At 34.3% G+C, this 72089-nt stretch overlaps 1 pseudogene; it reads right to left on the bottom strand.

Annotated features, from left to right (window-relative positions):
- Positions 1 to 66981: 66981 nt before the first annotated feature.
- LOC129314041 (uncharacterized) lies at positions 66982 to 69910 on the bottom strand (annotated as a pseudogene).
- Positions 69911 to 72089: the final 2179 nt, after the last annotated feature.

Raw genomic sequence — 72089 nt, 5'->3', positions numbered from 1 at the left:
CTTAAAAATTAAAATAATGTAATTAATCTTAATCTTTAACTAGACTCAGAATAGAAAATTATGACTAGTCTTACTCCTTAAAAAAGAGAGTCAAGTTAAATGACCATTAAAATAGAAAACAATTTATGAGACAATCAAGGGATCATAAAGTATTTAAAATTACACCACCCTTGACTTCTTCACTTGTGTTTCATGCCTCCTTGCTTGCAAGAGACTCAATTTGTAGTATTCCTTGCATTGGGCTAGGGTTTTCATTTCTTGGGCTTGACTCTTCATGAATTTGAATCTTAAGCACATTATACACTCTTAAAGGCTCTCCTTTAGCTTAAGAGGAGTACCCCAATGTTTTCCAAGCTCTTGGAATTCTTGCACAAGATAAAACATGTAACATCTGGGAAAATTTAATCCTTGTTTATTAACCTAATGAGGGTAATTAGTAAGTTAATGAGGTGTGTGGCTAAAGGGGCTTAATTTGGTATAATTGTTGTGATGTTAGCCTTAGAAGTGGTTCTAGATCAATACCAGGTCACCAGGGCAAGGAAAGAGGAAGAAAAAGTGAAGAATTATCCTCTATGCCACATGTTGCAATGTATGGTCAATCTACCGCGGTGTACAGAGATGAATTTGAATACAATGGGCTCCTTTGTGCCATATGCCGCGGCACACGACCAAAAATCTAATATATCATATTCATATCAGCATGAGAAAAATAGAAAAGAGGAAGGAGAAACTAAAGAGCTCTTCTTTTGCTATGCTAAGGCACATTGTAAGATCACATTGAGGCTAGATTGAAGCTCTAAAACACCTAAGGTAAGTAACCTTAGCCTTATTCTTCCTTTCTCTCCCTCATTTATGATGAAATTATGGCAAGGTTTGAGTTGAAAGATGGATTTTCGATCCATAGGAGTATGAGTCCGATTTCATTAGTTAAAAGGAGTATAATAGGAGTTGTTTAATGTATTGGAACACCACATTAATGATTTTGGAAGTGGTTGATCCATGGAGCATTTAATATCCAAAAATTAACATAGATATGGTAGTTGGAAGATGTTTATGTACATTAATGATGATTTGAGGTATTATTAGTGATAATGTGCATTAATAGAACCTAATGAGCCTATTAGGTACGAATGGGTAGTGACTATGGATTGATAAAATAGAGCGTGTGGAGTTATGTGTTGATAAATTTTCAAGAGTTAGGCAATAATGATATTCTTATTGTATGGATGTAGTGAGGTTTATTTTTGGCACCATTCAAGCTTGCAAGAAGCTTGGGAAGTTGGTATAGTAAAGGATAAACCTTTGACCTTTTAAAGGTTTGAGATAACCGAGGAAAACTTAATCTTTATAGTTGAATGTTAATTGTATTTGTGAAATGTGAATTATGATTTAAATTAATGATGCATATTGGAAAATGTTTAATTTGCGAAACGGTTTTTGAAAAGAAAACCTTGATTATGCTACCCTTTGTGTTTTACGAAATTGATTGTGATTTGTTATTATGGGTGGAGAATTGTGATGTATCATGTGAATTATGTAGAGAAATTGAATATGGTTATATGAGATTAATTGCCATGAATTAATTATTGAAATGCATAATATATGATAAATATGCATAACATGATCATTGGCGGGAGTTTGCCTAGGGAGAAGAATAGATTGATTTAAATCCACATGATACTGGCAATGATCATTGGAATCAGGAACTAGCCTTGGTACCAACCGCTAGAATCGAGAGATAGCCCTTGTCCCATGGTTGATTTGAGATTATCCCACTTGTTCTATGAGGGACTCGAACTTAACTAGTCTCCACCAGTTTATGAGGAGGCTAGATTAGGGGTACGACACCCCATGGTTATTAGTATTGGGGGAAACCAGATTACATAAGTGAGTGAGTTCACCCTAGCTTGGTAACTCCTCACAAGTAGAAGGTTGGGTTAGTCCTTGAAGGACGTAGCCACGTGATAGTCACCAATTTCATGTCAAAGGTAACAGGAGGATATAAAGTTAGCATATGATCATGCATGTAAGTCTGGCCACATGGTTGTTAGTTTTTGTGGTTCGGCATGTGTTGAGGGTGCATGGTTGTTATTCTTACAACCTTATGTTATGTTTTATGAATTAACATGATAAGTGTATTGTGGCAAGCCCGATCATATGGTTGTTAGTTTTGTGATCTGTGGCCAAGTGTTATATGTGATACTTGTGTTTTTGCCTAATTGCATCTATTTATGATTGATATGCAACTGTATGGGTTAAGTGAAACTTGGTTATTAAGTAGTTGTACTCACCCCTCAATTATCAATATTTTAAGGACCTAGTTCATCGAATTCGAGTCGGGAAAAACATAGAGAGGCCTAAGATTGTGGAGTAATCCTTTATATTCCTCACTTGTGTTACTTTCATGTGTATTTGTTGATGTAATTGCCAACTAGGATCATTTGTCATGATTTATGCACTACTTGTATGATTTTGTCTATTAGTGTATTTTGTGCCCTAGGTTAGTAAGTTTTAGTGGTAAACCTGTGGATAGGGCCAAAATACTTGTGGAAGTAGAAACATATGTATTTTGAAAGATTTGGAATGAAATTGATGATTTTGTGCAACATTTCCTCCCCTTTTATATTTTATAAAAATTGGGGTTGCGTGGTGATTTTATGATATAAGTGTTTTTGATTGTGTGTAGTGCATTGCACAGGCCCATTAAAGTCTTTTAAGTATGGTCAGATGGTTAGTGTGAGCTATTGGCATAAGTAGTTGAGTTAAGACACCCATTTGTGAAATTTTGTGAAAAAGTGGTCAAAAACGGGTTTTGGTGTCCAACTTTTTATAAAAAATAAACTTGAGTATGAAACCAGTGCCATTAGCTAGAGTTAAGAGAAAGTTGTAAGTAGACACCGAAACCACCTCAATTGGACATCGGATGGAGATTTAAGATGTATCGGAAGTTTGCTCCCTGTGTTGTCAAATGACAACACTGATACTACCAAATTCGTGTAATGCACTGTGGTGCATGACACCTTATGTCGCAACGCATGGCATAGAGAAGACAAGCTCCAGCACACATGCCGTAAGCTGTGGCGCACATGACATTTTCTACACAATCTATTTTTGAGTTTTAAAACTCATTATTTTAGGTCCTAATTGATTTTCTAGCTTCCACTTTACTTTTAAAACTTTGATATGGACTTATTAAATAATGTTTGAGATTTGAATTATTGAAATTGGGATTCCTTTGAAAGAATTTGAGAAATCCCCTTTATAAAACTTTACAGTTTAGTAATCCCTTATAGTTTAAACCCTAGATTGCCATAATTTGGAGTTAAATGTGGATTAGTAAGGGAGACCTTACAGTTTAGTCTTTTGTTTCTTACAAAACAAGGCTTGCTTCATGGCTTTAGTTCGAGCTCTTATCATTGGATCTCTAATATGTTATAAAAGGTCTTTAAGCACGTTGGATTGAAAGTGTTGGGCTCCTTGCTCCTTGCCTTAGGCTCCTTTCATGCCACCATGCTCGTGATTACCATCCTCAAGTTTCGTTGTCATTAACACCATGTCATCCGTGCCATGGGTTCCATCATTCTCTCCCAATTAGAAAGGAAAATCCTCGAATTTGCAGAATCATATAAAGATAGATCAGAAACATTGAATGTGGCATTAAAATTGCCATAAGAGTTAGGCAAATCAATCTTGTGAACATTATCATTAATTCTTTCTAAAACTTGAAAAGGTCAATCTCCTCAGGCTTGAAGTTTAGATTTCCTCTTATTAGGAAATCTCTCTTTCCTTAAATGTAACCAAACCCAATCTCTAAGCTCAAAGATCACACGTCTCCTGCCTTTATTAGCTTGCTTGGCATATTGCTCATTCTTTCGCTTTATGTTTGCTTTAACCTTAGCATGTAAGTCCTGCACAAACTCAACTTTTTTCTTGTTATTAGTGTTACCATGCTCAGAAAAAGGCAAAGATAAAATATCAATAGGAGAAAATGGATTGAAACCATAAACAATTTCAAATGGAGAATAAGAAGTAGAAGAATAAACAGCCCTGTTGTAAAAAAATTCAATATGAGTTAAATAATTCACCCAATTCTTCAAATTCTTTTGAATTATCGCTCTTAGCAGTATAGTCATAGTTCTGTTGATTATCTCAGTTTGACTATCAATTTATAGATAGGCAGTATTGGAAAAAAGTAACTTAGCTCCTAATTTATGCCATAGGGTACACCAGAAGTGACCAAGAAACTTTATATCCTTGTCACTCACAATAGTCTTAGGTAAATCATGCAAACAAACAATCTCTTTAAAGAATAAGTCAGTAATGTTAATAGCATCATTAGTCTTAGTACAAGCAATAAAGTGTGCCATCTTAGAGAACTGTCAATAACAATAAATATGGAATCTTTGCTTGTAGAAGATTTAGGCAATCCAATTACAAAATCTATAGAGATATGTTCCCAAGGGTGAGAAGGGACGGGTAAAGGAGACTAAAGTCCATGAGGTTAGACCTTAGATTTTGCCTGTCTACATTTAATGCATTTATCACAAATAGATATAACATCTTTCCGCATGTGAGGCTAAAAGAAATGATTATACAAAATAGTTAAAGTTTCTCTACACCAAAGTGTCCTATCAAACCACCACCATAAGCTTCCTTATTAGGCAACTCACGCATAGAAGAAATAGGAATGCATAATTTGTTTTCCTTAAAAAGGAATCCATCAAATCTAAAAAAATCACTAGATCCATGATTTTCACAAGATTTTTAAATATTTTCAAAATCAAAATCAATTTTATAAAGATCTTTTAGAATCTGAAGGCTAAATAATTGAGCATGTAAATAGGAAAGTAATGTATACCTTCAAGATAAGGCATCAGCAACGACATTTTCTTTGCCTTGCTTATGCTTAATCACATAAGGAAAGGTCTTAATAAATTCCATCCAGCGAGCATGTCTCTTGTTCAACTTACCTTAAGACTTGAGAAACTTTAAACTTTCATGATCATAATGAATGATGAATTCCTTAGGCCACAAATAGTGTTCCACATTTCTAAGGCCCTCTTTAGAGCATAGAGCTTTTTGTCATAAGTGGAATAATTCAAAGCTGCACCATGTAGCTTTTTATTGAAGTAAGCTATGGGCTTAGAATCCTGCATTAAAACAGCATCTATACCAATACCAGAAGCATCACATTGAATTTTAAATGCTTTAAAGAAATTAGGCAAAACAAGTAAAGGGCATCAGTTGATTTATCCTTTAAGGTTTGGAAAGCCCTTTCCTGTGTCTCACCCCGTATGAAGGTTACTGTAACATCCTAAAAATTTTAAGAATCAAATTTATTTTAAAAATAAAATAAAATATCTATAATTAAATTAAAATTTAGAATAATTTAATAGAGGCTCAGAGTTTGAATTTTACTAAGCAAAAGTTTAGTTTTATTTGATTTTTAACTATGGGAAAAATTACCAAAGTTGACCCGGGCTTTTGTGCAATAATAAAAAATGTTAGGTCCTTTCTTGTAATTTTCCCCAAACTTTTTGACCAGCAATTTAAAGAGCAAAACAGACCAGAAACGCAGAGAAAATGAGCAAGGAAAGAAACACACAAACAGGAGAGAGAGAGAGAGAGAGGAAGAAGAGAAGAGAAAGGGAGGGAGTTAGGCTTGGATCTAGGAGTCTTTGCGACCGTTGCGAGCTCGGCTACATGATAGGTAAACTCCCTACTTCAATCCTCTTCTCTTTCTCTTGATTTTCTTCAATTTTTAGAAGGGAAATTTTTAGATTTTGATCCCAAAGGCTTTATTCTTGTAAGCTTTTGTTTCTTTGGATCCTAGGGAGTATGTTTTGAGTTTCTATATAGTAATCTAATGTTTTGAGTGGATAATTGGATGAAAAGAGGTGTTTTGGGCACAAAATAAACCTTGAGAAATTGGGTTTTTGCTCTTCAATGGTTTAAGCTTATTGATTTAGTTATAATTTTCTATTTGAGCCCAATAAGATTTAAATTAAGGTTTGGTTTTCATTATAAGGGCTAATGGTGAAAGTTGGTGACACTAAGTGAAAGTTTTTAATTGATAAGAAATTATATAAAATTAGAAATTAGCCTAATGATGGCTAATAAATGGTTTTGGTGGTTAAGTGATACTATGTGAATGTTTGGTTTAATACATGGACCATTAGGGTGGATTATGACTCATTGACCCAAGTTGTGTGGTATGAGTTATAGTCTTCATTAATGCTATTTGTCATGATAAGTGATGTGGATCACTTATATGTTGTAGAAAATTGTTGGTGGAACTTATTGAAAAGTAAGGAACAAGCCAAGCCCTATTTTGTACAAGGGGAACCCTTTTGGTACCAAAGGGTTGAGGTAACAGGGGAATTTATATTTTTTATTACTTTGTTTTAGCTATTTTTGAATAAATATTACTAGTTATCATGCATTACATGTTTTAAAAGATTAAATGTGCTTTATAAGGGGTTATGGGGTACTACTTTGATTATAGTGCAAATATGTTTTCTAATTGTTTAATAACAATGTTTTTATGGAAATGAGATTTATAAATATTATACTACTTTAGAGTGTTGAATGGTCAATACTCAAGAAAGGTAGACAAGAGTAAAAGGCATGATCTCGGTGGGAGTTCACCAATGATAAGGTGTGGATTTTTGATATTCTATGGCATACTGTCAGTACTCAGTGTTGTCTTACGTATTGTGGGCTCAGTGCACTAAAGTGGTTAGTGTATTGAGTGTTCGACACCTCTCAGTGGGGGAGGGAATCCGACATATGAAGTATGAGGTTGAGTGCCTAGGCCAAGGTAGCCCTCACATGGAGAGTAAGTCGGGCTGGCTCTGGGAGGGAGTTAGCTTTAACTGCTCAGGATTCACGTCGAAGGGGCATAGGCGGTTCGGTGGATTAGATCATGCCTTAGATTATGTTTTGTGCCTGTGGAGGTACAAGTAGGTATAAGGTTTACCTGTGAGTTAAAGAGTGCCATGGGGCATTCTGTTGGTCATAAAAGGCCATATCGGCCTAGGTCATGCATTCATACATTTTAAATGGCTAAATTATATACTATGTTGAATTTATTATTCATTTATTTGATTATGGCTTACTTTGTAATAATCAATGTAGATTTCTCTGTTATTGAGACTGTGGTTGTCTCACCCCTTTCTTTTCAATATTTCCAGGTCCAGGTGAAGGATCCAGTGGTGGACGGGGAAAAGAGCAAAGCTAGGGGTTTGCTTGTGATTTGTAAAGAACTACAACCCCTTTCTTTTGAGCAAATATATTGTAATGTATTTAGGATTAGGGTGCCAGTAGGATATGATTATGTATGTGTGTGTGAATATGTGTGGATTGTGTGCTTGTGTATGAATTTTTGTCTGTTTGTAGACTTGTGGCTAGGAAACTTGGTTATGGTGTGTGGTTTTGATGGATTTACTTAGTAGACCAAGTTTCTATTACAAGCAGATCTTTATTTTTGATATATATGTGATTTTATAAGCAAATACAAAGTGGTTGCATTGCAAATGGTGTGCTATGGGCAAACATACACCTTGGATAGAGAGAGTGGGTGCGTGGGCCCCACAAGGAGCTCTGAGCCAAGTAAAAATGTTTAGCATATGTATTTATATAAATATATGGTATTTGGATTGATTTGTGACCACTCTTGTATGATTTGTGCATTTTGGGGGTCTAGGGTCCATTTTGGGAAATGGCACCCGGGTGGTCAAATTTTGATGTATAGAGGTTTTCCATCATTTGAATGTTCTATCAGGTGTTTTTAATCTTATTTGATGTGTCCAAAGTGTTTCCACAGGTTTGTGACCTTTAGGATGAGATTTGGACAATTTTGAAAATGGTTTTTACCAAAAAGCTGTACTTTTGCATCCGGGTGTCCAAATCTTAATCCGACCGTTGGATTTCTCTAAAATTTGGGTCACAGGTAGAACCTTTTATAAGCTTCGTGTGGGCTTTAGAATCATGTCGATCGGATATTGGACGGAGAAACGACGCACTTCTGAATTTGGTCTGGAGGTGCTGTCATGACAGCATTAAATTGCTGTCATGACAGCTACAGTGTTGATGTTATAACCTGCACAAAATTCAATCCGTCTGTTGGATCTTTTTAAAATTTAGTATGCTAATAGTATTCTTTAAAAGCGACATGTGGGCTTTGGAATCACTCCGATCGGAGGTCAGATGATGAAATGATGCACTCCGGAACAGCAAAAGTAATCAAATTTATAACATGTCCAATTTTTAATCCGACCGTTGGATCTTTTTGAAATTTGGTATACTTATAATACCCTTTGAATGTGACGTGTGAGCTTTAAAATCACTTCGATCAAAGGTCGGATGGTGGAACGGTGCCTCCCAGAAGTTGACCCGGGAGGGCTGTCATGACAGCAATTTAAATGCTGTCATGACAGTATCTTTTTATTTCTCTTTCGTCTAGCTTGCTTCCGTGCACTATAGTTAGAACCTGTAATTTTTTTTAGGTTTTAAATGTTTACTTTGCAATCGTGTATTTGCTTAGTGATTTAAATGGTTTGTTTCCTAAGTTAGTTTTAGGATTAACTCCTTAACCACACTTAGTTTATTTGACTTGTGTGATTTTTGGATAACACTCAGGGCAAGTGTTATAGTTACATTCTTCTTAATAAGTTCATTAAGAGGGGCAGCAATGCTAGAGAAATTCCTAAGAAATCTCCTATAGAAGCTTGCTAAGCTGTGGAAGCTTCTCACTTCACTTACATTCTTAAGGGTTGGCCATTCATGAATAGCCTTAACTTTCTCCTCATCCACACAAATTTTTTGTGATCTAACAATAAATCCTAAAAAGATAATCGAGTCCATGCAAAAGAAACACTTTTGGAAATTAGCATATAGCTTATATTCCCTCAATGTGTCAAACACAGTTTTAAGATGATTCACATGATTAGTCAAAGATTTACTATAAATTAGAATATCATCAAAGTAAAGCATAACAAACTTGCTTATAAACTTTCTAAAAACATGATTCATTAATGCCAATAAAAGTACTAGGAGCATTAGTCAAACCAAAAGGCATAATTAACCATTCATATAATCCAAATTTAGTTTTAAAGGTAGTTTCCCATTCATCACCCTCTTTCATGTGAATTTGATGATAACCATTTCTAAGATCAATTTTAGAAAAGATAAAAGCACCATGCAACTTATTAAGCATATCATTAAGTCTAGGGATAGGGTAACGATACTTTACAGTGATTTTATTGATTGCTCTATAATCAACACATATCCTGCAAGATCTGTCTTTTTTTGGCACTAAGATAACAGGGACAGTATAAGGGCTAAGGCTCTCATGCACAAAGTCTTTCATCATCACTTCCTCTACTTGGCACTGGATCTCTTTAGTCTCTTCAGGGTTAGCCCTATAAGCAGGCTTGTTTGGAATAGCAACTCTTGACAAGAAATCTATCTTATGCTCAATTCCTCTTAAGGGAGGAAGTCCATTAAGAATCTCATTAAAGAATAGATCTCCATATTCCTATAACAAAGAGACAACACTAGAAGGCAAAGTAGGGTTAAGAGTATTAGTAGAAAAATAAATATTCTTAAGAACTACAATAAGAGCTTGCTCACTCATCAAAGCCTCTTGAATCTCACTTTGCCCACACAATAATATTTTTTTTTCACTATTTTCTTTCACTCCCACCATTCTATCTTTCTCTTTTCTTACCTTCTCACCACTCTTTTTCCTCACTTTTGATTGATTTTCAAGTAAAGTGATACTCTCTTTTTTTCTCTCTCACTCATGCCACAATTAAGGAGATATTTCCTTTGCTTGTAATCTTGAGCAATCTTCAATTGATCTTTATAGGCTTGGATAGGCCTAAGAGGATTTAATACAACAAGTCTTGCCTTTAAAAGGCACCTTGTAACAATTTCTGAAACCATCATGAGTAGCCTTACTATCAAACTGCCAAGGCCTACCTAATAACAAGTGTCCAGCAAGCATAGGGGCTACATCACATAATACATCACAAGTATAAACCTTAACAGAGAAAGCAATCAACCCTTGCTTAGAAACCCTAATTTTAGCACAATCATTCAACCATTGCAATTTGTAGGGTTTAGGGTGTGGAATTAAAGGTAGAGATAATTTATCTGCAAGTAAAGTGCTAGCTACATCAGTACAACTACCACAATCAATTACTATGCTACACACATTCTCTTTAATGAAGCATCTAATGTGAAAAATATGCTCAAGTTGCTCATGTTCATCATCCTCATTTGGTTGAAAATTGAGAGCTCTTCTTGTCACCAAGATAGAGTCAACTACGCCATTACATTCAAGCTCATTATTTGATTTATAGGAGGTAGAATTTTCATCAACATTATTAGCATCATCTTTATCACTTTCATACACACTATTATAACTACCATCATCTCTCAAGATCATAACTCTTTTATTGCTACAATCTCTAGCCATGTGGCCCACACTATAGGGTTTGAAATACTTAATAGGGGAAGTGTTAGATGAATAAGAAGAAAGTTTAGGGTTAGAAGTTTTACCCTCATACTTGATCTTCATTTCTTCCTTGGCCTTGAATGTATCTTTAACCTTGGAATCCTTCCGTTTGGAAGTTGCCTTGGAGTCTTTCCAAGAAGACTTGAAACGTTTGTTCTTATTTCTCTACTCTAACTTTATAGCTTTATGTATGAGCTCTTCGTTGTCCATAAAAGTATACAAGTCAAGCTTATCTCTCAACTCTAGCCTCAAGCAATCCATAATTCTTGACATTGCTTCACGTTCATTTTCTTAAATGTTTGCATGAAACTTGGTGATATTCAACTCGTGCACATACTCCTTTACAGTCATAGTTCCTTGAGAAAACATTCTCAATTTTCTATTAAGCTTCATGTAGTAGTAGCTGGGGACATAAGCCTTTCTGAATTATCTTTTAAGCTTCTCCTACATTTTAATGGGCTTTTTCCCAAGTTAGCTTTTTTTGTACTATAAATCTTGCCACTAACAAACAGAATAGTTAGTGAAATTTAAAGAAGTAGTTTTTACCTTCCTTGACTCAGACAAATCAAGAGTCATAAAGATTTGGTCCATCTTCATTTCCCAATCAAGGTAATTTTCTAGATTGTTGCTACCCTTGAATAAAGAATACTTTACTTTCTGGTTTGGTAAGTCAACATTACGCTTTGAGGATTTCTTTTCCGTAGGAGAAAGGCCTTCTTCATACTCCTCATCTTCGCTAGGGGTCTCACACTTCTTTCCTTTAAAAAAGGAAGTCTTTGGTTCATCTTTATCCTCCTTATGGAACTTATGATCAAGTTCCAAGCGAAACTACTGTAACTGTGTTTTAATAAGTTCTAAAACAGAGTTCATATCAACACTAAGGGATTCATCCTTGTTACTCATGTTCACAGAAGCACTAGAAACCATATAAGATAAAAATGGATCCTCACATACACAAACTCACGTAACACTCTCGAGAGAAATAAAGTCACTCATGTTTCATAAAAAAATAACGTCTTTTTTTAATGATGAAAAAAACACTTGCCTTTTACCACTTACTAAGCTTGTGGATAGAATCCAATGGTGAAGCCAAACACAAATCAAGAAACTAAGAAACAACCAAGTGAATATCTTCTAAATTAAGGAAACTAGAAAACAAGCACAAGATGAAAAGAGGATTTTTTTTTGTAATTTTTTTTGAAATTTTGAAACAAATAGGAAAGCAAAATTTTCAAATAAAATCAAGCTTGCAAAAAGGAAAACCACATGTGACAAACAAAAATAGGAAAGAAAGAAATGAAAGTCAAAGAATCAAATACTCAAAGACAAAAATAGGAAGCCAAATAGAATCAGAGAGTAGCACAAATAGCAAAATAGGAGAGTAGAGGATTTGAAAAGTGCTACCAATCTGATAGGGGACGCAGAAGTGATATCGTGCTAGTTTAGAGATAGAACCCTGAAACATAATAAAATCACAAGAACAAAAAAAAGGGACAACATTTATGATGAAAAAAAGAAAAAAAGAAAAAAAACAATGGGATAATGATCAAGGATAAGATCCTCTAGAGCACCTACCTCTAGGAACCTCAACCTTCAAAGACACAACAAGAGTTAATCACACTCTTGATCACGTCTGTTTCTCACTTGGGATGCCACCACAAAGCACTAAGGCTCACAAAAATTATAAACTCTAAAATGAATAATTTCATTCAACTTCTCTTCCATTTACAAGAGGGAACATGCCTAATATATATGGGCTCATAGATAAGACTATTTTCTAAAATTAAAAACCTATTTTTCTAATACTAAAAGAAGAAAGAAAATAATATAAAATAAATATTCAGCCACATAATTTAGGAGATGTAATTCTAAAATTATGGGATTATAAAACTTAAAAATTAAAATAATGTAATTAATTTTAATCTTTGACTAGACTCAAAATAGGAAATTATGACTAGTCTTGCTCCTTAAAAAAGGGAGTTAAGTTAAAGGACTATTAAAATAGGAAATAATTTAGGAGACAATTAAGAGATTATAAAGGATTTAAAATTATGCGATCCTTAACTTCTTCACTGGGGTTTCATGCCTCTTTGCTTGCAAGAGGCTTAACTTATAGTCTTTCTTGCATTGGCCTAGGGTTTGCATTTCTTGAGCTTAACTCTTCATGGATTTGATCTTAAGTACATTATACATGCTTAGAGGCTCTCCTTTAGGCTTGAGAGGATTGCCCCAATGCTTTCCAAGCTCTTAGACTTCTTTCACAAGATTAAACAAGGCTTGCTTTATGGCTTTGGTTTGAGCTCTTATCATTGAACTTCCAATATGTTGTAAAGGGTCTTTAAGCACATTGTATTGAAAGTGTTGGGCTCCTTGCTCATTACCTTGGGCTCCTTTCATACCACCATTCTCATAATTACATCCTCAAGCTTTGTTGTCATTAACGCTATGTCATCTATGCCATCGGGTCCATCAATTTGACTTAACTATAATCCTTTATGCTTGAAGTTGTCTTGTTAAAAAATGTTTCTAAGTTTTAATAACACTGGTCCTGGATGCCTTAAAACCAGTTTTACCCCTGTTATCTTCACTATTCTATTAATTCTTGGTACATATAACACCGGTCCTTGTTAACCTCTAGAATTTTATATTATTTCATTATACTTTCCTTAGATTCTAATCTATTTTGGCTCAATTATATATGTTTTTATTGCCGAAATTAGAAAAATGCACATTTTGTTTTAGGTTTGTATTCTTAGCTTTGATTTGATATTTTTGGCTTAATTTCATGTTATTTTGGTTATAGTTTCGATTAGAAGCATTTCTAGAGGTTTGTGAATGTTTTTGGAAGGCTTTTGGATGAAGGAATCAAGCACAAAATGCATGATTTTTGTTAGTTGCAAAAACAGTGCAAAACTGCTAAAGTCATCCTAAAAGTTGTGACTTTTGGTCGCAACTTTCACCATTGTCCAAAAAATGCTACTTTTCATTATTCAAAAAGTAGTTGGTTAGGACATATATATGCTGAGAGCTTGACCCAAAATAGATTCTTTAGACTTTAAGACACATTTGGAGCTTGAGTGTGCTAGGGTTTGGGCATTGGAAATGCTTGAAGCAAGGGAATGGAGTTTTGAAGACACTTGGAGCTCGTTTTCTTTGGTTTTTCTATTCTTCTTTCCTTTCCTATCTTGTATTCTGAAATGGGTCCATTTATGTTGTATATTTATAGCTTGTAGATGATTATGAGTAGCTAAACTTTTTGTTCTAGGATTATTTGGAACCTTTGTATGGATTAACATTATGTTGCCCCTCTCTTTTTATGATTAATAATATATATGTATTTATTTTACTCTTTTTTTAATGCTTCTAAGTGATTGGCCACCATTTAGATATTAGGTTCACTTAATTGATCCTTGAGAGGGCTAGATTGAGTATAGAACTTAGGCAAAATTGTGTAAGAACTTGATATTTGTATGTTGAATGGATATTTTTGCTAGTATGACAGAGATATACTTGCTAGCCTTGCATAACCACATTGGGGTTGGTATTTAAAATTGAGTTTTATTCATTGTAACAAGATATTGGGCAATTAATTTAACTAAATACTTGTTCATGACTTGAGAAAGCTTGTCCAAGTATTTTTAGAACCCTATATTAGCACTTATTTTCATTAAAAGCATTTATAAGAGGAGGTAGTTTTGGTATTTTGAAATGCAAGGGGGAAAAATAATCCTAGGCCCTAATTTATGTTTGAAGTTTGTGAATCAATCACTTTGCTTTATTTTCTAGTGTTAGTTTCATTTGCAAAATCATTTTCACCTAACTATATGTAGCTTAACTTGATCGAATTTGCTTAGTCTTTTGCTTGATCATTGTTTTTGAACAAATCCTTAAGGGAACGATACTTTACTTTTATTATATTGCTATAACCCGTGCACTTGCAGTGAGCAATAAGTTTTTGGTGCCGTTGTCGGGGATTTAGCATTGAAAATATTTTAATCAACCTTAGACTAGTAATAGTAGATTTCACTTGAGCTTTATAGATATTAGTTCTATATTTTTATTTTGTCTTTATTTAGTGTTTTTGTTTTAATTTGATACTTCTTTGGTTGTTTTCTTCTTCAGGTACCCATTTGCATATGCAAGCTATAGGCCTAGAAGGATTAGAAGTTACACTTGAAGGATTAATAATCTTTGAAGAAACCAAGTCTCCTAATTCTGAAAGAACTCTTGAAACTCAACCTAAAAACATGGCAGAAGACTAATATAACACTACCTCAGTTAATGACTTTGCTAATCGGAATTTGAGGGGTACTCAATCTTATATTCAGATGTTGGAGTTCCAAGCACATACTTTAGAGATCAAGCTCGCCATGATCACAATGCTTCAAATGAATGGGGTGTTTCATGGTCTATTCAATGAAAATGCTAACAAGCACTTGATATCTTTTGTGGAAGTATGTGACTCTTTCAGACAAAATGGGGTGCCTAAGGATGTCTTGTTCTTATGATTGTTTCCTATTTCTCTACAAAACAAGGCTAAAGAATGGTTCAACAATCTCCTTGAAGGTTCTATTGGTTCATGGGAGGATCTTGAGAACAAGTTTAGAGCTCGATTCTTCTCTGATGATAAAATTATGGAAGCAAGAGATGAATTTCTTAGCTTTAAGCAATATCCAGATGAGCATCTCTATACAGCTTGGAAGAGATACAAGATGTTGATGAAGAAATGCCCTAATCATGGGGTGGATAAATGGGTAGTGATTCTGATTTTCTATAATTGCCTGAATCTATCTTTTAAGACCATGGTTGATTCAATCACAAATGGGCGATATCAGAATATGCTTGTCAATGAAGTTTTCACCTCTTGGATCAATTGTCTGCAAACAACACTCAAAACACATATAGAAGGAATACATCAGGTGACTAGTGCTAGAGATAATTCTTCTTCCTAAATTATGGCCATCTTGAATGCAATGAACAAGCATTTTGATGTGTTGGAATCTCAAATACAAAGGGAAAATCCTCATAATGTGTATGTTGTCCAAGCCATTCCAACTGTGTGCAATCAATGTAATGATATTCACATGCTTGATCAATGTCCTCTTTATATGACCATTGAGTCTATCAACTATATGGGTAAGTTTCAAACCCCTCACAATAACCCTTGCTCTCAAACATACATCTCAGGATGGAGGAATCATCCTAATTTTTCATAGAGTTAAGGGAATTCTTCAAATCAACCTTCATCATCTAATATTATGCTAATTCACCCTTTGGGTTTTCAAGCTCCACCAAAGTTAATGTCGGTTAAGGAAGAGGAGTCTAGAATGAAAAAGATGTTATTATAGATCTTGAGTAATCAAGAGTCTGTAAGAGTTGAAACTAAGGCAATTCTTTCTCTTCATGATACCACAATTAAGAATCTCGAAGTACAAACGGGGCAATTGGCTTCATAAATGAATGCTATGTTAAGAAGAAATCTTCTTAGTGACACCATTCCAAATGCTAAAAGAGATGGTAAAGAGGAGTGTAAAGCAATCACTTTGAGAAGTGGGATGCAATTAACCAAAGTTCTTATGCCAAGTGTAAGTGAGTGAGTAGTGGTATTACTAATGTGGGTATTGATGATAAAGTGATTAATGAAGAAATTATGGTTGAAGAGTACGATAAATAAACGAAGAATCAAGAAGAGAAAAAGAGTGAAGATAAAGCCAAAAAGGTTGGTAATGAGAAAAAGCAATAAGAGGCCAAGCTAAAATATGTGCCTCCACCACCTTTTCTTCAAAGGCTTAGGAAGTAACAAGAAGATGGCCAATTCAAAAAGTTTTTTGATATGTTCAAGCAATTTCATATCAACATTCCTTTTGTGGAAGCCTTAGAGCGAATGCCAAAATATGCCAAATTCATGAAAGATGTGCTCTTTAAAAAGAGAAGGCTCTAACTAAGAGTTGTATGGATATCATTAAGTAACTACCTTAAAAGATGAAGGATCTTGGTAGCTTCTTAATTCCATGTCACATTAGAAATAAATTTTTGGGTAAGGTATTATGTGATCTTAGTGCTAGTATCAATCTTATGCCTCTTTCTATTTTTAATAAATTGGAGTTGGGTGAAGCTAGACCAATAATCGTGACTTTGCAATTAGCAGATAGAAGCTTGGCTTATCCATGTGGTGTTATTGAAGATGTTCTTGTAAAGATGGATAAATTCATTTTTTCAGTTGACTTCATTATCCTTGATTGTGAGGTGGATCGTGATATTCCTATTATCTTAGGAAGACTATTCTTAGCAATCGCTAGAACCTTAATTGATATTGAAAATGGTGAGCTTATTATGCGGGTGGATGATGAGTAAGTCATTTTTAATATGCATAAGTTGATGAAGTCTCCTAATGATCTTAGCATTACTTCTTTGTTGATATGCTTGATCAAGTTGCACAAGAAGAATTTAATGAGCTAATTCCTAATGATTTCTTATAAGCCTTGTTGATAAGAGCTAATTAAAGACTCAAGATGGAGAAGGGTGTAGGGCTATCATGAATGCATCACCGATTTATTCTAGAAACCGTGTCCAATTTGAATTAGTAGATTTATCTTCTCTTGATAGACCATCTTTGAAATCCTCTATTGAAGATCCGCTATCTCTTGAGTTGAAGACATTACCTTTTCATCTTTGGTATGTCTATTTAGGAGCTAACAATACCTTGCTAGTGATTATTGCTACGGACTTGAATGCACAACAAGAAGATCAACTTGTGAAAGTCTTGAAAGCTCACAAAAGAGCTATTGGGTGGACTATTGCCTACATAAAGGGTATTAGTCCTTTAATGTGCATGCATAAGATTTTCCTTGAAGATAATCGTAAAGCTTCTGTGGAACATTAAAGAAGATTGAATCTAATTATGAAGGAAGTAGTGAAGAAGGAGATCTTAAAATGGCTTGATGCAAGCATTGTCTATCCTATCTCTGATAATTCTTGGGTAAGCCCAGTTCAATGCATTCCAAAAAAAAAGAGGCATGACTGTAGTGTTTAACACCCATAATGAGCTAATTCCTACTTGTACTATTACTGGGTGGAGAGTATGCATGGATTACTGAAAGCTAAATGCGGCCACTAGGAAAGATCACTTTTCTCTTCCTTTTATTGACCAAATGCTTGACAAATTAGCTAGAAGGGAATTATTTTGCTTCCTTGATGGTATTCAGGCTATAACCAAATTGCCATAGCTCTAGAGGATCAAGAAAAAATGACATTCACTTATCCTTATAGAACTTTTTCTTTCAAGCAACTGCCTTTTGGGTTATGCAATGCACTGGCCACTTTTTAGAGGTGTATGATAGCAATTTTCTCTAATATGATTAGGCACACTATGGAAGTCTTTATGGATGACCTCACAGTTTTCAGGGATTCTTATAATAAGTGCTTAATCAACTTGGTCAATGTGTTGAAAAGATGTGAAGAGACCAACTTGATCTTGAATTGGGAAAAATGCCACTTCATGGTTAAGGAGGGTATAGTTCTTGGCCATAAAGTCTCCAAAAATGGCTTGGAAGTGGATAGAGCCATAATTTTTGTGATTGAGCAACTTCCTCCACCTACTAATGTTAAAGGTATGAGGAACTTCCTTGGCCATGTGGGATTCTATTGCTACTTCATCAAAGACTTCTCTAAAATAGTCAAGCCTTTTTGCACTCTTCTTGAAAAAGATGTTGAATTTAAATTTGATGATTCATGCTTAAAGGCATTTGAAAAGTTGAAGAAAAGACTGTGTCTGCACCTATCATGATGGCTCTTGATTAGAGTTTTCCTTTTATTATGATGTATGATGCTAATGACTTTGTTGTGGGTGTGATGCTCGATCAAAAGAAAGAAAAAGTGCTTTACCCAATTTATATGCTAGTAGAACACTTGATGATGCTCAAGAAAACTACACCACGATTGAGAAAGAGCTACTTGTAGTAGTATTTTCTTTTACCAAGTTTAGATCATATCTTATGGGTACCAAGGTGACAGTTTACATTGACCATTCAGCTTTGAAGTACCTATTCAATAAGAAGGAATTTAAGGAAAGGTGAATTTGATAGGTACTACATCTACAAGAATTTGACTTGGAGATTGTTGAAAGGAAGGGTACTGAGAATCAAGTAGCAAACCATCTTTCTAGGTTGAGTACTGATGCTCAACTTAAATCTAATATTGTTATTGATGAAGCTTTTCCTAATAAGCAACTTTTTAGGTTGACAACATTCAAACATCGTGGTATGCAGACATTGTCAACTATCTTGTTTGCGACATCTTGCCCTTTGATTTGAAGTTTCATCAAAAGAAGAAGTTTTCCATGATGTTAAGTTGTATTTTTAGGAAGAACCTTTTCTATTTTGCCAATGTGTCAACCAAATGATTAGAAAGTGTGTTCCTAAGTATGAGCAACTCTTTAAGGTTGACAACATTCAAACATTGTGGTATTTAGACATTGTCAACTATCTTGTTTACGACATCTTGCCCTTTGATTTGAAGTTTCATTAAAAGAAGAAGTTTCTCCATAATGCTAAGTTGTATTTTTAGGAATAACCTTTTCTATTTTGCCAATGTGTTGACCAAATGATTAGAAAGTGTGTTCCTGAGTATGAGCAATAAGAAATTCTAAGATGTTGTCATTCTTCTAACTCTAAAGCCACTTTAAGGGTGACAAGACAGCATCTAAAATCTTACAAAGTGGTTTATATTGGCCCTCTTTATTCAAGGATGTATATGACTTTATTTTAAAGTGTGATAGGTGCCAAAGCATGGGTAACATCTCTAAAAGGAATGAAATGCCACTCAATAACATGCTTAAAGTAAAATTGTTTGACGTATAGGGCATATACTTCATGGGACCATTTCCCATATCTTTCAACAATCAATATATCCTTGTTGCTATAGACTATGTCTCAAAATGGGTTGAAGTAGCATTATTTCCCACTAATGATGCTAAAGTGGTGCTCAAGTTCTTGAAGAAGCATATTTTCACCTACTTTGGAGCACTAAGAGCCATTATGAGTGATGGTAGTAATCATTTTTGCAATAACAAATTTCAATCTCTCTTAAAGAAATATGGTGTCAAGCACAAGGTTGCACTTGCCTACCATCCTTAAACTAACGAGCAAGCTGAGATTTCCAATCGAGAAATCAAGAAGATACTTAAGAAGACGGTAGGAGTGACAAGAAAGGATTAGTCTACCAAACTCGTTGATACATTGCGGGCTTATCGAATGGCTTATAAAACTCCTATCAGTGTGTTTTCATACTAATTAGTTTTTGGGAAAGCATGTCATCTACCCATAGAGCTAGAACATGGTGCTTATTAGGCTATCTAAAAGCTCAACTTTGATTTTAAGGCCATGGGTGAAAAGAGACTTCTCCAACTGAATGAACTTGATGAATTTCGATTCAATGTCTATGAGAATGCTAGGCAATACAAGGAGAAGACAAAGAGATGGCATGAAAAGAAAATTCTATGCAAAGCATTTGAGCTAGGCTAATAAGTACTCTTGTACAACTGTAGATTGAGATTATTTTCTGGCAAACTAAAGTCTAGATGGTCAGGACTGTTTAATGTGGTCCAAATATTTCCTCATGGTGCTATTGAGCTAGAGAGCATTGAAGGAAAAATATTTAAAGTCAATAGGTGACAACTAAAGCATTATTGGAGTAGTGAGGTAGTCCTTGAAGCAATCACCTTGCCCTTATCTGATGCCTCTTGAAAAAGAGAAGATTTAGGCTGAATGACTATAAAACAAGTACTACTTTGGAGGTAACCCAATCTCTAAACCTTATTTTTTGATTTTTTTTGTAGTTTAGTTGTTTTGGTAAAGTTATGTGTGACCTTGTCTCTTTTGTAGGTTAACAAGGAGATATGAGGAAGTATAAGCCTTTAGAGAAGCAAGAAATGTGGCCAAAGAACAAAAGAGCACAAAAGAAATGAAAATTTCAAGGAAGTCAAGCTATTTAAGTTGTTTTTATGCTTATAAACTTGTCTTGGCAATTATTTTGAGCTTATTGAAATAAATGCAAATTTTTATAGTTTGATTCCTATGAAAAATGGTTTTTTTGGGGGTTGATTGCATTTTAATTGAAGAAAATTGTGTATGGTTGATGAATGATGGTTAGAGATTGATTTTGGAGTGAATATAGTGCTTGGAAGAGGTTTTAAGGGGTAAACAAATTAGATTTTTGAAAACAGAGTGTTGCAGAATTTTGCTATCAAGAAAGTTTTGACAAAAGTCATGATTTTGGGCTCACGACTTTGAGATTCCAGAGAAGGTGAAAGTCATGACTTTCATTTCAAGCTTTATTCCAAAGTTGCGACTTTCATCTCCTCTGGACCTATTAAAAAGATTTAGGTTTTCTTTTTCAAAAAAAAAATATATATATATATATAATATTAATACTAATTTTTGTTTTTTCCCTTATGTGCTATGTTTTACAGTATTTAAATATATATATAGATATAATATTAATGATAATAATATTTTTCCTCCTCTAAATGTGCTACATCTTGCTACTTTTTTTTAAATTTTTTTAATCCAAATTTGAAAACCCTCAGCTCCCCTCATTAGTTTCATTGCCTCGCCCGCATTCTACCTCTCATCTCCCTCTACCGTCATTTGCCAGCATCTTTATAGCTATTCGGATCTTTATCTCCCTCCACTACCGTCCTTGAGCTGTAGGTCTTCTCCCTATCATTATTTTTTTTAAAACCCAACATCTAATCTCATCCACGGTGTCCCTTTCCTTTTCCAGCAGCTACTATTTTCATCTCATTCTATCATTTTCATTCTTGCTAACATCATGTTTTCTGATTCTCATCGTTTGTCCTTGTTTTTGCTTCACGAGCTTCAATCTTAGCTCTTCCTAGATCATCGTTGTCAATCTTTTTAGAGTATGGAGATTGAGGGGCTGTGGTTTGGGTGAAGCTGTGACTCGAACAAAAATGGCAGAAATGAGTCAATCTCTAAATCTGAACGCCATCGACCTTGAGTAGCTCCAAGCCATTGTTACACAATCTACTATTTGCCTTCTCATTTCCTTTTCGATTGCTTTCCTCTTTTGCATTCATTATTCACCATCGCATTCCTCGTCTCTGGCTCGCTCATCCACTATAACTATGATTGCTTTCACTCTGTATCTTCCTCACCTTGGCTGTCAGCTATAGCCCCTATTTCACATTCACTTCATTACCTTAACTTGAGCCGATGTAGCTGATTCTCTTCCCACATTCAACAGCATTTCCTTTCCTTGATTCAAAGAATCCTATTGTGTAAGCTTATCATTTTACTCTAGTTTGGATGTTCTATTGTGATCAATTTTTTAGTATTTTACTCTCTATGATTACTTTAGATTGTGTTTTTAGCTTTGAATGAAATTTTTAATGGTAAATTGCTGGAGCTAGTCTGGCTTGGGATTTTATTATTGTGTAAATTTTGGTATTGAATGCCAATTTAAAGTATCGTTGAAGAAAATTTTTCCCAAGTATTCATAAAACTCAAGAGTGATTCATCAATCTTTTGCTAGCTAGATTCATGTTTTGATGCTAGGGTGTTAATTTTGGAATTTTTATGGCCTTGACAAGTTGCTTAAGTATATGAGCTGCTGTTGATTAAAAGTACTCAAGGGGATACTATTATTAGTTTATGGGTCTTGTAATTTTCTTGTTAAAGGATTGAATTTTGATTGATATGGAGTGGAATTACTTAATAGGATGTTTTCAATATATTTGATTGATCTCATTGAATTTGGCTATTGGAAGATTCAAATTGCTTGAGGCATGTTTTGTAGGTTCTATAATCTAAATTGGCAAGAATTATGTAATTGTGCTACTATCTAGTTCTAAATCTGGATAGTAAGGAAGTGTTTTGTGTTAAATTTTAAGCCCTATTACTGGCATTTTTCTCTTAGAATTTTGTGGGTATGATAATTACAGATTGATAATTACATTTTTGGCATACTTTGGAGGATTGAAAGAGTGATATTATTGGCATACTTATACAAGTTGAATTTGTTGAGCATGAATGGGCTATATTTCTTTGGTTGAATACTCTCATTATTAAACTTGAGCTTATAGTTGTAATCAATATTTAGCACTCATTGTCATGCCTTCTAATTTTGGACTTAGCATTTTTCCTCATGTTTTGTACCCTTTATTAAGTTCAAATTTGTGTATATAGAAGCTAGACCTCATTTAAACATGTTGTACAAAGTGCTATTTTGTGCTAGCTTCATTGAATCTTGTTGTTCTGGCTTGAACTTTTGTTCTTGTGCTGGCTGTTGTTTATTAGTGTTGCATTATGCGCTTTCTTGTAGGCCATGGGTAAGAAAAGTGTCCTACTTTCTAAAAAAGCCAAGGTTACTGAGGTTGGTGAAAGTTCCAAAGGATCGGGATGGGATAAAACACGATTTGCCACTATTGCAATTCAAAATTATTTTAAGCAAAATTTGAAGGAGAGAAAAATAGTCCAAGAAAGACCATTCCCTTAAAGATGGTCTAAACAATTTTACAATGATATGCATGATGCCTATCATGCCACTAGCCTCATTCGTGAACGGAGCCATGCCTTTCAGCTACTTATTAAAGTTTACTATGCCTATGCTACTTATAAGGATACATTGCGATGCAAGGTAAGGGGCAAATGGGTAGAGATCATTGAGGATGCATTTCAAAAGGTGTGCAACCTTTCTACAATAGAAGAGTGCTAATATACCATTTACAAGAATGATAAAAATCAATTGCCATTTGATGATGTAGCCCAAGTACTATGCTTCCCAACAAAAATATTTGGCAACATGACACTCATGGCAATCCTAAGAGCATTCTGTGCTGTAATTTGAATAGGATAACTCATATATAGTGGCACTTCTTAGCATCTAATGTTATCCCAGTGACCTATATGAGTGATGTGACTATTAATCAAGCTTTCCTCTTATATACTTTGATGATGAGACAACCTGTTGACTTTCCAAAGATCATGTTTGAGTACATGCAAAAGTTGCCCAGAAGTAGACATTGCAAGCAGGCATTTAGATTTCCACACTTGATTACTCAAGTATGCTTAAAAAAGAAGGTTCCTACTTATTCGAAGGATCTTATGCTCCCTCCTTTGCCAAAGTTTAATTGTAAAGAAATTCGATGTCTTGAAGGACCAAGAGATGTGCCAGATCAAACTGCGAATGGCAGGAGGCATATTGATCCATCTTATGTTGAGCCTGCACTAAGCAACCTCATAGCACTCATCCAAAATATGCATGAGGGCCTCCAGAGCCACCTGGATCGGATTGACTTTAGGCTCCACCATATTGAGCTATTCTTGCATCAGAGATTTTAGATGGACTTGCCAGAGGAAGAAGAGGAGGCCAATACTGATGTTGACCAAGACTCAAACACTCATGCTGACTAGCTTCACCCTTCTTTACTTTACTACCTTTTATTTCTGTTTTTAATTCTAACTAGCTGTTGATTAGCTCTTTTGGGTAAATATGGTTAGCCACTATCTTTTGATATCTTTTGTGCAGCGATAACTTTGATTTTTTATAGTTAATATGTGATACCTTGCAACTAATTATTCTATGACAACTTGTGCACATGCTAGTGTAGTTAGTTGTATTTTTAGACTACTTGTGGATATATTTCAATTATACTGTTACAGGTTTTTAATTTTTTTGCCTCTCACACAACTTCTTTTTGGTTGTTAAGTTGCATGAGAGAGGGCCCTCATTTTACCCTTTTGATAGTGTGGACATTGTTCAATTTAAGTTTGGGGATAAGGGTATTATTTTGGTTGATTTGACATGAACTTAAACTTTAAAACTAGCTATTAACTATTCCTCTTTTCTAAAATTTGACCTAGATTGAGAAATTATTTATTGAATTGAATGCGTGATCCAATGATAGAATATTTCTTAAACTGTATGTTTTATAAGAAGTTGTGATCAATATTTTGGCATGCTTGATTTGCAGTGTTAAGGCTTGTTTTCTGGTAATTTCTAAAATTTTCTTTTGCACTTTTAAATTAGGCAATGATTTGAATGCCTTTGTTAGGAAATTTTATGGCAAGTTAATGTGCATTTTCTTTCTCAATTGAGAAACTTTAGAACCTGTCTTGGAATCTCTTGAAGTGTTTTAATCACTTCACATGATATTAAAATATGATTTGGGCATTCTTTCAAATGCATTTAAGCCTTTCAAGCCTACCTATTGTATCATTTTCACTTGAAACCCTTTTTGAGCCTTGAATTGAAAATCATGTGTATTTTCTTTTTGAAACCCACATTAGACCCTAGCCTCTACAACTTGAAAAGCCATGAACTACCTCACTCTTGAGATAAGTGATAAAAAAAATTTGAGTGCTAGTGGTAAAGATTGGTTTAGTTGTTAAAAGAGGTATTGTTGTTGTAAATTTAGGTGTGAGGAATGGCAATGAAGTTTGGAACACTACTAATTGTGCTCCTAAAAAAATGAAAAAGAAGAAGAAGAAGAGGAGTTTCAATTTTAATAAATTTGGAGAACAAAGAATGGTATTTGGCTAGCAAGGATGGAATGGTTGATTTCTCATTGTCATTTATCTCAAGTTCTTTGAATTTCATTTATCCTTTTCTTTTAATTAGCCTAAAACCTTTTAAGTGGAGAGAGAAGAAGAGTTTAGGCATATGAAGTCTTGATATTGAGCTTGTTTCATGCATATTGAGTAGTTACATCTTGACTTGATAGTTGTAAGAAAATTATTCCCTAGTCTCACACACACACATTTCTAAATTGTTGGAAAGCATGATCTTAATTTATGAATCTGGCATTCCTTTATATTCCACTACTGTCCTCTTTGATATACATTTGGAGCAACTAGTAAGGAGGCTTACTCATTCTAACACCGATGTTACCCTTTTGTACTTATGTAAAAGAGTCTCTCTTGTTCGAATCTTTTTCTTTGAACTAGTACTATCTTTTCAACATTGGTCTTATTTCTCTTTTATCCTTGGTTGAGTTATGTCAACACCTGTGTTACATAGTTAGCACCTGTACTAAGTTTTGCTCAAACTTGTGTAACACCTATGATAACATCTTAACATCAGTACTGTCCTTTCTTTTATTCTATGAAGAGATTTGATCAATATGTTACTTCAGTGTTATTTTCTTTTAACATCAGTGCTAAATAATCTTTTCAAAAATATTCTAATTCTTCTAAAAATATCAAGAATTCTCATCTTTTACGTATTGGATTACATCAGTACTACAAGGACAATACTTGTGCTAAAACTTTTCTTCTGTGTTCGTTCATGACTATAACACCGGTGCTAGATCATATTACTACTAGTGCTACTATGAAGCTTTTCCGAAAGTCATCAGAACTCATCTTTTAATCCTTCTTTTCATCTATAATCATTTAAGTTCACTCTATATCCTTACCAAATAATATCTAAATGTATTAGTCTGCTTGAAGTTCTTTTAGCTGCAAATATTTATTCTAATCATCGAGCTTTCCTTTTATTATATCAAAATGTATAAGCTTCAACCCTTTTTATCAGAAGCATTTAATGTTTTTAGCCATTACTACACAAAAGAAGAGGAAGTCTTTACCGTAAAGTACTGTTCCATTGGCTAGTCCATCGGAGAACCTTAGAGAAGCTCAGATATCCAAGGAAACTTAAAGCTAAAAGAAAACAGACCACAAGAAACCTCTAATGGAAAAATTTTTGAGTCTAACGAATCATTTATGATTCACAACTATAAATAAGGCTCATTTATGAAACACGGAAGCAAGAGGAAAACACGTGAACTAAAAGAACATTTGGCATTTATTGAGTATCAAAGTTTGCCTACCTTTTGTGTATCATTTATTGATAGAGAGCTTCACTAATTATATATCTACTCTTAAAGAGAGTTTCAAAGTAATAGTAGTTCATTCTTGAACTTACTCTATTTATCCCTGTTTTACATCTTCAAAACAGAGGAACTAAGCTCGAGGAGCTTAAGGGGATTTATTATTACCTTTATCAGGGGGAGAGTTTTAGACTTATTGAAAAGTCTGTTTATGTACTGTGGCAACCAAGAGCTTGGATTAATCTTGGTAATATAGTTGGAAATCTTAGGAGGTTCTTGAGGACTAGACATAGACTCAAGTGGTAGGAGTCGAACTAGGATAAATCATTTGTGTCAAACTTTATTTCTTCATCTCTTGTGATTGGTGATTTCGTTCCTTCATCTCACTTATTATTACTGTATTTCATTTAAATTTTCAATTACCTAATTTACCTCCCCTCTTGGGGAATTTACAAAAGCATGGTAGCAAATGATCTATGGCTTGAATGTAAGAATTTTTGCACAAAGTACAAAGTAATTCTAGCTGGAGACACATTATTGGATATTATAAATGATGTTAGAGTATATTAACTAATTAAGGACAACAAAACTAATAGTCATGTGTATGTTGTAGAAACATTATAGTTAGAATTTCAAGAAGAATAAGTTGTTAATTTTAACAAACTTGTTAATTTCTGTTCTTAACTTATCAGTTGATGTAACATCTTAAATTCTTAATTCTAAAATTAATTACTAATTAGGGGTAAATTAGTAATTTATGTGTGGTTAGGATTTAGATGATAAAATGTTGTTTTGACCCTTTAGGATGTTGAATGAGTAGATTCAAGTTGAAGGATTGTATTTTAAAGCAAAGCATGTGAGAGTAGTGATGATTTGTCTTATTGTGCCACGCGCCGTGACACATGCTGAGTGAGCTACAATGTATGGCATAGAATTTTCTTTATCAAATACGTGGCTAGCTGGTGCAAATAGAGGGAGGAGAGGATAAGGAAGCATGAGAGAGTGGAAGAGAGGGAACCCTCTGCTATGGCAAGAAACTACAGTCATTCAAGGGATATTTTTAACTTGTTGCTTATCGGGTAAGTTTTATACCACCTTAACCTCCGATTCTACACTGATTTTTCTTAGTTTAAGTTGTTGAGAAATTGAATCTGCAAAATTTTAAGGGACTATTTTCTCACCCTTTTGTAAGAAAAAGATTCTTTGGAGTCAAACTAAGGCCTTACAACTGGTTTAAAAGTTAATGATAAAGCCTTGAAGTTATAGGATTAAATTAGTTGAATTAAGAAGTAGAAAATGGGAAAAGGTTTAAAAAGGAGTGTGTTAAGGATGCAATAAGCAGTAAATGGATTTAAAAGGATGAATTGAACTTAGAAAGGGTAATTGGTAGTGTTTAGATGTTAAGTGTTGTTATTAGTACTTTTAATCAATTTGATAATTGACTCTGCATGCTAATTTTGTAGATTGTTATTGGTAGTGCGTGAATTAAGCAAAAGAAGTGCGAGTAAGGAAGTGTACCACAATAACCTTTCTTGAAAACAAAAGAGTTGAGGTGATTATATAATTCGTTATGTTTATTAACTAGTATAACTGCATAAAAGTAAATATACAAATTATGATTTTGTTGTCTGGGCAATTCCTAAGTTAGAGGTTTTACAATGTGCATGATTTTAATATTAAAGATATTTTAAAATGTTTATTTAATTATTAATGGCTTTTGATGAAATTGTTATATATAGATATAGTAGAAGGGGTAGTTCACCCTATATGTATGTGGATGTGTGGAGATGTGTTTGTGAAAATTCATATAGTTGGGCTAACACCATGGGATATTTAGTGTAGCATTTTATTGAGACTGTTTCCATGGAATATCCAGGCAGTCTGTGTAACATCCTAAAATTTTAATCAAAGGAACTAGTTGCTAATCAAGGATAAATTACTAATTAGTAGATTAGTTGTGGTTATGATGTTGAGTTGATGTTTTGTGTTGTTTGGATGTTGTGTTGGTAGGATTGAAAGGTGGAACAGTAATCCGAGGCACAACACGTAAGCACAACTGAGATTGACCTCAATGTGCCACGCGTCGCGACATATTGTGTAAGAATCACTTAAAACTGATGTGAACAGCTCGTGAAATCAGAAGAGAAAGTATAGAAAATGCATCTAGAGAGGAATAGGAGGTCAGCTCTGTTAGGACAAATGATATCCGGAGCTCAAGAATTTGCTTCAATTAGTAACTTGCTGGGTAAGTAACGTTCAACCCTAAGCTTCATTTCTACCCTATTTTCGTTGAATTTTATCAGTTGAGAAATTGAATCATGAGGTTTTAAGGTGTTTGATTTTAAAAGAAAGGTTTAAAACAGGTTATCAGATATAAAACTAAGGTTTTAAAATTAGTATGGAGTTGAATGATTAAGCTTTGGGGATATAGGCGCATTTAGCCTAAGAAAGTTAGGTTAAATGGTGAAATTAGGTGAATGAATGTGTTAGAAGGCTATTATGGTCATTTCAATAGCTTATAGGGCTAATGGCTATAGATAGTGGATAAATGAATTCAAAAGGTATGAATTAGACCGCTTTATGTGTAAAGGGATTCGGTTTACCCGAATCAATACTTATGTTAAATGTTGAGAATTGATTAAGGGGTATTGTGTTATGTAGATTGAGCACTTGTGGCATTACTTGTGAGAATCTATGCCTCTAGGAGCTTAATGTGATTAGTAACCCTTAGTACAAAAGGGTTAAAGGTAACTGAAGTAACCTTTTTACCTGTTTATTTCTAAAATTATTTATAAGTATTTTTATATAACTATGTGCAATATGTTATGAACTAATAGAGTAATAGCATTGTGAAAGAATGCATGCAGGTGTGTGAGTATTGATTGAAATGAATTTGAGGTAGCATATGCATTGCCATGCATCGCATTTGCGAGAATACCCTGAATTATAGTAGGAGGACGCGGCCCTACTATGAGGAGGTCCAGGAAGTCTTGATGATTTAGAGTGTAGAGCTTGACTCTGCCAAGATGGACCTAAAAGAAGAATCTTGATGATCTAGAGCATAGAGCTTAACTCCATCATGACGAACTTAGGATATGGAATGATCTAGGAGCTTACCTAGACTAGGGTAAGGGGTTATGGTCCTACTCTATATAAGGCTATGAAGTCCTAATGATCCAGAGCGTAGAGTTTAACTCTACCATGACGGACCTAGGAGACCACCTATATGCAAAGAGGATTACTTAGTCTAAGCAGTGGTATGGTGGGCCCTGTTTCATATGATTAGAAGTCTTAGTCCAAGAGTAGAGAGTACTCTGTTAGGTGAAAATAAGAATGCATTAGTATAAGCATGATAAGAATGAATTCCTGTATATGCATATGATATTGCTTTTACAAAATCACATGCTACTTGATCCATTATTTATGAATCAGTAATTGAGTTACCTTTGAGTTACTGAGACATATGTCTCACTCCGTTACTTTTGAACATAAGTGAAGAGAGTATGAGAAGATCGGGAAAGTAAGTAAGGAAAGAGTAGCTTCACTTGGTAGTGATATGACTACCTTTAAGTGAAATGAATGTATAATATGTTGTTAAAGTTGAATTGCCACCTAGGTTGCATAAATGAGTTTATATATGAATTGTGTTATGAAACCTGGCTTGTATATGTATATGATATTGCATCTCGTTGAGGGTGCCCTAGTGAAGGGTACGTGGGTAGGCCTAGATGCCAATCAAGTAAGTGTATGTTATATATAACTTCTTTCACTTGTTTATATGTGAATTGATGTGATGATTATGTGTTGAATGTGAAATTGATTATGATTGGTGTATATGTAAGAACTTGATACAAGTGGTGATGCGAAGCCCTTTTTGAAAGAGTCGAGTATATTATGATTTCCAACCACATGGTGAAGTGGAGCCCCATATGTAAGAGTCGGAGGGTTAAAAGTGAAACAAGTCTAGTTGTGTATATGTGTTTATGTGTCGTGCCTCATATAAGTCTATGAGTGTGTAATGTAGCATTGAGAGGTTAATTTAAGTAAATGATGTGATATATGTGGTTAGTAGTGTCAATTAGGTGTACGTGGTCCTTTTGAACTTGGTTCAAGGCCCAAAGTGGTTAAATGGGACAAGAAATGAGAATCGAGTATTTAGGGTGTAAGTTTTGAAACAAAAAGTGACTTTTTGTACTTGGGTGTCTAATTTTAGATTGGACCATCATATCGAGTCCAAACTTATTCCATTAGCTAGTATATGTTGTAAGTTTCGTGTAGGTACTTGAATTACCCTAATTGGAAGTCATTTGTGGAAATGGCATGTGGCAAAATTTCATTTTTTGAGCTGTCGTATAATAGTAGAAATTGCTGTAATATGTGCCACGGCACACTATGTGCCCCACCGCAGTGTATGGCACAAATAAAAACAAAGCACGTTGCTTTATACCACATGCTGTGGTGCATGTGGTATAAATCGCGGTGTATAGCCCTTTTTTAGGGTAGGAATCTTATGCCTTTTTGAGTCGTATATTTGTATATTGCTCTTCCGCTAGCCCTTTTATTTGAGTATATGTTTTAAGAAGTCAGGATCTCACAATTGAAAAACAAATAAAGGGCTATTACTCTGAATTGATTTGTGTTTGTCTTGTTCTATGTGTGGTTGTGAATGGTAAAGTTCAGATTGAGTTCGAACTTTATAGTTTGGAAACTCCTTAATGCCCATAAGGGTGCAAATAGAAGTCAATTACACCCCTAACATATATATGTGTGAAAGGGGAAACTGTAGGCTAAAAGTGAGATAGAATACCTTTGGTTAAGTGTTTCTACCACTAAAGGTGTCCTCAGGTTAATGTGTGATTGATCAATGAGAGTCTATGGTTTTAGTTGAGGAGCTTGGAGGTTTGGTGGATGGATGATCATGCTAGTATATATAATTTTGTAAAAGTGTTTCGTAGAGGAAGAGTAATATTTATATTTAGTACAATGACTATTACAATGGTTTTGTTTACTGATATGTGGTTCTTTGTGTCAATGAACATTTAATGAGCTATTTTGGTTAATAAAATTATCATCTCACCCGTGGTTATTTATAATTTTATAGGTTTAAAAACTGGTAGATCAAAAGGGAAAGATATAGGCCAAGATTAAAGGTTTCCTCTGTTTAGTCCATTACCAAGGTTAGTGTAATGAATATGCGTGATATAGATTTTGCATGTGCATATAAGTTGCTAAAGGAATATGTAAATGTGCATAATCCTGTGACTACAAACATGTGTATGATTTTGTATCCTAGCCCCATCATGTGTATATAAGTGGGTTTGACGTGTATGTGATGACATGGGCTAGGGAACTATTACAAGTGCATGAGAATAAAATTGAAATGTGATGAAATGAGTAAGTTTGGTTGAAGGTGTGATTTTGTATGGAAATATATGATTTTGCCCAAGTATGTGTATAATAGGCAGTTTGTCAGCAAAACTTCTATATATGCATAATATTATGTATGTGAATGGTCAATCAAGTGTTATTTGTCCCATTAGACATGGTCAAGGCCTTAGAAATGGCCAATGACATGCGGTTTAGCATTGAGATACTTAAGTAGAAGAATTTGGCTTAGAATGATCAAATTGCATTCGAGTGTCCAATTTTCAAATAGGATTTTGAATTTGAACGAAATGTCATTGGTTAGATTTTGAAATAAGTTTTGTGTAGGCACTTAAATCACCTTAATCAAACATTAAACATGAAAATGGTACACGTAAGTTCGTATTAGAACTACTATATGACAACAGATTCTAACATGTGCATCACAGCATATGTGACACATGCCACGATATATGGGTCTATTTTGTCCTATTTATGTTGTGTTGCTTTTATTTTCTTTTGATGATTTGCTAGGATGATTTTGTTGCTTTTGCTATATAATGTTATATAATTTGAGCATTTTAAAATGGTTTTCAAATGTCTTAAATTGGGATCTCAAACCTTTTGAAAGTCCTTAATTAAATGTGGATGCTTGAATGTTAAAAATGTAATGTTTGAAAGGACATTATAGTTGACATACACTGAGTTGTTAATTTTCTTTCTTTACTTGTTAATGTAGTATACTAGATTTGTTAGGACTTCGGGAGCAAAGTTTATTGAGTCCTCTCAATTTTATGATAGCAAGTACTCCTCCCTTGCAAAGTGTGCCACCATGTTCAAGTATTCAGAGCTTGCAAAGATCTTGCAATATAGAAAGTGCAAATGGCCCCAAGAGGGGGAGAATTGGGCTGATTAGAATTTGTACTAAAATTTGCAGAAATAATAGGAGAAGTATAGGAATGATATCACCAAACATAGGAGATGAAAGAGTAGAGCTTGCATAGATGATTTATCCTAATTCAACCACTGCCACATGAGTCTACGTCCTATCCTTAAGAACCTCCTGATATTTCCAACTATATCACCAAGATTGAAATGGGCTCTTGATTACCTCAGTACATATATAGACTTCTTATTAAGTTTAAAACTCTCTCTCTTACAAAGGTAATAACCAATCCCCTTAAGCTTCTTGAGCTTAAGTTCCTATATTTATATTATGTAAAATACGGATAAATAGAGTAAGTTCAAGAATGAATTATTTTTGTTATAATCTCTCTCTAAGAGTGAATATGAAATAATGAAGTTCACAACTAATAAATGATTAACTAGAAGTTTGTAAGAATCAAATATCTAATAATGATAGACTTTTGTTCTTATTGGCTCTTTTATGCATTCTTCTTATTATTCATAAATGAGCTTATTTATAGTTGAGGATTATCAATGATTTGTTAGACTCACAAATCTTTTCATTGGAAGTCAGTTAGACTTTCTTTTTTCCTTTGAGCTTTTCTGAGTTTTTTTGGTGAGGAAGCAATGAAACAATATTTTATGGTGAAAGTTTCTTTTTATGTAAAGTAATGGCTATAACATTAAATTCTTTAATAGAAGTGGGTAAAGGTTTATATTGGTATAGCATTTTAACACAGGTGTTGTAACAACAAGAAAGAATCTCAAAGATTTTGATCCAAACAATAATTGTGTTTATAATGTTTTTAGGAAGGTTACAAAGAGAATACAATTGATTGTAAATGAAAAGAATAGTAAAGGAATGTGTTTTAAAGAGTTCAAGATTGAGAATGTAAAATAAAGCATGAATCTTCAACTTAGTATTGGTGCTATTGAGGCTAGTATTGGTGCTGTGATGAACATTAATAAAAATATAATAAAGATAGCACAGGTATTGCTCTATTAGTACCAAAATAAATCTCTTTGTAAATGACGATGATCTTTTTCATTTTCTAGAAATAAAGTGATTATTTCAAAGAGTATTGATAGCATAAGTGTTAAGAAAAATAGTACTAGTATAAATGTAAATTGGATGAAATCTTTTAAAGAGCAAGAAGATCATAACAACAAACTAGTACTATGCTATTAAATAGCAGAGGTGTTAACTACAGATACTTGTATACTGAGTAATTAGAATCTTGGAAATAGTATCAGTATTGACATTTAGCATAGGTGCTAAAGAAATGTAATAGAGTGAAGGAGCCTAAGCCAATAGAGGAGAAAGAACAAGTAGTACTTATGCTAGATAGTAGTCAAGGTGCTAAAGCTAGATATTGGCTAACTTATAGAAGTAACATTTATACTAAGAGCACAGTATTGGTCCTAATGACACTTAGAAAAAAAAGTTTCAAAAGGTGATTTTGGCAAAAAAACTTAGTTTGGAAAACTTCATAGAAGGAGATTTAAGTATTCAAAGGACATATAGCTAAGTCAAATATTTAACTTAATTAGAATCTCATAAAGAATAAGAATTTTAGGATGAGAGGATCAAATTTAGATTAAGTATAGGATTCAAGCTACCTGTGCTAAGCCACATAGGTTAGACTAGATTAAAATGCTTGGTCAATTACCTCGCCCTTATTCTATCATGATTAATTAGCATGTAAAACAAAATCTTCTCTTTATTTTGTAATAATCAAAACTAGGGTTCAACATTTCTTCTCCTTTTTGATGATGACAAAACTAAGATGTAAACCATTAGTCTTGGAGAGACTTTGGTCTCTCCTTTAAATAGATAATTGATCAAATATAACATTGTAAACATAAATTTATTGAAATAATTCATTTGGATATATAAGCAAAAGAAGTTTACATAAGGCAATTTCAAAAAGATAAAGACAAAACATAAATGACAAAGTCAAAAGCATGCAAGGACTTTGTTCGGTCTTTTAAAAAGTTGTCTCCTTGGTATATGGGTCCTTTTGAGGTTTTGAAGAATGTTGGGCTAGTAGCTTATCAGTTAGCATTGTAGCCTTAATTAGCAGGTCTACACAATATGTTTCATGTGTCACAGCTAAAGAAGTACTAGCCAGACATATTACATGTGATAGAACTTAAGGAGGTTAAAATTTAAGAGAATTTAACCTACCGGACTAAATTAGATCATATTATGGATGCTAAGGATAAATAGCTTAGAAATAAGATAATTTGGTTGGTAAAAGTGATTTTGAAAGGGATGGTTTTGGGAGATGCAGCCTAGGAGATGAGGATCAAATAAAGAAGGAGTATCCATAGTTGTTTCCTTAAGTATGTTTCTCTCTTTGATCCTTGAGTTTGTTTGGATTTTATGGACAAAATTTTTTTAAAGGAGGAGAGAATATAACATCCTAAAATTTTCTTAAGGCCCAAATTTAAAAAAAATAATATAAAAACAAAATATAGATAATTAAATTAAATTTAATAATAATTTGATAAAGATCCAGAGTTTAAATGTTTGGATTTTATGGACAAAATTTTTTTAAAGGAGGAGAGAATATAACATCCTAAAATTTTCTTAAGGCCCAAATTTAAAAAAAATAATATAAAAATAAAATATAGATAATTAAATTAAATTTAATAATAATTTGATAAAGATCCAGAGTTTAAATTCTACTTAGCAAAAATTTGGTTTTATTTTATTATTAATTATGAAAAAAATTATTAAAGTTTTTCTAGGCTTTTGTGTTATGACAAATAGCTTTAGGCTTTTCCTTGTAATTTTCTCCAATGTGTTTAGTTCAGTTTCTTTTCATTAAAGCACATAGAAACTGAATTAGGAAACAAAGGAATGAAATCAAAGAATGAAAGAGCAAGAAATGAGAGAATGAGAGGAAGAAGAGAGAGAGAGAGAGGGACTTAGGCTTGAATTTGTAAGGTTTTGTGGTCATTGCGAGCTCAGTTATGTGATAGGTAAGCTCCATACTTCAATCTTCTTCCTTCCCTCTTAATTTTCTTCAATTTTTAAAAGAGAAAATTTTTAAATTTTTATCCCAAAGGCTTTATTCTTGTAAGCTTTAGTTTCTTTGAGTCCTTGGGAGGTTGTTTTGAGTTTCTATATAGTACTCTAATATTTTGAATAGGTAATTGGATAAAAAAGGGAGTTTTAGGGCAAAAACTAAACCCTAAGGTATCGGGTTTTTCTCTTTAATGGTTTAAGCCTATTGATGTAGTTATAATTATACTATTTGAATCCAATAAGGTTTAAATTAAGCTTTAGTTTTCATTATAAAGGTAAATTATGAAAGTTGGTAACAAGTAAAGGTTTTTGGTTGATTGAAAATTGTATGGTTTGGAAATTAGCATAATAGTGGCTAATAAATGGTTTTGGTGGATAAGTGATACTATATAGTTGGTTTAATATATAGACCATTAAGATAGATTATGGCTCATTGACCCAAGTTATGTGATATGAGTTATAGTCTTCATTTATGCTATTTGCTATGAGAAGTGATGTGAATCACTTATATGTTGTAGGAATTGTTGGTGGAATTTAATTGAGGATAAGGAAATAAGCCAAGTTGTATTTTTGTACAAGGGAAAAACCTTTTGGTGCAAAAGTGTTGAGGTAATAAATGAATTTATATTTTTTATTGCTTTGTTTAGCTATTTTTAAGTAATATTATCTAGCATGCATTACATGTTTTAAACAATTGAATGCAAATAAATATTTTTTTTAGAAGGTTTATAGGGTATTACTTTAATAATAATGCATCTATGTTTGTTATCCATTTAATAATAATGTTATTTATGGAAATGAGATTATTAGTATGTATTGTGATCATAAAGACAAGGAGTTACACTTAGGGAAGTGCAACTAAGTTAAGTACTCTAGATAGGCTAAGGAACTACTTAAGGAAAGAATTATAAGGGTTATACTACTTTAGAGTGTTAAAGTGGTCAATACTTGGAGAACATAGAAAAGGGTAGAAGGTATGATCTTGGTGGGAGTTCACAAATAGGAAGATGTGATCTTGTGATATTTTATGGCTCACTGCTAGTGCTTAGTATTGCCATACCTATTTATAGGCTCAGTTTACTAAAGGAGCTAGTGGATTGAGTATTCGACACTTCTCAATAGAGGAAGGGATTCAACATGAGAAGTGTGGTTGAGTGCCTAGGCCAAGGTAGTCCTCATAACAAGCAAAATTCTCACTGCACAAAATTTTCATAAGTTTGTGAGCCTTAAGATAGGATTTAGAAAATTTTAAAAATAATTCTTATCAAAAAGTTGTACATTTGTATCTGGATGTTCAAATTTCAATTCGATCGTTAGTTTTTCTTGAAATTTAGGTCACAAGTAAAAACTTTTATAATCTTTATATAGGCTTTGGAATCACCTTAAAGAGATGTCGAATAGAGAAATGGCGCACTTTAAAAGTTGGTTTAAAGGTACTGTTATGATAGCATTACATTGCTATCATGACAGCACCTCTAAACTAACTTCTAAATTAATGCTGTCATGACAGCAATATAGAAACAATCATTGAAGTTGTGATGTGCATAAATTTCAATCTGTTTGTTAGATCTTTTCAAAATTTAGTATACTAGTAGTACTCTTTGAATGTGATGTGAGGGCTCTAGAATCACTCTGATCGGAGGTTGAATGATGAAATGGTGTACTTCAAAAGTTGGTCCAAAGATGCTGTCATGATAACATAACAGCAACTTTGTCCAATCTTGCAAAGATTCTAAATTTTAATTTGATCATTAGATCTTTTTAAAATTTGGTAAACTACTAATACTCAATAAAAGTGATGTGTGAAAATTTAAATCACTTTAATTGGAGCTTAGATAGAGAAATGGAGCCTTTTGGAAATTTACCTAGGAGGGTTGTCATGACAGTAAATTAATGCTGTCATGATAGCAATTAGTTGCTCCTGTTTGCCCAATTTACTTCCGTGTGCTACATACTAATCCTTTATACTTTTCTAAGAGGTTTTATATGTGTGTTTTGCTATTATGTAAATCGTTTAGTAATTTAAATGGTTTTTTTTGTAAGTTGGTTTTAGGATCGACTACTTACTTAGTATATTGGTTGTATTATGCTTTTGTTAACACTCGAGGCAAGTGTTACATTTAGCATTTCCAGAGTGTGCTTGAGTTGGTGGCACTCCCTCAGGGTTTTTTTTAGATGAACCTAAGGGTTGAGCTAAGGATATTGGAGCCTTAGTCTTCTTTTTTCCTTTATAAGCTTTCTTAGCTTTTCTTGGCTTCTTACAAGTTGATTTAGGAAGCCCAGACTCAATTGTTCCTCTAGGTTCCTGAATTTGTACCTTTTTCCTTGGTTTCTATTTTCATGTCATATCATTCACAAGTTGTTTGGCTTTCTCCATAATTTGACTGTAATTGCTCAATTTGGGCTTGCTTTGACTTCTTTCTACTCTTTTCACAATAATGTTTCTTGCTTTGAAGTAGTTAGATATTATGAGACCTTTTACTTCAAGAGATTCTTTCGTAGTCTTCATTCTCATAGGTTTCATCTAGGGTTTGATAAATGATAATGATGATTTAAGGAGGAATAGGTGTATGAGTTTTTGATTGAAGTTGATTTCAAGTGATTTTAATGGTTTGCAACTTATTAGAATCTTAAGGAATGGTTTGAAGTTGAGAGAGAGTAAAGGTAGCACTGTTGTGTTTAGGGAAAATTGACACGACTAAACAGAGCAAGCAAATATATATACACATACATACCACCGATATTACTTAATAGAGCACCAGTGTCACTGCTGTTCATTACAAATTTAAAAGCAAGTTTAAGATTACCTCAATTGTACCAATAGTGGCGTAATAGCTTTGGTGTAATTGATCTTACACCAAACCATACTTAGTTAGAACTTTCTCTTACTTCAAGAGATTGTAGTGCTGATGTTACTTATTAGCACCAGTTTTGTTGTAGTAATTTTGGACTTCATCAATTTTGCTAATTTTGCATTCTCATCTATAGCTCAAGTGTTATTTTACTTAGCACTATGTTGTTAGTATGACTTAGCATTTTCCCATCTTTTATTTTTCTAAAACATACTTGAAATACACATTAGTGTCGATATTAATCTCATAACACCGATGTTACATATTTAACACCAAAACTTCAGTAACCACTTTGATACTTGAGTTAGTCAAGGTTTAAAAATTAGAAGTTCAAATAAAAAATCTTGAGTTAGAAATTACTCACAACTCATTTGAATCTAACAAACTCAATTCTCTTCCTATATAGATAAATTGCTCTGCTCTATGAGGTTTTGTGAAAATTTTAGCAAGCTGGAGATTAGTAGGGATGAACTCTACTAAGACATCCTTTTTTTGAACATGATCTTTGATAAAGTAGTGATGGATGTCAATATGCTTGGTTATTAAATGATGAACAAGATTCTTGGTCAAGCATATTGTGTTGGTGTTATTACACTTGATTAACATTTCCTTGAGTTTGATTTCAAATTCCTCAAGTTGCTTTTCATCTATAGTAGTTATGAATAACATAACCCTACAACAATGTATTCTAACTTTGTTGATCATAGAGAGACCGCATTTTGTTTCTTGCTGGCCCAAGACACAAGTAAGCCACTGAAGAAGTGGCATATTCCACATGTGCTCTTTCTTTTGGATCAAAATATCTAATTAAGAATTCATTTCCTCCTTTTGGATACCAAAGGCCTAATGTATCAATATCTCTCAAATATCTAAAGATTCTTTTTACTACAATCACATGGGGTCCTTTGGTGCTTTTTGAAATCTTGTATAAAGACTAATGCTGAAGGATATATTTGGGCAACTTGTTGTAAGATATAAGACAGATCCAATCATTCTTCTATAGGATTTGAAATCATACTTTATACCAGTAGTATCTTTATCCATCTTAATGGTTGAACTTAGTAGCGTATCAATTCTATTGGTTTGATCCATACCAAATTTCTTAAGCATCTCCCTTAGATACTTAGTCTGGCATATAAAAGTCCCATCCTTTCTTTGCTTGATTTGTAAACCCAAGAAGAATGTCAGTTCTCCTATAATTAACACTTCAAATTCTTCCTGTACTATCTTAAAAAATTCCTTGCAAAGAGATTCATTAATAGTACTAAATATAATATCATCTACATAAATTTCAACAATAAACAAATGATTTTTTTCTTTTAATAAAGAAAGTAATGTCAACTTTATCTCGATTAAATCCTTTTTCTAGAAGAAAAGAACTCAATCGATCATATCAAGTTCTAAGTACTTGCTTGAGTCTATAGAGAGCTTTATTCAATTTAAAGACATCATCAAGCTTTTAAGGATCTTCAAAACTAGGTGATTGTGCAACATACACTTCCTTAAGAATGTAACCATTGAGAAATGTGCTTTTCATGTCCATCTGGTACAATTTAATGTCCTTCACATATGCATAAGCTAAGAATAGGTGAATTGCTTCCAACCTTGTAACTAGAGCAAAAGTTTCTTTATAATCTATTCATTCCTCCTAATTGTATCCTTTATCAACCAAGTGAGTCTTTTTCTAAACAATGATTCTTTCTTCATCAAGTTTATTCTTGAAGACCTACTTGGTTCCAATCATAGGATGATTTTTAGGTCTTTGCATTAAATCCCAAACTTGACTTCTTTCAAACTAGTTGAGTTTTTCTTGCATAGCATCTACCTAATATGAATTAGATAGAGCTTCTTCAATATTTTTAAGTTCAATTTCTGATATGAAGGCTAAGTGATCAGCTATGTTCTGTAATCTACTTTTGGTGTGGACTAGTTCACTAGCATCTCTAATGATTTAATCCCAAGGATGATCTTTATTATTTCTTCAAGAAAAAGGTTGAGGAGCTTCTTCAACTTCATTTTTTTCTTCAATTGGGATTTCAAAATTTTCTTCTAAATTTTTTGATGAGTTGCCTTTTAATCTATCTTATATTTTATATACTTAATACTTGGTTTTTAATATCAAATTGTGCATATTAGGGTTTATTTCCTAGTTTTTAGTTGTCTTTTACATATTAATTTTATAGACCTTAATAATGCTTTTTGATAGTTGTTTTGACACTTACAAATGCTAATTTAGAATTTTGGGCTTAAATTCTCTTCCCTTGCATTTTAATTGTCTTTCTAGGATTTATTTAGTTTTGTATTTTTTATTTTTAGATTCTTGAAGAGGCAAATTTGGAGCTAAGAGGCAAAGATAAGTCAACTTCATGTGAGAACCTAAAGAGCAAGAGAAGTGGTGATTAGCATTAATTTCAAATTTGTTGGGTTGGAGGGCATGAATTCCATAAATTAATTAGAGAATTAATTAAATTAGACTTAAAGGTGTAAAGAAGCATGGGATGACATCATCAAGTGAATTAAGAGCATGTTGTACGTGAATTAGAATCTGATTCAAGAAGAGGCATTGAATGACAACATTATGAGGAAAAGAAAGAAGCATTTTGTCCATTACTTCCTCTAAATCTAAGAGGTTGTTCACGTCGCATCTGATCAAGTCTTTAAATTAGTCATATTGGCCTTGCCTTATTCACATAGTTTATGCTCTTCAATTCCAACACATTGGCGCCATTTTCTCTCTGATTTTTAGAATTAATTCTTCAATTTTAATCTAATTAATCTAGCTGGAAATTAAATTTCTGATTTGAACTTTTGAAATATCACTGCTCAACTTTGGAATTATCACCTTGATTCACATTGTTCACACATACTTAAGCCATATTTTCATATTAGAGCCTCATTATTCACTTCCATTCTCTCTTATCATTTGATTCCTCTCCCATTCTCTCTAAAATTCTCTTATCTCCTCCATAAACCTCACACCATCTTCATCAAGTTTGAAGGTCTAGATCTAGTTCTTCATCTTTTCTAGCTCCAATTTGTGTTCCATCTCCAATTCTCCATCTGATGGACCCTATGGCATGGGTGACATAGCATTAATGGCAATGAAGCCTGAGGTTGGTAATCATGAGCATGGTGACATAGAAGGAGCCCAATACTTCCAATCCAATGTACCTAAAGACCCATTGCAACATATTGGAGGTCCAATGACAAGAGCCCGAACCAAAGCCATGAAGCAAGCCTTGTTCAGTCTTGTGCAAGAAGTTCAAGAGCTTGGAGAGCATTGGGGCACTCCTCTCAAGCCCAAAGGAGAGCATCTATATGTGTATAATGTATTTAAGATCCAAACTCAAGAAGAGTCAAGCCCAAGAGATGCAGACCTTAGCCCAATGCAAGGAAGACTACAAGTTGAGCCTCTTGCAAGCAAGGAGGCATGAAACCCTAGTAAAGAGGTCAAGGGTGGCGTGATTTTAAATCCTTTATGATCCCTTGATTGTCTCCTAAATTATTTCCTGTTTTAGTGGTCTTTGATTTGATTTTCTATTTTCAGTCTAGTCAAAGGTTAGAATTAATTATAATATTAATTTTTAAATTTTGTAATCCCATAATTTTAGGATCACATCTCCTAAATTATGTGGTTGAATATTTTATCATTATTTTATACTATTTCTCCTTTTAGTATTAGGAAATTAGGGTTTTAATTTTAGGAAATATTTTTCTATGAGCCTATATAAATTAGGCATGCTCCCTATTGTAAACAACACAGAAGTTGAATGAAATTATTCATTTTAGAGTTTATAACTCTTGTGAGCCTTAGTGCTTTGTGGTGGTATCCCGTGTGAGAAACAGACGTGATCAAGAGCGTGATCAACTCTTGTGGTGTCTTCGAAGGTTGAGGTTCCTAGAGGCAGGTGCTCTAGAGGATCTTCTCCTTGATTATTATCCTATTGTTTACTTCATACCTTTCTTTATTTCAGTCATAAATTTCGTCCCTTTCTTTTTGTTCTTGTGTTTTTGTTGTTTCAGGGTTCTATCCCTAAAATAGCACGATTCTGCTTCCGCGTCCCTATCAGATTGGCATCAGAGCTTTGGTTGCTAGTTTTGGTTTAAATTCTTGTCCTTCCTTCTTCTTTTTCATCTTGAGTTATTTCTTTTTGTGATCATCTCTTATCTACCCTATCTACTTCTATCTTTTGGTTTTTCTCTTCTTCATCTTTGTGACTTTTTATTTTATGTGAGTTTTCATTTTATTAGCCTTCTCAAAAAAAAGAAAAAAAATACCTAGAAATTCGTGCAAAAAAAAGGCAAAAAAAAGCGTTAGTGTGTTGAGAAAAAAAACAAAGAAAAAAATCCAAAAATTCAAAAAAAAATTTACAAAAAAAATATATTGCTGTGAGTTATGACTGTAAAAAAAAGCTATTCTTGAACTCCAAGTCACCAAGAGGTTGCCCAAAGAGAAAATTCAACTTGGGTGATAAGAAAGTCTTATACGTTGATCACTTTCTTATTTTTAATTTTTGATAGCACTTTTCAAATTATCTACTCTCTTATTTGCTATTTGTGCTACTCTTTTATTTTATTTTTGTCTTTAAGTATTTGATTCTTTGACTTTTATTTCTTTCTTTCTTATTTTTGTTGTCACGTGTGGTTTTTTCCTTTAACAAGCTTAATTTTATTTGAAAATTTTGCTTTCCTATTTGTTTCAAAATTGCAAAAAAAAAAAAATCCTCTTTTCACCTTGTGCTTGTTTTCTAGTTTCCTTAATTTAGAAGATATTCACTTGATTGTTCCTTAGTTTCTTGATTTGTGGGTTTCACTATTGGATTCTATCCACAAGCTTAGTGAGTGGTAAAAGGCAAGTGTGTTTTTCATCATAAAAAAAAAGCCATTACTTTTTTTTTGTGAAACACGAGTGACTTTATCTTGAGAGTAAACACGTGAGTTTGTGTGTGTGAGGACCTATTTTTATCTTATATGGTTTCTAGTGCTTCTGTGAACATGAGTAACAAGTATGAATCCCCTAGTATTGATATGAACTCTGTTTTAGAACTTATCAAAACACAGTTGCAGCAGTTTCGCTTGGAACTTGATCATAGGTTCCATAAAGAGGATAAAGATGAGCCGGAGACTTCCTCTTCTAAAGGAAAGAAGCATAAGATCCCCAGCGATGATGAGGAGTATGAAGAACCCCCTTCTCCTAAGGGAAAGAAATCCTTAAAGCGTGGTGTTGACTTACCGGACCAAAAAGTAAAGTATCCTTCATTCAAGGGTAGCAACAATCCAGAAAAATACCTTGATTGGGAAATGAAGATGGACCAAATCTTCATGACTCTTGATTTGTCTGAGTCAAGGAAGGTAAAAACTGCTTCTTTGAATTTCACTGACTATGCTATTTATTGGTGGCAAGATTTACCGTACAAAAGAAGCCAACTTGGGAAAAAGCCCATTAAAACGTGGGAGAAGCTTAAAAGGTACTTGAGAAAGGCTTATGTCCCTAACTACTACTATACAGAGCTGAATAGAAAATTGAGAATGTTTTCTCAAGGATCTATGACAGTGGAGGAGTATGTGCACGAGTTGAATATCTTGAAGTTTCGTGCAAACATTCAAGAAAATGAACGTGAAGCAATGTCAAGAATTATAGATGGCTTAAGGCCAGAGTTGAGAGATAAGCTTGACTTGTACATTTTTGTGGACAAGGAAGAGCTCATACACAAGGCTATAAAGTTGGAGCAGAGAAAAAAGAACAAACGTTCCAAGTCCTCTTGGAAAGACTCCAAGACAACTTCCAAATGGAAGGATTCTAAAGCCAAAGATACATCCCAAGCCAAGGAAGAAATAAAGACCAAGTATGAGGGTAAAACTTCTAACCCTAAACCTTCTTCTTATTCATCTAACACTTCTCCTATTAAGTGTTTCAAATGTCATGGTGTGGACCACATGGCGAGAGATTGTAGCAATAAAAGGGTTATGATCTTGAGAGATGATGGTGGCTATGATAGTGTGCATGAAAGTGATAAAGATGATGCTGATAATGTTGATGATGATTCTACCTCCCATGAATCAAATGATGAGCTTGAATGCAATGGTGTAGTTGACTCTATCTTGGTGGCAAGAAGAGCTTTCAATATTCAACTAAAGGAGGATGATGAACATGAGCAACGCGAGCATATTTTTCACACTAGATGCTTCATCAAAGAGAAAGTGTGTAGCATGGTAATTGATGGTGGTAGTTGCACTAACGTCGCTAGTACTTTACTTGTAGATAAATTATCTTTACCTTTAATTCCACACCCTAAGCCCTACAAATTGCAATGGTTGAATGATTCTGCTGAAATTAGGGTTTCTAAGCAAGTGTTGATTACTTTCTCTGTTGGAGTTTATACTTGTGATGTATTATGTGACGTAGCCTATATGCTTGCTGGACACTTGTTATTAGGTAGGCCTTGGCAGTTTGATAGTAAGGCTACTCATGATGGTTTTAGAAATTGTTACAAGGTGCCTTTTAAAGGCAAGACTGTTGTATTAAATCCTCTTAGGCCCATCCAAGCCTATGAAGATCAACTAAAGATTACTCAAGATTACAAGCAAAGGAGAGATCTCCTTGACTGTGGCATGAGTGAGAGAGAAAAGAAAGAGAGTATTACTTTACTTGAAAATCAATCAAAAGAGAGGAAAAAGAGTGGTGAGAAGGTGAGAAAAGAAAAAAAATAGAATGGTGGGAGTGAAGGAAAATAGTGAAAAAAAATATTATTGTGTGGGAAAAGTAAGATTCAAGAGGCTTTGATGAGTGAGCAAGCCCTTATTGTAATTCTCAAGAATATTTGTTTTTCTACTAATACTTTTGACCCCACTTTGCCTTCTAGTATTGTCTCTTTGTTGCAGGATTATAGAGATCTATTCCCTGATGAAATTCCTGATGGACTTCCTCCCTTAAGAGGAATTCAGCATAGGGTAGATTTCTTGCTTGGAGCTACTATTCCAAACAAGCCTGCTTATAGGGCTAACCCTGAAGAGACTAAGGAGATCCAGCGCCAAGTAGAGGAATTGATGATGAAAGGCTTTGTGCGTGAGAGCCTTAGCCCTTGTGCTGTTCCTGTTATCTTGGTGCCAAAAAAAGACAGATCTTGGAGGATGTGTGTTGATTGTAGAGCAATCAACAAAATCACTATAAAGTATCGTTACCCTATCCCTAGACTTGATGATATGCTTGATGGATTACATGGTGCTTCTATCTTTTCTAAAATTGATCTTAGAAGTGGTTATCATTAAATTCGTATGAAAGAGGGTGATGAATGGAAAACTGCCTTTAAAACTAAATTTGGATTATACGAATGGTTAGTTATGCCTTTTGGTTTGACTAATGCTCTTAGCACTTTTATGGCATTAATGAATCATGTTTTTAGAAAGTTTATAGGCAAGTTTGTTGTGGTTTACTTTGATGATATTTTGATTTATAGTAAATCTTTGACTGATCATATGAATCATCTTAAAAATGTGTTTGACATCTTGAGGGAATATAAGTTATATGCTAATTTTCAAAAGTGTTTCTTTTGCATGGACTCTGTTATCTTTTTAGGATTTGTTGTTGGATCACAGGGAATTCATGTAGATGAGGAGAAAGTTAAGGCTATTCGTGAATGGCCAACCCCTAAGAATGCAAGTGAAGTAAGAAGCTTCCATGGCTTAGCAAGCTTCTATAGGAGATTTGTTAGGGATTTCTCTAGCATTGCTGCCCCTCTTAATGAACTTGTTAAGAAGAATGCAACCTTTAAATGGGGTAAAACACAAGAAAGGGCCTTCCAAACCCTAAAGGATAAATTGACTAATGCCCCTTTACTTGTTTTGCCTAATTTCTCTAAAGCATTTGAAATTCAATGTGATGCTTCTGGTATTGGTATAGGTACTGTTTTAATGCAGGATTCTAAGCCCATAACTTACTTTAATGAAAAGCTTCACGGCACAGCTTTAATTATTCCACCTATGACAAAGAGCTTTATGCTCTAAAGAGGGCCTTAGAAACATGGCAACATTATTTGTGGCCCAAGGAATTCATCATTCATTCTGATCATGAAAGTTTAAAGTTTCTCAAGTCTCAAGGTAAGTTAAACAAGAGACAAGCTCGCTGGATGGAATTTATTAAAACCTTTCCTTATGTGATTAAGCATAAGCAAGGTAAAGAAAATATCGTTGCTGATGCCTTATCTCAAAGGTATACATTACTTTCCTATTTGCATGCTCAATTACTTGGTTTTGAGATTCTAAAGATCTTTATAAAACTGATCTTGATTTTGAAAATATTTGGAAATCTTGTGAAAATCATGGATCTGGTGATTTCTTTAAATTTGATGGATTTCTTTTTAAGAAAAATAAATTATGCATTCCTATTTGTTCTATGCGTGAGTTGCTTACTAAGGAAGCACATAGTGGTAGTTTGATGGGACACTTTGGTGTAGATAAAACTTTGGCTATTTTGTCTGATCATTTCTTTTGGCCTCACATGCGGAAAGATGTTATATCTATTTGTGATAAATGCATTAAATGTAGACAGGCAAAATCTAAGATCCAACCTTATGGACTTTACTCTCCTTTACCTGTCCCCTCTCACCCTTGGAAATATATCTCTATGGATTTTGTAATTGGATTGCCTAAATCTTCTACAGACAAAGATTCCATATTTGTTGTTGTTGATAGGTTCTCTAAGATGGCACACTTTATTGCTTGTGCTAAGACTAATGATGCTGTTAACATTGCTGACTTATTCTTTAAAGAGATTGTTCGTTTGCATGGTTTACCTAAGACTATTGTGAGTGACAGAGATGTGAAGTTTCTTAGTCATTTCTGGCGTACCCTATGGCATAAATTAGGGACTAAGTTACTTTTTTCCACTACTGCTCATCCACAAACTGATGGTCAAACTGAGGTAGTTAACAGAACTATGACTACACTATTAAGAGCAATAATTCAAAAGAATTGAAAGAATTGGGTGAATTGTTTACCTCATATTGAATTTGCTTACAACAGGGCTGTTCATTCTTCTACTTCTTATTCTCCATTTGAAATTGTTTATGGTTTCAATCCATTATCTCCTATTGATATTTTACCTTTGCCTTTCTTTGAGCATGCTAATACTGATGGCAAGAAAAAAGCTAAGTTTGTGCAGGACTTACATGTTAAGGTTAAAGCAAACATAGAGCAAAAGAATGAGCAATATGCCAAGCAAGCTAATAAAGGCAGGAGACGTGTGATCTTTGAGCCTGGAGATTGGGTTTGGTTACATTTAAGGAAAGAGAGATTTCCTAATCAAAAGAAGTCCAAACTTTAAGCTCGAGGAGATGGACCTTTTTAAGTTTTGGAAAGAATTAATGATAATGCTTACAAGATTGATTTGCCTAGCTCTTATGGCAATGTTAGTGCCATATTTAATGTTTCTGATTTATCTTTATATGATTCTACAGATTCGAGGACGAATCCTTTCCAACTGGGAGGGAATGATGGACCCCATGGCACGGGTGACATAGCATTAATGGCAACGAAGCCTGAGGATGGTAATCATGAGCATGGTGACATAGAAGGAGCCCAATACTTCCAATCCAATGTACCTAAAGACCCATTGCAACATATTGGAGGTCCAATGACAAGAGCCCGAACCAAAGCCATGAAGCAAGCCTTGTTCAGTCTTGTGCAAGAAGTTCAAGAGCTTGGAGAGCATTGGGGCACTCCTCTCAAGCCCAAAGGAGAGCATCTATACGTGTATAATGTATTTAAGATCCAAACTCATGAAGAGTTAAGCCCAAGAGATGCAAACCTTAGCCCAATGCAAGGAAAACTACAAGTTGAGCCTCTTGCAAGCAAGGAGGCATGAAACCCTAGTAAAGAAGTCAAGGGTGGCGTGATTTTAAATCCTTTATGATCCCTTGATTGTCTCCTAAATTATTTTCTATTTTAGTGGTCCTTTGATTTGATTTTCTATTTTGAGTCTAGTCAAAGGTTAGAATTAATTATAATATTAATTTCTAAATTTTGTAATCCCATAATTTTAGGATCACATCTCCTAAATTATGTGGCTGAATATTTTATCATTATTTTATACTATTTCTCCTTTTAGTATTAGGAAATTAGGGTTTTAATTTTAGGAAATATTTTTCTATGAGCCTATATAAATTAGGCATGCTCCCTATTGTAAACAACACAGAAGTTGAATGAAATTATTCATTTTAGAGTTTATAACTCTTGTGAGCCTTAGTGCTTTGTAGTGGTATCCCGTGTGAGAAACAGACGTGATTAAGAGCGTGATCAACTCTTGTGGTGTCTTCGAAGGTTGAGGTTCCTAGAGGCAGGTGCTCTAGAGGATCTTCTCCTTGATTATTATCCTATTGTTTACTTCATACCTTTCTTTATTTCCGTCATAAATTTCGTCCCTTTCTTTTTATTCTTGTGTTTTTGTTGTTTCAGGGTTTTGTCCCTAAACTAGCACGATTCTGCTTCCGCGTCCCTATCACCATCACTTTAGTTTATATTGATCAATTCTAGTTCGAGTTCATCATTTTTCGTCTGTCCAAATTTGTTCTTTATCTCTTCTCCTCAATTTCCAAATTTTGTTCATCACATATTCTTTTTCCAGCATCATTTCTTTCATTTCATCTCCATCCAACACCTAATTCGTTCATTCCAACCTCAATTCCAGCTTTGATTTTCACATCTAGCAAGCATAATTTTCTAGATTAAAGATGTTCTCTCAAGTTCAAAGTCCAATTCAGTTGAGGAAGAAGAACATGAGAGGCTAATCACTTAGAGTTTCAAAAAGGATGACTTGACATTATGAGATTTTTAGATTTGTAATCTTCATTCACTTTCTTGATTTCATGTTCTTTTCTTGATTCATAGTGGATTTCAGATTCATCACTTCATTTAGTCATGGATTTTAGAATTCTAATTCAAATTTGATAAGGATATGAATGTTGGATTTAGATTTTAATGCCATGTTCAGAACTGGAATTTATGATAGCTTAATGTTCTAGGGTTATTTCATAAGTTCTTTCTTATTCTTGTTCAAGTTTATAGTTAAACTTAAGTTAGATCCATATAAGTTATATGAATTTGTCTTAAGTTGTTTTTCTTCTATTAGTTTTCATCTAAAATTTGTGTAGGACAAGGCTGGGCATAGTTTTAAATCTAAATTCCCTTAACCTAAACTCATTAGTGTCCATTAAGTTTAATGGTACACTACACTTAAAGGCTTCAAGTGTCTCATGTTAGGTTAATTAGGAAGATTTATGTTGATATAATTTTAGAAATCAATGATCAATGTTAAGAAATCTGACTTGGGCTCACTATAATCTCTATTCATTTCATCAAATTCCAAATAGAAATTCATACATATTTATTGTTGCATTATAGACTTAGTTTTCTTTCTTAAAAATCCATCTTAACTTGTAGTACCTGAACAATGATTTAAATGCTTTGCTCTCTAGGGAAATGACGTAGGATATTCACTTTTATAGTCTAGTTAAACTTGGTAACTTGAGGTGACTTAGGGTTTCATCACCTTTCTTCTTCTCTATAGGGTATTCATCAAATACAACATGTATTGATTCTTCTATAATCTTGGTTCTAAGGTTGAATACTCGATAGGCTTTGCTTCTACTAGAATACCCAAGAAAGATACCCACATTTGATTTAGGATCAAATTTTTCTAGGTTCTCCTTCTTATTATTATGGATGTAGACCTTTATACCAAACGCATGAAGATATGTTTGGCTTCCTTCCTTTGTAGAGCTTGTATGGAGTCTTGTTAAGTTTAAGCCATAGCATTAATCTAGAATATTTGTGATACTCCAATGTCACTAAGCATTTCTCTCACCATTTTAGTGAGCACTCTATTCTTCTTTTCTACCATTCTATTTTGTTGAGGTAGTCCTGATGTAGAAAAGTTGTGGTTGATTCCATTTTCATTGTAGAATTCTATAAAATTGCCATTTTCAAATTCTTCTTAATGATCAGACCTGATGGACATAATAGAAATACCTTTCTCATTTTGGACCTTTTTGGAAAAATTACTAAAAGCATAAAAGGTGTCATCCCTAGAATTAAGAAAGAAAGCCCAAGTAAACCTAAAGTAATTATCGACAATATCTAAAATGTATAAATTTATACTAAAATTTTTTACTCTTGAAGGATCCATCAAGTCAATATGTAAGTGTTAAAGAGGTTTTTCATAGGAGATAAAATCCTTAGATTTGAAATATGATTTAGTTTGTTTTCCAAATTGATAGGCTTGGCATACTTTTTCTTGATCAAAACTTGAAGGGTGGAAGGCTAATGATCAAATCATTTTGCAAAAGTCATGCAATCTGCCTTTTATTAATATAAGTCGAGCATCTGTGCCATAAATAACTTTCCTCGCATTTACTTAGAAAACATCTTTGAGAAAAAGGTTTAGTATTAAATCAATAGTATAACAAAGAACCGTCCTTATCAGCATATAGAAGGATTTTTCCATTAGCCTTTCATTAAACAATGCATTCTTTTAAGGAAAAAATGACTTTGTTTCCGTTATCTTAACTTTGGCTTACATTGATTAGATTATGGAAGAGACATTTGACATATGGTACATCTTCAATTCTTACTTATTTTCTTCTTTTGACTTTTCCAACATGATCACCTCTAAAGGTAACATAACCACCTTCTTTCCCATATAGTTTAATGAGTTAGTTAAGATCTCTGGTCATATGCCTGAAGTACTCACTGTCTACATACCATTTCTTTTTTTAGAGATAGTGAGGCATACTTATAAGTGAAGGTCATTTCACTTAAGGTACTTACTTCTTTATGGGTCCTTTCTTGTTAGTTGGAGGCCTCAAAACATTGTAATTTTTAGAAATCCATTTTAAGGAGTCTCTAATGCCATTTTTCCTATGAAGGCAAGATTGGACATGGTGCCCTTTCTTAAAACAATAAGAGTAAGTAGTAAAAGGACTAAAGGAATGCATATAAGATTTAAAATAACTATGGTAATATCTGGTTACCTTTTTAGGCTTCTTTTGAGAAGTGTTGGTAGTAGGATTATATCCAATTCCTAACCTATCATATATACACCTTTGAGAGCCAATTAAAATGTTTAGTAACCTAAGTAAACTTAGTTAAAGCTTTCTTTAGGATATCATTTTGAGATTGTAAAGATAAGAAATTAGCACATGACCCAAATTTATCTTAATCAAATATCTCCTTCTCAGAGGAGGTTTTTAACTAATCTTCTAACTTAGAAATTCCTTTCTTGGCATGAAAAAGTTATTTACATTGTTTTTGAATTAATTAGAATAATTGTATTCAGCTTGTAAAAGATCAAAGTTTTCCTCATTTGTTTGTGGTTTAAATAGATCTTTATCTTGTGCTACCAAACATAGATTTGCATGCTCTTCCTTTTCTTCTTCATCCTCTGAAGAACTATCACCCCAAGAAGCAAATGCTTTCTTTTTCTTCTAGGGCTTCCCTTTTTTCTTCTCTTCATCTTGTTTCTTTTGCCATTGTTGTAAAGTCCTAACTCTATCCAAGAAACCATTCCAAATCACACAATCAATAAATCAAAATCATAGTAATAACCATTTATTTGTTTTTAAATCGTGGGATCTTGACTTCTTAAAATATATATTCAAACTAGGGAAAGCACAAATGTAGACAAATGACTCAACAGAACACAATTCCTTAGCCCTAAAAAGGGCCATGTACCGTGATGTGTACCAAATGCATTACGGCATGTGGTATAGAGCAACACGCTCTATTTTTGCCTATGTCATGCATTGTAGCAGGCACACCGTGCACCGTGGCACATATGGCAGTAATTTTTGCTGTCATTTGATAGCTCGAAAGATAAATTTCCGCCATGCACCGTTTCTAAATATGAAGTCCGATGGGAGTAATTCAAGCACCCACATGATGCTTATAACATATACTAGCTAATGGAATAAGTTTGGACTTGATATGATGGTTTGATCTAAAATTGAACACTTAGGGTGTAAAAAGTCACTTTTTCTTTTAAAACTTACACTTTAAGTGCTAAATTTTCATTCCTTGTTCCATAAAACCACTTTGAGCCTTGAACTAAGTCTAAAAGGACCACATACACCTGATTGACACTTGATACCACATATATCACATCAATTGCCCATTTTGGCCTCTCAATGCCACCTTACACAATTGTGGACTTATATGAGGAATACACATACAACACATATTCATATATATAATTAGACTCATTCTACTTTCAACTTACTGACTCTTACATATGGGGTTTCGCTATGGTCGGGAATCATAATATACTCGACTCTTCTAAATGAGGCTCCACCTTGCCATTTGTGTTAAGTTTTCACATACACAATTCACATTCAACACATAATCATCATATCAATTCACATATATACAAGTGAAACAAGTTACATAATATCATATTCTTACTTGATTAGCATTTAGGCCTACCCTTGTACCCTCTCACTGGGGCACCCTCAGTGAGATGCAATATCATACATACATACATATATATATATATATATATATTCAAGTAAGTTTCACATCACAATTTAACACACAATCATTTTTGTATCTTAGTTGTAAACTCTATTATTATAACTCACTATACATTCATTTACACAAATGTAGTCATACCACTACCAAGTGAGGCTATTCTTTCCTCGCTTCCTTTCTTGGCCTTCTCGCACTCTCTTTACCTATGCATAAAAGTAACAGAGTGAGACATATATCCCATTAACTTAGAGGTAATCCTAATTACTAGTTAGCAAGCAAAATCATAAACAATAGATAAAGTAGCATGTGTTTCAGCAAAAGCGATGTTATATGCTTATATAGGAATTCATTCTTATCAATCTCGTTATGCTCATGCTAATGCATTCCTAGTTTTACTTAGCAGAGTAATCTCTATACTCGAACTAGGACTTCTAGTCACATAGAACAAGGCCCACTATACCACTACTCAGACCAAGTAATCCTCTTCGTGTATGGGTGGTCTCCTAAGTCTGTTATGGCGAAGTTAAACTTTATGCTCTAGATCATTAGGATTTTATAGCCTTATACAGAGTAGGACTATGACCCACTACCCTAGTCTAGGGTAACATCATGAATCATTCTATATCCTATGTCTATCATGGTGGAGTTAAGCTTTACGCTCTGCATCATTAGGATTCTTCTCTTAGGTCTATCTTGGAAGAGTCAAGCTCTACGCTCTTGATCATCAAGACCTTCTGGACCTCCTCACAGTAGGGCCACATTCACCTACCATAATCTAAGGTATTCTCACGGATGTAATGCATGGCAATGCACATGTCACCTCAAATTCATTTCAATCAATACTCTCACACCCGTATGCATATACTTTCACAATGCTTCTACTCTATCAATTCACAACACAATACACATAGTTATATTAAAATACTTGTAAACAATTTCATAAACAAACAAGTAAAAAGGTTACTCTAGTTACCTTTAATCCTTGCTGTTAAGGGTTATTAATCATACTAAGCTCCTTGGGGCATATATTCTCATGAGCAATGCCATAGGCGCTGAATCTACACAACACAGTCCCCCTCAGTCAATTCTCAATACTTAACACAGGTATTGATCTAGCTAAATCAAATCCCTTAACATATGAAAAGATTCAATTAACACTTTTTGAATTCATACGTCCATTATCTATAGGCATTAGCCCTATAAACCATTCAAATGACCATAACAACCTTCTAACTCATTTATTCAACCAATTTCATCCTTTTAACCTAACTTTTAGGCTATTTTAAGCCTAAATCCTTAAAACTCAACTATTTAACTCTATACCAGTCACAAAACCTTAGTTCTATATTTGATAGCCCATTTTAAACCTTTCTTTTAGATTACAACACCTTAGAACTTTATGATTTGATTTCTCAACTGATGAAATTCCATGAAAATGGGGTGGAATTGAAGCTTAGGATTATGCAATACTTACATAGCAAATTACTAATCAGAGCAGACTCTCGATAGTCAAATAATGGCTTGCCCTAGTAAAGATGGACTCCTCCCCCTCTCCAAACATGTTTTCCACTCTTTCCCTTTCAATTTCGCGAGTTGTTCATGCTAGCTTTAAGTGATTGCTGGACAATGCACTGATGCATGCAACTTCCACTATGACACATGGCATAGTAAGTTCAATCTCACTTGTGCTCACACGTTATGCCTCAGATTGCCTTTTTACCCTTCAATCTTATCATTATAACATCCAAACAATACAAATTATTAACTCAACATCCAAACCACAATCAATCCACTAATTACTAATTTACTCCTCATTAGCAAGTAATTCCTGAGATTGAAATTTAGGATATTACAATTGTGGACAATCCCACTTGATATGTCCTGGCTTCTTGTATTTGTAGCATATGAGAGGCTCTTTTTGGTCTTTTTTTTAGTTAAGCCTCTTTTAAAGTTCTTCTTTCCTAGTAGAACTTCTTGAATCATTTGACCATCATCTTAAACTCTTTGTCCTTATCAGACTCTTCTTTTCATTCTTCCTCTTCAGCTTTAAGAGCAATCACTTTCTTTTTATTGATCATATCTTCCTTGTATTATTGAAGAGTTAATTCATACTCTTTAAGGCTTTTAAAAATGGCAACTTATTGAGTTCATGGAGACACTTTGTGCCTCAATAATGGCAATGATTTTAGGTTGTCATTCTATAAGGAGACTCTTAAATATTTTTTTTGACTTGTTCAGCTTGAGTATAGGTCTTTCCCAGGTTAATCAGATGATTAATTATATAGGTGAATCAAGCCTGCATATCCTTAATTGCTTCACTGTCCTTCATCTTGAATGTCTTATATTCATGGATGAGACTGCTCTTCCTATTCTCCTGACACGATAGGAGCGTATGTCACTTACACCTTAAAATAGCTAAGTTAACACTAATATAGTACTAGTGGCAACCTAGGTCATTCTTCTTTAAGGAGGCTAACTAAGGTTAATTAAGGCTAACTAGTGGACTAAGCTAACTAAGGATTGATTTATTTTAGCTAATCAAATTAAATGGACAGATATAATTAAAAACCTAATTGACTAGTGAAATGGAAATGGGAACATTTCTGAAGTAGAGTCCCAAGAGTTACAAGATGCTAGATTCCTTATCTATTCTTTTTAGTTAGGTTTATGTTAACTTCTACTCTCTTGACCGAATTAAACCCCTTACACAATTTTGTATAAGTGTGCCTTCCTAACCAATTCAATTAATCAAGTCCTTGCATAATTTTGTACAAGCCCCTTGTCAATCCTTTAGCTAGATGCAAGTGATCAAAGTTCCCCTTAAGTTCACTTTAAGTGTAGCTCGGCCTATGGTATGTCAAATGCACAATTTTGCACACAAGACATTTTATCAAACACCAACCAAACATATTTATGCTTAGCCACTATAAGACACATTTAATACACATAAAACATATATTTATATGAATTATAATGTATTGGAGAAAATTTCCAGCAACTATATAAAGTGAAACCAAACTCCGCCTATGTTTATAGCCGGTCCAAGCCCGGGTAAAGGAGGAGGGTTGTGTTAGGCCATCAACAGCCAATGTAAAAATTTGTTGAATCTATCATGAACATGGACAATAGACGTTATAATGTTAATGCTAGGTCGTTGCCCGTAAGTAACGCGCTGCATGGCTCGAGTACAGTGATAAGTGAGTTAGAGCCGCTGCATCGGCGCCCGGATGTAGTGTTAAATGAGCAAGGGCTACCGCGTCATTCTGGACGCACGCGGCTAAAGAAGTTAGTCCATAAGAGCAAAATTAGATTTGGTACTTGGAATGTTGGGACATTAAATTGTAAATCTGTAGAGGTTGTAGGGGTTATGATTCAAAGGAAAATTAATATCCTTTGCTTGCAAGAAACAAAATGGCGTGGAGAAGGAGCTAAGGATATTCAAGGTTTCAAACTTTGGTATACAGGAAAAGTAAGTGCACGCAATGGAGTAGGCATCATTATAGATAAGGAGTGGAAGAAGAACGTTGTAGAAGTTAGCAGAATTGGAGACAGAATTATTTCTTTAAAAATGATAATTGGATGTGAGACTGTTAATATTGTTAGCGCTTATGCGCCGCAAGTCGGGACAGAAGCCAGTCTTAAGGAATTATTTTGGGAGGATCTGGAGGGGTTGATTCGACACATACCACAGAGTGAAAAGATTTTTATTGGAGGAGACTTTAATGGGCATGTCGGGAGGGAAGCTGGTCAGTATGCGAGGGTGCATGGTGGTTTTGGTTTTGGAGAGCTAAACAATGAAGGGCAAACTCTTCTTGATTTCTCATTGGCGTATGATTTTAAGATTGCCAACACTTGTTTCAAGAAGAGAGATGAGCATCTCATCACTTACAAAAGTGGAGCCTCAAGGTCGCAGATTGATTTTCTTTTGGTTAGGAACACAGATAGAAAACTTTGTAAAAATTGTAAGGTGATCCCTGGAGATGCTGTAACGACACAACATAGGGTCCTAGTCCTTGATGTGTGTATTATGAGTAAAATCCAAAAACGTCGACAAGTAGTAACACCAAGGATTAGGTGGTGGCAATTAAAAGGTGAGAAGCAAGATATTTTCAAGCGAAATCTTTTGGATAAAGGAATTTGGGATTCTCTGGGAAGTGCTAACATCATATGGGAGGATATGGCTAAAAAGATACGGGAGGTTGCAAAAGTAGTTTTGGGAGAATCGAAAGGTTCTGGTCCGAGAGATAAGGAGTCTTGGTGGTGGAATAATAGTGTACAGGACAAAATCAAGTATAAGAAGAACTGTTTTAAAGCCATACATTTGTGTAACAATGAGGAAAATTGGGAGAGGTACCGTATGGCTAAGAAGGAAACTAAGAAAGCTGTGGGTGAAGCTCGTTCAAAGCTTTTGAAGAATTTTATAAGAACCTTGAGACGAAGGAAGGAGAGCAAAATATTTATAAGATTGCCAAGAGTAGGGAAAGAAAATCAAGAGATCTAGAACAGGTAAGGTGTATTAAGGATGAAGAGGGAAGAATTTTAGTTACAGATGATGAAATTAAAAATAGATGGGAGACTTATTTTTCTAAACTTTTCAATGATGGAGAGGATTCATCTGGTAACTTGGAGGATTTAGTAACTGGTGAAGGAGAACAAAATTTGTCATTCTATCGAAAAATACGTGATAAGGAGGTAAAGGAAGCTCTTAAGAAAATGGCAAATGGTAGAGCTAACGGACCTGATTGTATATCTATCGAAGCGTGGAAATGTTTAGGTGAAGAAGGGGTGAGATGGTTAACTAAGTTATTTAATGTGATTTTACGGTCCAAGAAAATGCCTGATGAGTGGAGGAGAAGTACATTAATTCCTATTTATAAAAATAAAGGAGATATTCAGAATTGTACTAACTATAGAGGGATTAAACTCATGAGCCACACAATGAAATTGTGGGAGAAAGTAATTGAGCACAGGTTGAGATTGGAGACAAGTATTTCTAAGAATCAATTTGGTTTTATGCCAGGTAGATCAACTACAGAGGCGATTTATCTACTAAGGGGATTAATGGAAAAGTATCGTTGTAAAGATAAAGATCTACACATGGTTTTTATTGATTTGGAAAAAGCTTATGACCGTATACCAAGAGAAGTGCTTTGGAAAGCGTTGGAAAAAAAGGGAGTACGGATTGCTTATATTAAAGCCATACAAGATATGTATGAGGGGGTAAAAACTAGTATAAGAACGCCTAGTGGTCAAACAAAGGATTTTCCTATAAAGATTGGACTACATCAGGGATCATCTCTGAGTCCTTATTTGTTCAACTTGATTTTAAATGTTTTGACGGAACATATTCAAGAGGAAATCCCGAAATGTATGCTCTTCGTGGATGATATAGTTCTTATAGCAGAGACAAGAGAAGAGGTTAATTGCAAACTTGAGTTATGGAGGAGGACATTGGAGTCGAAAGGTTTTCGTCTGAGTAGAAGTAAGACGGAATATTTATATTGTAAATTTGGTAAAGGACTATTCGAAAATAATTTGGAAGTGAAATTGGGAGATCAAATTATACCTCAAGTGGAAAAGTTTAGATATTTGGGAGCCATTATTCAAAATGATGGCGAAATCAGTGGAGATATTTCACATAGAATTCAAGCTGGGTGGTTTAATTGGAGAAAAGCTAAAGGAGTTATTTGTGACCGTAAGGTGCCTAATAAACTTAAAGGAAAGTTTTATCGTACTGCTATCAGACCGGCAATGTTATATAGTAGTGAATGCTGGGCTCTAACGGGATAGCAAGAGCATAAAGTTGGAGTAGCAAAGATGAGAATGTTACGATGGATGTGCGGACATACACGTAAAGATAAAATTCGAAATGAGCACATACGTGAAAAAGTGAGGGTGGCACCTATTGAGGAAAAAATGGTAGAAAATCGGTTGAGATGGTTTGGGCATGTACAAAGAAGACCAAGGGAGGCACCAGTGAGAAGAGTAGAACATATAACTTTGAGTCCGATTAAGAGAGGTAGAGGAAGGCCTAAGAGAACACTCTTGGAAGTTGTTGAACGTGATCTCTTAATTAATAATATTTCTAAAAGCTTAATAAATGATAGAGCACAATGGCGTCTTGCAATCCATGTAGCCGACCCCACCTAGTGGGATAAAGGCTTGTTGTTGTTGTTGTTGTTGTTGTTGTATATAAAGTGAAACCAAGTGGAAAAACATTAAACCAGTAAGTTAAATACCAATTTGGTTAATAAAAACAAGATATAACAATGTTTCTAATTTTAAGAATAAGATTATATCAACCTAGATTTAATAGAGAGTGGATATGACCTTTATCCTTCCTTGAGACAATGTAAGACTCCTCCCGCATCCTTCCCTCCTAGAACTCCTTGTGGATTTAGCCTCTAGTCATCTTAGAACCCACTTGAGCACCATGGATGAATCATACTCATGAACATCTTGAAGATCTTGAAGCTAAACTAAGAAAATAAAGCTTAGGGTTTGAAGAATGAGGTGGAAGAAGAAGAATGGTGGAGTTGGATTGGGATTTTAATGGTTGGATTATGAGACATGAGGGAGAGAAGGTGAGATGAAAATGAAGAACATGAAGAATAATGGAGAAGGTGGCTGCAAAAATGAGAGTAAATGGAAGAATGAATGTTGAAAATGAAATTAGGGTAGTTTGATTTAAGTTTAAGGTGAATGGGCCCAACTGCAGTGTTAAGAAAATGGGTAAAAAATGAGTTAAGATAACTTTATTATTTACTACCATAAAATGGACGAAAATTCAAAGTAAAATGGTTTAGAAATTAAATTAAATACAGCTAAAGACAATAGGAAATTAAGATAGAGAATAAGTAAAATCAAAGTGTGGTATAATGTGTGAAAGACCATGCAAGGCTTGTACTTTCACTCTAAAAATCAAGTATTTTGCCTCTTGACTCATTTAGTATTCCAATCTAATGATCCTAAAGTTCTGAATATAAGTTGTGTAACCCTACACAAATAAATGTGACATACAAGATTAAAGCTCAAATCATATAGATAATGTTTGCATTTTATAATTAAAATTAATTCTCTAATATGTTGCATAATGTAAATTAAATAATAAAAACTAATTATGACATCAAAAAGGTCAAAAAGGGGAAAAGAGGCATTCCAAATAGCCCAAAAATTATAAGCCATACATGCACAATAATGACCTAACCCAAGTGCAAGAAAACAAGTCAACCCAAAACTGACTTTCCAAAATATTCAATTTGTGAAATTAATTATTCTCAATCTAAGATGAATTTGAAAAATATAATTGTACCATTTTTCTTCTATATTAAAAATTCATTTTAATAAATTTTCTAAAATATTTTCTCAAAAGTTTAATTTTATGACTAAAATGCCCCTAATGCACAGAATCTTACATTTAGGGGATTTTTCACAATCAATGCAATAAGTGAGTAATTTGAGAAAATATAACATGATTTTTGGTCAATAATAACAAGGAAAAGTGTGTAGCAAATTTGAGTTATCACACCATTAGTACTTTCATGGGCTTGCCTTAAGGCATCTTACATTTCTTTAGTAGTAGTGGAGTGAGTGACACAGTTATATTTCATTCTGTTGAGAGTACAAGAAATAGTGAGCTTTGCCTTGGCATTGAGATTCAATCTTCTTTTGTCCTCATAATTCCATTCTTCCTTTATCTTTTCTCACATTAGACATTTGCACCAAGGATCATAAGGATATATGGACCTTTAGTAATAATGTCCAACATCTCCTATCTTGTGTTTCAAGATACATCATCTTTATAGGATAATCTTCTCCATTGAATTCTGGTGGTCTTATTGTTCATAGACCATCTTTAAGATTATCATCTGTGTTGCACCCGGAAAAATGCAACGCGGACGGCACGCAAGCGGAGGTCCCGGCCTTCACGGTGGGAACCGGATCGAACGAGGAGTCACCACCAAGATTTTGAGGTAAATCTCGGGAAACTGATTAAATGGAGGATAAGGATGATCTGCGTAATCAGAGAATAGGTTCGGGAGTCGGTTGAGTGTGGGGAAGGTGTTAGGCACCCCACAACACCCGTTCGTCAGAACGGTTACCTGAAGTTTGCTATGCTCTATTAATATGGTTTTATAATTATTTAAATTATCCCTTTTATATTCATGTGTTTGATAAAAATGATGAGAAATATTTATTTATTTACGAGGGAGGATGGACTTGACTCAGAATGTGACTCTGAGGCCTACGTACCCTATGATGGGGATCAAAGTCCACGTAGTTCGGGCTTGAAAATTGTTGGTGAAAATATATTTTTTAAAGGAAAATTAATTAGAAACAATTCACCATTTTGCAAATAAAACAATTTCTGAAATTTTGGTGTGTGTTTTAAATTGCAAAAGGTAATTTAATTTTAATTATTTTCTCCATTTTTGAATTTTTGGAATAAAGAAAGGAAAGGGTTTAAAATTATTTTTCTTTATGATTGAGGATTTAATCGCAGTACCTGCAGAACCTAATTGGTTCATACGATAATGCAATTACTCTAAATATCTGCGGAGATTCTAAAATCTCACACGATAAAAGAGTTTGGCAATTTAATTTATTGATTTATACTCTTATATATATTTTTAAGTGTTAATAATAATTTTACATAAGTATGTATATATTTTTTAAAGAATTTTAATCAACATACCTGCAAAGCCTTATTGACTTATACGGTAATATGATTATCTTAAATATTTACGAAGATTCCAAAATCTCACACGATAAAGGAATTAAATTTAAATAAATACATCCTTAATTTGATTATATAATTTATATATATTTAATAAACTTAATCGTTATATCTGCAGAGTCTTATTGACTCATACGATAATACGATGATCTTAGAAGCCTACGGAGACTCAAAAATCTCACATGACTAAAAGATATGATCGATAAATGTGGTTACAATTTAATTACATTAATTTGGATAATTAAGTTTCTTAAATTGTATATTATATGGTTATTTACAAAAATTACTTATCTATAATAATTGAAAATCACTATATCTGCAAGGGCTTATTATCCCACACGATAATGTGATTAATTTAAGTCCCTACGAAGATCCTTAAAATCTCTCATGGAACTTAAATAAATTATTAATTTGAATTATAAAAGGAGAGTTAATTTTAACATATAAGTTTTGCTCTCATATCTGCGAAATCTTGTTGATTTTCGTGACATGAGATCACTTTAAATGTCTGTAAAAATGCTTAAAATCTTACACGACAAGTAAGTGATTAGAAATCAATTTTCTCTTACTTATTTTATATCTTTTCAATTGGGTAAGAATCAAATTCTCACCTCCTCCTTTTATAAAATAAGCTCGTCATAATAATTGAAACCGTACATGTGATCATCATAGAAAGTGTCATACAATATGAGTGTGATATTATTAACAATTAAAGGACCTTAGGACTAATGGGAATGAAAAATATGCTCACACATATTGATGTGCCCTTTTATGCTAAAGACATATTTAAAGACCTTGCCTTAATAATTGCACTAACTCTTTCTTTATTTGAAATGAGATTACACCTAAAATTTCATTAAGCTTAGTTATGGTAGTAAACAAAATTATTATTTGCAATCTCTTTATCCTTCTTTTTCACACTCTTTTTTTTATTATTATTATTATATATTTTTTTTAGAAAAAAGGCAATCACATTGATTTTTACTTAAGAACTAAAAAATGAAGGACATGTATTTAAACATGAAATTTGTTTGGAAATTAATAAACTAAAATCAAACCGAGAGTTTCAAATTTTTAAGCAAGCAGACTACTAAACCTGTGTGTAGCACGTCTCAGCTTCGTCTCACCAGTCCAGCAGATTTCTCTCTTTCTGATCTCGTTTCCTCTTTCTCTCTGTCCTGGTTTCTAGCTTTCACATTCCTCCTGCGCACATTCTCACTCGGTCTCTGTTTTTCAGTTTTCACGTCTAGCTATCTTCTCTCTCCTCCTCCTGTGTGTAGCATGTCTCAGCTTCGTCTCCTCTCGGCTTACTCAGTTCCTGTTTTTCCAGAAAATGACTCGCCTCTCTCGGTCTCTTGCTCCTCCTCTCTTATTTCTGTTTCACCTCTCTCCGTCCCTCAGTCTCTTTTTTTTTCTTCGTTCAGCTTTTGGTCTCTCTCTTTCTTCGTTTTCACGTTCTTATTTCTCCTTCTCGGTCACTCTTCTCTTCTCTTCTCCTTCGATTTTTTGTGCTCTGTTTTCTATTTCTTCTGTCTATCTGTTTCTCTCTTCCTTTCTTTCAGTCCAAAAAAACCGTCCTCCTCAGTTTTTCATTTGGTCTTATATAGGGGATGGAAGAGGTGAATCATTGCTTTCCTGCTCCGCTTTTCCTTTCTGCTGTGTTTTCTGTGTGCACCGAAGTTTCTGCTCTGTTTTTTTTGTGTTGTCTGTTTTTCTACTTTCCTGTCTCTTGTTCTTCTTTTCCTGTGCTGTTCCATCTCCTTTCTCTACTGTGCTGTCTCTTGCGTGAGTGCGTGCGTCCTTAGTTCTATTTCTTTTCTCCTGCTAGCCGAAAGCGTACATGTTTCGATTGCTTGTTCTTTTGCTCTGTTTTGCTTCTTCTGCGCCCAGCCGAAAGCGTACATGCATGTGTATTCTCCTTTCTGTGCTGCATGTGTATGATCTGCATGTCTTTTATTTCCCATGCATGTGTGCTTATTTCTATTTTTGTGTTTCTTTGGTCTATCATCTTTGCTGTTTCTGTGTCTCTGTTTCTGTCACAAAGCCGAAAGAGCTGTGTGTGTGTGTATGGAAGTCTATTTCTTTTCTCATTTCCTCTCTCCAGCCTATCAACATGTACGTCCTGCTATCCCTTCTTTTTTTATTATTTTTTTTAACTTCAAGAATTAGATTAAAAGGAAGAAAAAAGAAAAGAGAAAAAAGAAATTAATTTTGGGTTAAACCAGAATATTTCTCTCTCTTTTTTTTTTAAAAAAAAGAGATTAAAGAGAGAAAGAAAAAGGTAACAAAAATTAACTATCAAAAGTTGATTCTCAAATATTTTTGAATGATTAGGATAATTTGAGAGAGATTTTCTTTTTTTTCAAGATTTAACCTTTCTTTTTTTTTGTTACATTATCATTATTATTATTTTTTTAAAAATATAATCTTAAAAAGGGATTAAATTTTATTTTTGTATTATTATTATTTTTTATATTTTGTTTTATTATTAAATTTAAAAAAAATGTCCGGACAAAATACGGTGTTCACAGTTGCCCCTCTTTACTTGTTTCCTATGTAAGTATATGAGAAAGTGTGTTTTGAATTCTTACATAAGTGACAAGTAAAGATAGAACATGTATTTTGGCTGGCCATGCAATACTTATGAAAAGACCTAATTGCCCCTGACACGACAAGATATAATTAAATGCAAGACTATTGCTTAACCAACACAGTGACGTGATTTTTTTTATTTTTGTTTTTTTTCTTAGTAATGTAAGAAGATTATCCCTCAAATAACATAAAAGAATGTAAGACTATAGGATAACAAACACAGTAAAATGATGATTTTTATTTTTTTTATTTTTTAGCAATGTGACACAAATCAAAATGACTAAATGATGCAAGACTATTGGATAACAAACACAATAGCATAATAATAATAAATTTTTTTGGGTTTTAGCAATGTGATGTGAATGAAAATAATCAAATGACAATGATCCAAACAAAATATATGTTGAATAGATGCCCCCTCTTCATTTGATTTCTAAGTGAGAATTTCATGAGATGATATTCTTATCTTAGAAATGAGTTAAGAGAGAAACATGTATTTTGTTTGGAGGGGCAAGACTCTTAGGTATCTACAACCAAACAAAACAAAACAAAATAAAGGAAAGGGTTTAAAATTAAATGTGGGTTACGAACTAAACAAAACAAAACCTCAATAGAGATGAATTGCCTATGTTCCAAAGGACCTGGTGGATGCCTGTCTTTACAAGGCTTGGAGGGTGCCTGCCGTAACAAGGCTTTTAAAGAATCGGGCCAGCCGGTACTGGGCTTTGGGGTGCCTGTCATGACAGGGCTTTGAGGTGCCTGCCGTGACAGGGCTTTGGAGAATCGTGCCAGCCGGTACTGGGCTTTGAAGTGCCTGTCGTGACAGGGCTTTGGGGTGCCTGCCGTTACAGGGCTTTAAAAAATCGTGCCAGCCGGTACTGGGCTTTGGGTTGCCTGCCGTTACAGGGCTTTAAAGAATCATGCCAGCAAGTACTAGGCTTTGGGTTGCCTGCCGTGACAGGGCTTTGGGGTGCCTGCCGTTACAGGGCTTTAAAGAATCATGCCAGCCGGTACTGGGCTTTGGGTTGCTTGCCGTGACAGGGCTTTGGGGTACCTGCCGTTACAGGGCTTTAAAGAATCATGCCAGCCGGTACTGGGCTTTGGGGTGCCTGCCGTTACAGGGCTTTAAAGAATCATGCCAGCCGGTACTGGGCTTTGGGGTGCCTGCCGTTACAGGGCTTTAAAGAATCATGCCAGCCGGTACTGGGCTTTGGGGTGCCTGCCGTAACAGGGCTTTTAAAGAGTCAGGCCAGCCGGTACTGGGCTTTGGGGTGCCTGTCATTACAGGGCTTTGGGGGGTGAGAATAGGTTTTATTTCATGTGGAAGATATGAGAAACTTACAGGTGAGTTTCGTTATTTCTTCTCTTACTTCCTAAAAATTTTTTTTATGTTGTTGTTGTTGTTGTTTGTTTTTGTTTTTTTTTTATGTCATTTTGCCCCAATCCAAATGCGGCGTGTTTCTATGACAAGGGATGCAATGTGGTAATGCGCCGTGTATGATTTTCATAAGTGCTGAAAATATGCACAATATACCATGGATGGATGATTTGCAATGTAAAAGGTTTGAACCTTTGTTTGTCTCAATTTATGAGACTTCCTTTTGTGACAAATGCAAAGGGTAAGACGTGCTTATTTGCCCCAATGCAAATGTATGAATAATGCAAATGTATTGCAAAAATTTTATTGGAAAGCTTAATGTTGAAAACTATCTTAATATTTATCCTCTTTTAAAAATTTTATGCACATTGAATAAATCATTTCGAACATAAGGTAATACTTCTAAGTCTGTTATTTAACCTTTATTCATTAATAGGTGTAGTATCACAGTATGCTGTTGCTCCTCTTTAGAAAATTCCAATGATCAAATTCTCATCACTTGATCTTGTCTTCAAGCTAATGAGATCAACTATTATGACTAAACACTGATAGCACACATGCTCTCATTATTATTTTACACCTACGCAATGATCTTGATACCTCAAGGGCGAAGGGCGAGAATAAAGATACCAACATTCTATGTCAAGTAAATGTGTCAATAAATATTATTCCTTGAATGCGAACCTACTGTAATATATGAGATATGTATTCGAATATGATAACACGAAACGAGAAGAAAGATGGTCTCAAAGGAGCAAAGGCAGAAAAAATTCATTCACTGATGCTAAAATTCATAGAGAAATGGGAATATCTTGGTTTATGAGTACAAATGGCTAAAGCGCAAATGGGATATATGGATTTACTTAATCACATCTCTTTCATTTAGCTTTTCAAAACCCCAATAGGTGTTTCACTGAGCTGCTATAGATATGCATAATATAAGAGACGATGGAGTCAACTTTCCCAAGCATAGATACTTAACTTTTGATGCCTTCCTTTTCTTCTCCTAAGACATCCTTTTGTCTTGGCGAACTCTTCTTCTTCTTATCATGGCTTTGCCCCCCCTTTTTTTTTAGCTCTAACTTTTGCTTAGGTTACCTTTACAGGTTTTTTTTTTAACCCAACGAGCTATTCTTTCCTTTTCATTTTCTATTGGCTTTAACTTTTGCCTAGGTTGCCTTTACAGGTTTTCAACCTAACGAGTGCTTCATTCTTTTTTCATTTTCTATTTAAGCAAAGTAACGCTTGACAGCATCCACATTAATGGGCTTTACTAACTCTTGATCGTCCATGTCAGCTAGGATTAGTGCTCCTCCAGAAAAGGCATGTTTGACAACATAAGGTCCCTCATAGGTCGGAGCCCATTTGCCTCTATTATCTTCTTGGTTAGGCAATATTTTCTTGAGTACGAGATCACCAGCACTGAATTCCTGTGGGCGAAGTTTTTTATCAAAAGCTCTTGCCATTCTCTTTTGGTATAATTGTCCATGACACATTGCAATAAGCCTTTTCTCTTCAATCATGTTAAGTTGCTCAAATCGAGTTCGTATCCATTCATTTTCTTCTAAATCTACCTCTGCCAATACTCTTAAAGATGGTATTTCCATCTCGATGGGTGTAACAGCTTCCATTCCATAAACAAGGGAGTATGGGGTTACAGCTGTAGATGTGCGTGCAGTAGTACGATAACCATGTAAAGCATAGGGAAGCATCTCATGCCAATCCTTATAAGTTACTGTCATTTTTCCAATGATCTTCTTAATATTTTTATTGGCTGCTTCAACTGCTCCATTCATTTGAGGTCTATATGGGGCTGAATTATGATGCTTGATTTGGAACTTCTCGCAAAAGTTCCTGACTTCCGTTCCATTGAGATTGGGACTATTATCAGTAATGATCCTTTCAGGAATCCCATATCGACATAAAATATTTGTCTTCATGAATTTAAGGAACGTCTTTTGCGTGATGCTAGCAAATGAATTTGCTTCTACCCATTTTGTGAAATAGTCAATCGCGACAAGGATGAAGCGATGTCCATTCGAAGCTTTTGGGTTAATTGGGCCAATAATGTCAATGCCCCACATTGAGAATGGCCAGGGTGATACCAAATTATGTAATGGGATTGGAGGAGCATTTATCCTATTAGCATAGATATGACATTTGTGGCATTTCTTGACATGTTCAAAGCAATCTTTCTCTATTGTTAGCCAGAAGTAGCCACACCTTTGAATCTGTTTGGCCATAGTGTGACCATTCGCATGCGTGCCACATATGCCCTCATGTACCTCAACCATGATTTTCTTTGCTTCTTCTGAGCTCACACAGCGAAGTAAAGTACCATCATAACCCCTCTTGTACAGAACATCTTGACTGATAAAGAATGTCATAGCCAAACGACAAAGGGTTTTCTTTTCATTCTCAGTCATTTCAGCTGGGTATGATCTCTTAGTGATATAATCCTTAATATCCTGGAACCAAGGATATTCTTCTCGATCTTCTTCAACATTCAGACAGTACGCTGGAAAGCTTCTAGCTTCTACTTGGATAGGTTGGACATGGACTCCACAATTAAGTTGGATCATTGCTGCTAAAGTGGCTAAAGCATCAGCGAAACGGTTTTTATCTCTAGTCAAGTGATGAAAGCTAGCAACCTTAAATTGCTTAATCAAATCTGTTAGGAGTTCTTGATAGGGAATCAATTTTACATCCTTTGTTCTCCATTCTCTTGTTACTTGATGAATAATGAGAGCTGAATCACCAAATACCTTCAAAACACCGTATACCAAGGGTAATAGCTGCTCGAAGACCATTAACACAAGCTTTATATTCTGCTATGTTGTTAGTACAATCAAATTCTAATTTGATGGCTACTGGAAATTGTTTTCCTTCTGGTGAAATGATCACCGCTCCTACCCCATTTCCATACATGTTGGCGGCTCCATCAAAATACATTTCTCATTCTTGCTCTTCATTGTTTCCTTCATCACAACCTTCTTCTGTAGTGCATATGCCTTCATCAAGAAGTTGAAAATCTAATGGCTGGTCATCCTCTAAAGGATTATCGGCCAAGTGATCTGCTATTGCACTACCTTTGACTGACTTTTGCATCACATGCTTTATATCATATTCTGATAGTACAACTTGCCATTTTAGTACTCTACCTGCAATGTGTGGGCTCTCAAAGATGTACTTAAGTGGGTCCACTCGTGAGATTAGCCAGGTAGTGTAGTAAAGCATGTATTGCCTTAGCCTTCTAGTTGCCCATACTAGTCCACAACAAGTTCGCTCAATCACCGAATAACGAGCTTCACACTCATTAAACTTCTTGCTCAAGAAATAAATTGCTCTTTCCTTCTTTCCAGAATCATCACGTTGACCTAGCATTGCTCCCATTGAGTGAGGTAAAGTTGCTAGGTAAAGGATTAGTGGACGATCTGGTGATAGAGGGACCAAAATTGGGGGATTTAACAAATAATCTTTAATTTTATCAAAGGCTTTTTGACAATCATCATCCTATGTCTCCTTGCAATTTTTCTTTAATAGCTTAAACATTAGTTTGCAAGTGGCTGTTAGATTGGCAATGAATCTAGCAATGTAATTCAATTGTCCCAAGAAACTTCTAATTTCTTTCTCTGTTTGGGGAGATGGCATTTCTTGAATTACCCTCACTTTATCTGGATCTACTTCTATCCCTTTGCGACTCACAATGAATCCCAATAACTTCCCAGAAAGAGCTCTAAAAATGCATTTGTTAGGATTCAATCTTAGCCGATATTCGCATAATCTCCTAAATAGCTTTCTAAGGACTCCAACATGACTCTCATTCTCTGCTGATTTAGCTACCATATCATCTACATATACTTCAATTTCTTTATGCATCATGTCATGGAATAGTGCTACCATAGCTCGTTGATAAGTTGCCCCAGCATTTTTCAAACCAAAAGGCATTACCCGGTAATAATAAGTTCCCCATTGGGTTGTAAAGGTTGTTTTCTCTTTATCCCTTTCATGCATAGGGATTTGATTGTACCCTGAATAACCATCCATAAAGGAATAGCGATAGCTTTGAGCAGTATTATCAACCAATACATCAATGTGGGGTAATGGAAAGTCATCTTTCGGACTTGCATTATTTAAATTACGATAATCAACACACATTTGAATCCGACCATCTTTTTTAGGAACAGGAACAATATTTGCCACCCATTATGGATAAGTTACTACCTCCAAAAATCCTGCTTCTAACTGCTTTATTACTTCTTCTTTTATTTGCAAGGACACCCCCGTGTTCATTCTCCTTAACTTCTATTTCTTAGGCTCGACCTTGGGAAGTAATGGTATTTTATAAGAAGCAATGCATGGGTCTAGCTCAGGCATGTCTTTATATGACCATGCAAACACATCTATGTATTCTTTGAACAACTCAATCATTTGTTCCCTTTCAGGATTATCTACTATTTTGAGCATTCTTTGATCTTCCTCGGTTCCCATATTAACCATCTCAATCACTTCTTCATGTGGGCATATTCCCTTATCACTCAATTCAAGCATCTTAGAAAAAGTTTAGATTATGTCTTCATCATCAGACTCACAATCATGCATATCAATGGCAACGAATGAATCATCTTCACAAGGTTTATTAATCTCTGGGTGAGAGATGGAATCAGAAGAAACAAAATCCCTGGATAATAAATATGGAATGAGATAAAATAAGGAACAGGAATGAAACGGAGAAAAATGTATTGAAGTAGATAGGGTGGAATAAAGAAATAGACATGAATACAATTGAAATTCATTTTCATGAATCATGTGTATCAAAAGTTTGCATTAGAGAATACCCAAGATCTATTACCTAAACCTGGGCTTAAAGAGTGGATAACAAAATAGGAACAACATAATTGAAACAATTACCCTAAGCTAATGACATCATTGGCCTCTTCAAACTCCCAATTCGCCAGAACTTTGTTGGAATCATCGACTGCAATTGAGGCACTTGTTCTACATGCTACATCTTCATTAAAAGTGATCACTGAGATAGTTGGTTCATATATCACCTCAGACGGGCCTGGGAAGGATTCTTTAATGTGGAATCTCCAATTTACTGGCCTTTTTGCCTTTTTCCAAACTTACTTTGTCTTTCATCTGGTCTTCTAGGGTAGGCTCATACCCTATGATGGACCCTATGGCACGGGTGACATAGCATTAATGGCAATGAAGCCTGAGGATGGTAATCATGAGCATGGTAACATAGAAGGAGCCCAATACTTCCAATCCAACGTACCTAAAGACCCATTGCAATATATTGGAGGTCCAATGACAAGAGCCCGAACCAAAGCCATGAAGCAAGCCTTGTTCAGTCTTGTGCAAGAAGTTCAAGAGCTTGGAGAGCATTGGGGCACTCCTCTCAAGCCCAAAGGAGAGCATCTATACGTATATAATGTATTTAACATCCAAACTCATGAAGAGTCAAGCCCAAGAGATGCAGACCTTAGCCCAATGCAAGGAAGACTAAAAGTTGAGCCTCTTGTAAGCAAGGAGGAATGAAACCCTAGTAAAGAAGTCAAGGGTGGCGTGATTTTAAATCCTTTATGATCCCTTGATTGTCTCCTAAATTATTTCCTATTTTAATGGTCCTTTGATTTGATTTTCTATTTTAAGTCTAGTCAAAGGTTAGAATTAATTATAATATTAATTTCTAAATTTTGTAATCCCATAATTTTAGGATCACATCTCCTAAATTATGTGGCTGAATATTTTATCATTATTTTATATTATTTCTCCTTTTAGTATTAGGAAATTGGGATTTTAATTTTAGGAAATATTTTTCTATGAGCCTATATAAATTAGGCATGCTCCCTATTGTAAACAACACAGAAGTTGAATGAAATTATTCATTTTAGAGTTTATAACTCTTGTGAGCCTTAGTGCTTTGTGGTGGTATCCCGTGTGAGAAACAGACGTGATCAAGAGCGTGATCAACTCTTGTGGTGTCTTCGAAGGTTGAGGTTCCTAGAGGCAGGTGCTCTAGAGGATCTTCTCCTTGATCATTATCCTATTGTTTACTTCATACCTTTCTTTATTTCCGTCATAATTTCGTCCCTTTCTTTTTGTTCTTGTGTTTTTGTTGTTTCAGGGTTCTGTCCTTAAACTAGCACAATTCTGCTTCCGCATCCCTATCAGATTGGTATCAGAGCTTTGGTTGCTAGTTTTGGTTTAAATTCTTGTCCTTCCTTCTTCTTTTTCATCTTGAGTTATTTCTTTTTGTGATCATCTCTTATCTACCCCATCTACTTCTATCTTTTGGTTATTCTCTTCTTCATCTTTGTGACTTTTTATC

Source organism: Prosopis cineraria, unplaced genomic scaffold, assembly GCF_029017545.1.
Source record: "Prosopis cineraria cultivar Desert tree isolate PC_DT_omini unplaced genomic scaffold, ASM2901754v1 PC6, whole genome shotgun sequence".
NCBI lineage: Eukaryota > Viridiplantae > Streptophyta > Magnoliopsida > Fabales > Fabaceae > Prosopis > Prosopis cineraria.
Note: the sequence above shows the minus strand (reverse complement) of the source record. Positions and strands in the feature narration are given on the sequence as shown.